General features: G+C 37.0%; 1 pseudogene; it reads right to left on the bottom strand.

Moving 5' to 3' along the window:
* Positions 1-50,355: 50,355 nt before the first annotated feature.
* LOC149218860 (uncharacterized) lies at positions 50,356-62,931 on the bottom strand (annotated as a pseudogene).
* Between the last annotated feature and the right edge of the window lie 9,158 nt (positions 62,932-72,089).

The raw sequence follows: 72,089 nt of genomic DNA, 5'->3' as shown, positions 1-72,089 counted from the left end.
TGTTGGTTTTGTATGGAATTTTAAAGTCTGTGCCTTACGAACCTTCTATTATTTCTCGAATCTGTACAATATTATATTTAGAATACTGATGAGAAAGAAATATGAAAACTACTAAGAATGGGAAGAGGGTTTCTAAATTTCTATTTATTTGCGCTTGATTTTTAAAATTCAATGATGAGGAATTTTGCAATGAACTTGCATCTTTATATTTTCTTATAATTTGAAGCTATTATTGGTTGACAAAAAGATCACAATTGCAAGATACTTGATCACGATATTGGAAGAGGCCATCCGTGGGGGGTATCCTATCTTGATCATATCTGAGGACGTTGAATAATATGCCATGGCTACTCTTGTTGTGAATAAGCTTCGTGGTGCATTGAAGGTTGGCACTTTGAAAGCTCGTGGATTTGGAGAGCGGAAAAGCCAATATTTGGATGACATTGCAATATTGACTGGAGGTACTTTTCAAGTTTAGATACATTAATGACTTGCATGCTCTAAGAGATTAAGTACAAATCTCAATGTGTATATAAGAAGTCTTATATCATTTGTCATGGAAACAATCATTATTTGGTAATGGGTTTTCTCTACAAGTTCAACTTTTCATGTTAATAGGATAAATTCTCACAAAGTGAGAGGTATTGAGAATAAAATCTCTCCACTATGTCTATATTCACGAGTTTCTAATATATTATGTAGATATTGTTTTTCTTATTCTCTCTCTGTGCAGGCACTGTTATAAGGGATGAAGTTGGATTTTCCCTTGGATAAAGTTGGAGGTAAGGTTATGGGTACTTCTGCCAAGGTGGTACTTACCAAGGATTCAACAATGATAGTTGATGATGGGAGCACTCAGGAAGCTGTTAATGAAAGAGCGTCTCAAATTCTAAGTTTGATTGAGGTGTGTTATTTATCTATAACTTAAAAATAGGTTGATTTATCCAAATGGAGGCTTGAATTTACTGTCTTGTTTTCTCTGTATTGCCACCATTTATTTTAAAGTAGGCATCACCTTGTGGTGATGGATCTCCTCATTAATATCATTCATGATGATGGTATTGATCTCAAATTTGACTTGTGAGTTGGGAAGACAAGAGTGTAGAAAGCAACACTAGTGATGCACGGTTTATACTTTGAATATATGTGCCTCTCAAGGAACATGCAACAATAATTACAAACATTAAATTTAAATGAATTAATGTTGTTGTAAAATCAAAATATGTTTGAATGGATAGTTAAATTACGTATCAACATATTTTATCAAAGGTTTTGACCAATGATATCATTCTCACTTTCTTTGCAAGTTACAAAACAAGACTACAAAAAAGAAAAATTGAATGAAAGAATTACCAAGATTTCTAGTGGATTTACTATTATCCAGGTCATGGTTGAATTAATGGTAGCTATTTATAACAATTCCCTATTATTGGCATTATAGAAATATGAATATTTTTTATAAATGTTTGCGATTTCATCTCAATGTATATTTGTTTAAAGTAAGAATGGAGGGTATATGATAGTTTTCATAATTGTTGATAGGTGCAAGAACAAACAGAGACATGGTTGAAGGAAAAGAATTTAAGAGTGGAATATGCCATTAATGCAACAAAGGTATGCATGCAAAACATTATGCATAATCAATTACAGAATCTGATTCATATTTGCAAAAACATGTTGTGATGTGAAATAAACGTGAATAATGAATGTTAATTGAATCGTGTCATGCATGGAGCTATTATTATATGGGTATAGGAAATAATTTCTTGCAACTTGGACTTATTTGGACTGAGGATTTAAACTGTTGTTGCATGAGATTGGTGTTTGCAACAGTTTCAAGTTAATCATCATGTCTAGCAACATAAGGGTATAATTTTCTAGTAATTTACAATGGTGAGGTGGATGTATTATTTTTCACATTAGTTTTATTAGTTAAGCAACATAAGGGTATAATTTTCTAGTAATTTACAATGGTCGGGTGGATGTATTATTTTTCACATTAGTTTGATTAGTTAAGAAGAGTGTTGGTCTTTGGAATAAATCTTAAATTCCTATTTATGGTCAAAGTATGGTGGAGAGAAGGTTGATTTCCCAAGAATGTAGAGCGCATGGCTTGATTGATTTGGCTACTTGGAACTTGGAAGTGTATCTTGGCTATGAGTGTTGGAAATAATACTGAGAGGGTGGGTGAATCAGTATTAGCAAGTCAATTATTTATTATTTCACAATCAGATTTGTATACGCTACTTTAGTTAGTGAAAACTACGTATATACGCAACTGTAGTTAAGGAAAATAGCATATAACCTGCAGACTTATAATTTAATTTATTCTTCAAAAGTTGATCATTAATCTGTGCATAAAAACCATATAAACAATAACTAGGTACAGTAAAACAGAGTAGACAGTCACACACAAGAACACACGATATAAGGTGGAAACCCAATGTGGGTGAAGACCACCTACTGCAATTCGTCTCTATCTTCTTTTAATAAGAAACTTCTCTTTGCAATTTTTCCGTACTGGTGCAGTCTTATACCAGTACGCAGGCTTCTACCTATGAAAGGGTACAACCATCTCTCGTTCTCGAGCTTCTCCTGGAAGGGAGCTACAACCCCCTTAGCTCTTGTACTAGCTGATGTACTAGTACATAGGTGCTAACCTACAGAAGGCTACAACGTTCTCTTTTCTTGCAGGGACCATGTTTCATAAATTTTTAGATTGGATCCATCAATAAAATCAATCAAACATTAAGTATATCTACATCAACCAATCTCCTTTGTACTAAGAAAAAACAGAATCAGACAATCACTTCTCTGAATGCTATAACCAGAATACAGTAACAGTAACTAGAAACCAATCCTGAAACCAGAACACTGCAACAGTGAACAAAAGTAGCTAAAACATATTTTAAGAGACGTACGCTACTTCAATATGTAGAACCTACGTGCATACGCTGTTATATTAAGGAAAACCTGCGTATACGCGATTTTTAATTACCGAACCAGCGTGTATACGTGCCTTTGATATGTTGAACCTGCGTACAGATCTATAAAAGATAATTTACCATTTTCAACTATTTGGACATCAGTTATACCAAGATTATCAGATTTATAGATCAAGTCATGTGCCAAATATAGCAGATCAAAATTACACAAATGATACTTCGCTTCAAGCCTGAAGATCTTGACCAATCAATAGAACATATCCTTCTCCTAGCACTCAGGTTCCTCCTTGATTCAGATCTAGCTATGCACCATAACCCAATGACCAGTATTCTAGATCTTGTTCTTCATAAGATATCGAATACTTGAGTTCCTTTGCCTAATGATCTCCTTCCCCTTTTATAGTCTTAGGCCTTGCTCAATACCATGGTCCAAAACCACTTAGAACCAATACCTGGGTTCAACACTTCAGACAAGATACCATGGTCCAAAACCATAGGTCAGCATACCAAGGACCAAAAACCAAGTTTTCCAAACTGTACACACTTTTCTGTGCATGAAAGTTCATGTATACGCATATGGGCTTTTTGGTCTGTGAATCCGCGTGTATACGCGGCTTGGTCAACGGGAACCTACGTATAGCTCCTTTTCCTTTATTCTGAGAGCCTATGAGCCTGAACTGTCATTTGAGTGATTTGCAGAGTTTGTTGCCATCAAGGACGATACTTGTACCATAGTGTGAAGCCTGTGTCATAATGCCAACAATCTCCCCATTTGGACTTGATGGAAACCCCAAGTCACTCAAAGTCATTCTCCTCCTTTTTCATCAAGGGCAAAGGGTTATGCTCCGCCTGAGTACATGTTGAAATATCTGCTCTACTGTGCTGTCCATGCTCCCCCTGACTGTAGGCAAGGTTTGCAAAAAGATGTTCTACAAGAAAGAACATGACTCTATACATCATAAATGACCTTCCTATCACCAGAGACTCATACATACATCCATCTCCCAACCAAGTGGGGATATACCAAAACTGACTCATCCACCCAACCACGTGGGGATATACCAAAAATTTATACATGAAAAAACAAGAATATTGCATCATCCATCCCAGGCATAGTGGGGAACCAAAATAGGTCGTTACATGACCTTGATAATAAAAGAAATACATGAAATAGAGACCAATTATCTAAGCCAAGAATATGATAGTCATCAGCAGCTATCATCAACAACATCTATCAATCACCATCCAGACCAGCAACCATGATCTCCCTCTATACCTGTTCCACCTGAATAAAAAACAATTGTGATATTGTACCCAAATCTTCGAAGATAATGCCAACAATGCACTATTAGAAATATATGCTCCCCCTGAACCTGTGGCAGATGATCAGACTCACATCAAACTCTTTTCATCCTGAGTTTGATCCACTAATATTCTTTAAACCCACATATACGCGACTGCATCTACAGAAACCAGTGTATGTACATGGATACGCTTCATGAAACTCACGTACACCCACTTTTCTCTGAAACAAATAAGTGTCAACAGTAAGATGATGCATCAACTACTCCAAGCTTCTGTCTGAGGTATTCAAATGTCTCCCTGGGCAGTGGTTTGGTGAAGATATCAGCAACATGTTCCTTGGAGGGAACATACTCCAATTTGACCTTTTGTTCAAGCACTTGTTCCTGTAGAAAATGATATTTGATAGGTATGTGCTTGGTCTTTGAATGCATGACTAGATTCTTTGAAATACTGATTGCACTTGGATTATCACATAAAATGGAGATAGGTGGAGTACAAGTAATTTGAATGTCTTGCAATGTTTTCATTATCCAAAGGAGTTGTGTGTAGAGAGATGTAGCAACCACATATTCTACTTTAGCTGTAGATAATGCAATTGAATTTTGTTTCTTGCTGAACCAAGACACTAATTTGGAACCCATAAAGAATGCACCACCACTATTTCTTTTTCTGTCATCCACGCTTCCTCCCCATTCTTCATCCATATATTCATGAAGTGTGAGATTTGTATCTCTAGGATACCATAAGCCATAGTTTTGAGTTCCTTGAAGATATTTTAAAATTCTTTTAACAACTTGAAGGTGTGCTTCCTTTGGATTTGCCTGAAATCTTCCAACTATTCCCACTACATGCATGATGTCTGGTCGAGTACCTGTTAGATAGAGCAGACTACCAATCATGGATCTATAGGTTGGTTGATGTACTGCTGCTGATTCATCATTTGCGCTGAGGTTGCATCCTATTACCATAGGGGTACATACTGGTTTCGAATCTTCCATGCCATATTTCTTCAAGATCTGCTTAAGGTACTTGGTTTGCGATAGAAAGATACCGTCTTTGTTTTATTCGACTTGTAAACCAAGAAAGTATGTGAGCTCAACAAGCAAGGACATTTCAAATTCTTTCTGCATCACCAAAGCAAAGTTTTGACTCATGGCTTCTTCATTCCTACCAAAAATGATATCATCAACATACACAACAAGTATTAGCATTTTATCATTGTCAATTTTTATATATAGATTGCTATCTGCTAATCCTTTTGAAAAACCTTGTTGATGGAGGTATTTGTCCAGACTATAATACCAAGCCCTTGGAGCCTGTTTAAGACCATAGAGAGCCTTTTTGAGTCTGCATACAAGTTTTGGATCGTTTCCAAGGATAAAACCCTCTGGTTGCTCAATATCCACTTCTTCTTCTAAGTCTCCATTTAGAAAGGCAGATTTCACATCCATTTAATATACTTTGAACTTCTGAAAGCTAGAAAGAGCAAGGGACATTCTTATGGCTTCAAGTCTAGCAACCGGTGCAAAAGTTTCTTAAAATTCTATACCTTCTTGTTGAGCATACCCTTTACAAACAAGTCTAGCCTTGTTTCTAATAACATCTCCATTTTCATTTAGCTTATTTTTTAATATCCATTTTGTCCCTATGACATTTTTATCATTTGGTTTAGGAATCAACTCCCAAGTGTTATTCTTCTCAATCTGCTCAAGTTCTTCATTCATGGCCTTGACCCAGCATTCATCTTTGCATGCTTCACCTACATTTCGTGGTTCAACGAAGGAGAGTAATGCTAGATAGCTTGAAGCTTCTATAATAGTCCTTCTTGTTTGTACACCTGCCTCTTTCTGCCCCAAAATTTGAGTCTCTGAATGGCTTTTCTGGACGTACCTAGATGGAGTCTTTTCTTCTACCCTTATCTATTCTTCTCGTGCCTCATAGGTTTCTTCTTCATCATTAGTCTGATTTGATGTTGAAGGATGGTCCTCATCTTCTTGAAAATCTTCGGATTTTACCTTCCTTGAATTGTTTCCTGCTTCATCAACCACGACATCAATACTTTCAACAAATTTTCCAAGTATTTTATTGTAACACATATATCCTTTACTTCGAGAAGAGTAACCAAGGAGAATGCCTTCATCTGCTCTAGGTTCAAACTTTCCATGCTTTTCATCAGTCCTTTTGATGTAACATTTGCTTCCAAAGACTTTGAAGTATTTTACAGTAGGAGTCTTACCATACCAAAGTTCATGAGGAGTTTGAGTTCTATTTACCTGGATGTTTGTTTTGTTGAGAATAGTAACGACAACAAATGCAGCTTCACCCCAGAAGGTTGCAGGAGTTCCAGATTCATCAAGCATAGCACGGGCCATTTGTTGAATCGTTCTGTTCATCCTTTCTACCACTCCATTTTGCTGAGGAGTCCTTGCAGTAGAGAATTCCCTTCTTATTCCATATTCTTCACAAAAATCGAAAAATTCATTCGAGGTAGATTCCCCTCCTCGATTAGACCTGAGGCATTTGATTTTGCGATCTGATTCATTTCAACCAAGGCTTTGAAAGATTTGAACTTTTTGAGAGATTCGTCTTTATGCTTCAGAAGTCCTAGCCAACACATCCTGGAAAAGTCTTCAACAAACAATATAAAGTATTCTTCTCCACGAGGTGACTTTTTCCTTAATGGACCTGTTGTGGTCACCAACAACCCCCCTTCTTCACTTGACATTAGCAATAACATCAAGCAAAGAGGGGACCCTGAACGAAAATCCCAAAAAAATATTTTTTTTAAAGTTTTTGTATTTCTCTCCCTAAGGCTCAAATCGCATCGCATGCCTCACACGCGCCCCTTAAAAGAAAAGCCTCCGAGCAATGCGATCGCCGATATGCGATATCGCAAATCGGAAGCATCACGCTATACAACGTAACCATTAAACGAGAACTTGCGATATTTGCGATTTGCGATCTGCGATGGCAGTGATTTGCGATCTGCGATGGCAGCGATTTGTGATCTGCGACCTGCGACCTGAAAAGACTTATCACACGATAGACCCATGCATTAAGCACGCGCCTTGAAAGAATTTAATAACCGCATGCTTAAGTGCCTAGGAATGATTGCGTTACATTTATCGAAGAGTCAAGTTATGATGAATGTCAGAATTATGCATTCATTAGAGATTAATGCTTTCACGTTAAGTCTTTTCATTTCACTTCCCTTTGCGTAAACTGCAAGACACGCAACTGATATAAGTTTATATGCAGGAAACATCTGAGGGAAAGAGGAAAGCACCAATCAGATAGCAGAGAGAGAATGCCTCCGCAAACGGATGCCGCATGCAGCAGAACCGCGGATTCCAGGCTATCAGCCAACTGGCACTGATGAAATTAGACTATCCAGGACTCAGAGTCAAAGGCGCACAAAAGCAGCATGTTCAGAAAAGATCCTAAAGCTCAGACCGGGTAAAGCAAAAAGAGAAACACAAGTGAAGAAGGACGCTTCAGGAAAACCTGGAACAAAGAACGGAAGAAATTCTCGACACAGGGACTTGCCCATACAGCACGACTCCTAACCCACTCAGTCATTCGCATGACCGGAAACCGAAAACGGCAACAGCAAAATCAGTTCGAGAAGAAACTGGGACATGCTAAGTATACACGCGGCGAATACACCTAGCTAGAGAAAGGTTTTCAAAAGTATCTTCTGGTCTGCCGGAAGGAAGTGCCAGCTCCTGTTATTTCCACTTTTATCTCCCGAGCGAAACAAGAAGGCGGCTAGCCGACTCTTCCCAGGAAAGCATTACACTGTTGACAACACTAAAGAGAATATACAGAAACGGTCAGAAATTAGATTTTAAGTTTAGAAATAAAGTTTCTTTTAGTAAAAGGGCGGTCATTTGAGGCCGATTCCCTAATTTCATGTAATTAAGATTGATTAGTTAGTAGTATTTAACCCTTCTCATGGTTTTTGGAGAAGGGTCCGGAAATCTGTCAAAAAACTTATCCTCAGAACATGCACTTCTGCATCCTCAGAGGAGGTTTTTGATGAATGGATGGATCGAGATTTATTTATGTTTGCATTTTAATATCTGTTACTGATGTTGCACTTCTGTACTCTTAGCAGATGTTAGAACAAGTAGAAATAAATCATTGTTACTTGAAGTTTATTAGTGAACTTAGTCATAAATGGTACTTTTATCTCTTGGCTAGACTCTGCTAGTATTCCTAAAGTGATATATGGCTGAGTTCTTTGTATGTTATTACATGAATGTCTGTATTACCATTTGGCACTTCTGTACGGTGGGGTCATTTATTTATGTTTAACATATAGAAAACTGATTATGCGATATGCTGTTCACAACTACTCTGCCTAACTTCTTATGCAGAATGGTTTATCTTTATCGATTTATATTCTGATATCAGTTGAATGATCTTTATTACCAACTGTTGTTAGAAATCTTTCTAGATCGCATAACAAAAGAAAACACCCCGGGTTAGCATAGATTAGATGTATTTTTCTTCATTAGATTACATTAGCATAGAGTTAATTTAGCAGTTAGAATTAAGACTAGTTTAGAAGAACTCCCCCCCCGCTAGATTAATACCATCAGACTCTACGCACACACACACACCCATCACATTGGGAAACTGGTCCCATTACCCCCAGTCGGACCCGCTACTCCAAACGGGAAAGGAGCCGCCAACCAGGTTCCGGACCGGGTGGGTATCCCCCTTGTTGTTGACCCGACCTCGGGGCCCTCAACATTTCTGGCGCTAGAAGGAGGGCCTGGCTATGAATGGCACATAATTCAAAACCCAAATACCATTCTAAGAGAAAATCACCCTCACCAACTTCCCCGACTTCCCCAATACGACTAAGCTCGGAACTGGAAGTCGCTCGGACATCCACCGCTGCTATACATCCCGATACATCAGAACAACTTATTGTCGATCCCCCTGAAGTTCAAACCTTGATCCGTAAACTCCATGGATTCTCTATTTTTAACCAGAAATCTGATAAATCTAAAAGCAGTTTGACTTCGCAATACAACCCTGCTCATCCCCTGACCCGATTGAAGAGTGAAAAGTTTGGCATTCAGCCAACTAAAATCCCTCTCCCCACTAGGAAAAGAGCAAGGAAAACATTTCAAGAGTCTGACAGAGAGACTCTTTCATCCACCTCATCCATTTCAACTCCCTCTCCGTGAAGTCGACCACCCACATCTCCACCTCAAATCACTCATCCATCTTCCGCAACTCTTCCTCCACAATCGTCAAAGATCATAACATCTCTATCTTCTCAACCTCAAAGATCATCTTCTACACTTTTACTAACCAGTAACTCAGCGATGGCACAATCTCCATGGAACAACCCTGGGGCGGTTTTAATGCCTCCACCCCTGAGTCCAATACCTGCCCATCCCGAGAAGTGGTTACCAAAGTTCAATCCAGAAACTGTAATGCTAGCTGAAGAACATATCAATAATTTCATGCTTTCTGTTAATCTCAATGGAGTTACCAACGAAGACGCCGTGGTCCGACTCTTCCCCTATACGATGCAAGGGACGGCCGGGTCATGGTACTTCTCGTTACCCTCCGGATCTATCACCAGCTGGGATATTTTTGAAAATCAATTTCTCACTAAGTTCGGCGATGATAGATCGACAGCGACACTGATCAATGATCTGTCCAATCTTAAAGCTGAGGCTCGGGAACCCATTAAAGATTTTAACTTACGGTTCAACAAGATCCTCAATAAAATCCCCGCTGCTTCCCAACCTAGCGAGGAAGTAAGATGCGAATGGTACATCACCGCCTTACCTTCAAACTTGGCCATCTTCGTAGATAGGGCAAGAAAGACAACCTTAGTCGAAAATTTGGCTGAGGCATTAGCAGTTGAAAGACGTGTAGTAGCCCTAGAGAAGAGATCTACAATCGAAGAGCGTAAATCTAAGAAAACCTCTTTCAAAGAAGAAACCAAGACGAAGCAAACGAAGGATCCTTTCGACATGGAATGATTACAAAAGGTATTAAAGGCCATGTCAAATGAGATGATTGATATCAGGAAACAAGTAGCAGAATCATCCCCAAGAAAGCCTTTTAGGAGTTTTAAGAGAAATCCTCCTATGGAGATGAAGCCACCCAGCGTGGTCTCTAACGTGGAATCTGAAGAAGAAGAAGAAGAGAACACGATTGAAACGCATACCGACGATGAAGAAGTGGTGGAACTGCAAGGGATGTGGGATTTCATCCTCCCACAAGAGGAAGATCAAGAAGCACTTCCGGTTAGCACAAGAAGCAGAAATCAACTTGATCCTCCCCAGACTACCCCAAAACAGAAGGGCGCAAGCCCTCCAGCAAAAGAAAAGGTTGCAACAAAGAAGACAACCCCTAAAGCGACCTCATTTAGCCCAGTCCAATCAGAGCAATCGCCTCCATCAAAGACACTAATAGTGTCGGATGAAATGGAGTATAACATCATCGACGACATGAAGAAAACTAGGTCTAATATCACCCTGTACGAGCTGAGAAAATTGAAACACCAACAGAAGATCATGATGAAAGAGTTACACGCCGTACCTACTGTGCCTCTACCTACAGCTATAGCTTCCCATAATATAGGAAGACCCCCAATCAACGCGATCAATAAAATCGATCCAAATGACATCGCTTTGATTGGAGGGAGGTCTAGATCTCACACTCCCCCTTTCCTCCTCACTTACGAGATCTTTAACAGAAATGTGCATAACTGCTTGGTTGATTCTGGTGCTTCAACCAATATTCTACCCAACTCAATATGTGCCAAACTTAATGTTCAATCGCAAAAATCCGCAGTACGCATAGTTCAACTTGATCGATCACAAGTCGAAGTGATAGGCGAACTAAATCAAGTGAACATAAGACTATCGTCCAACCCCAAGGTGTGCCAGGTCATCGATATTCTAGTTGCTGACATCCCTGAATTTTATGGTCTAATTCTTAGCAGGGATTGGTCCGAGAAGCTCCACGGATATTTTTCGACTGACTGGTCGCACATGTGGTTACCCTTCAACGGGAAGCCAAATCAAATAAAGGTTGAACAAGAACTGCACCAAAAGTACATAATGACGGACCTGGAGGGAGAGAACGAAGCCATAGCATACAACAGCAGCATCATAGGCAACTATTTGGTAGACTCTTTCCTTGGAAATTTCAATGCTCACATATCACCATATTTAGAAAATTCAGTCGTGTCCCAAGTAGAAAACTTTTCCCAGACTGATGATTCAAAATGTGTTAGTTTCTTAGATAACCCTGTAAATACTTCTTTATTTTGGAAATTATATTTTGATGGCTCTAAGTCCAACGAGGGAGCGGGAGCAGGATGCGTCTTGATTAGCCTAGACGGAAATAAGACCATGCTCACATGCAGACTGGAGTTCGATTGCACGAACAACACAGCTGAATACGAAGCCTTGGTGCAAGGCCTATACAAAGCAATCGGCTCCAACGTCAAATATCTTCAAGTCTTTGGAGATTCCGAGATCGTCGTCAAACAGGTACGTAACACCATACACTGCCTGTCTAGTCATTTAAAGCACTACCAATCTTTAGTGCAAGATCTCACTGCGCATTTTACAGCATTTAATATTTCATCAATCCCAAGACTTCACAATGCAAGCGCAGACCTGCTAGCAAACGTAGCCTCCAGACTCATTCCCTCCGAAGACTTTAGTCCAGATAGGTTTTCGATAGAATTAATTTTTAAACCGTCTATTCCTGACAACATCACCAACTGGAGAGTATTCAACGACGACCCAGACATCGTAAGTTTCCTTACGTCCGAAGGATCCTACTCAAACCAGATAATCGACGAGGACTGTCATGACCACCAATACAACAAAGTGGCACTGATAACACTATACCAAAATCAGTGGTCAAACTAGAAGATTTGTATGACTTAAAAAGTCGGTTCAAAAGGTCAGCTAACGCCAAACTTTACAGTTCAACTCTGAACTACGAATCAGTGAACTTAGGAACCGATGAGAAACCCCAAAACGTCAATCTAGGCCAAGGCCTAGCTCCTGAAGAAAAATCAGCATACATCCGTCTTCTACGACAGTACAAGAACGTCTTTGCCTGGAACTACGATGAGCTGAAAACTTATAACCCTTCTATCATTCAGCACACTATCCCTATGATCGATAACGAGAAACCCGTCCAACAGAAGCTCAGAAAAATTCACCCCAACCTGGAAAATCAGATAAAAACTGAGCTGAATAAGTTGTTGAGAGCCAGAATAATTTTTCCGGTCAGACACTCCAAATGGGTATCCAATATGGTACCTGTTAGGAAGAAAAACGGAGATATTAGAATCTGCATCGACTTCCGGAATCTCAACAAAGCCTGTCAGAAGGACAATTTTCCCCTCCCACCTATGGAGCAAATATTGCAGGCTGTGGCAGGCTTAGAATTGATGTCTTTCCTGGATGGATTTTCAGGATATAATCAAGTACTGGTACACCCAGACGATCAGCTAAAAACCACCTTCCGAACTAAATGGGGTACCTACGGGTATCGAAAGATGCCGTTCGGTCTGATCAACGCCAGCGCTACTTTTCAAAGAGCTATGGATATTGCGTTCAAAGGGTTAATCAATAAATCAGTAGTGATTTACCTGGATGATATAACTGTGTACTCCAAAAAACGAAGCGACCATCTCAGAGATTTGAAGCAAATCTTTCAAAGATGTTTAAGGTATGGAATCTCGCTTAACCCGAAGAAATCCTTTTTCGCGTTGAGTGAAGGAAAATTGCTAGGATTCATAGTGTCCAAATCGGGCATTCACATCGAATCTGCCAGAATCAAAGAAATTTCCGAGATATCCATGCCCCATAACAAAAAGACCATGCAATCTTTCCTAGGACAGATCAATTTTGTGAAAAGATTTGTCCCAGATTTTTCACGTATTATTTCTCCTTTACAAAAAATGATAAAAAAGAATTCAAACTTTAAATGGGGTCTAGACGAGCACGAAGTGTTTAACTTAATCAAGCAAGCCATCATCGACGCTCCATCCCTAGCAACCCCAAATTTTTCAGAACCATTTGTCTTATACACGTTTGCCTCAGAGCATTCTTATGCTGCGATCTTGACCCAGGCAAACAAAGAAAAGGCAGAAGCCCCAATCGCATTCTTTAGCTCAAACTTACAAGTTGCTGAGCTGAAATATTCAGACGTAGAAAAACAGGCATATGCCGTCTTTAAAGCAGTCAAATATTTCAGACCCTTCTTGCTAAAGGCCCATACCAAGGTCATAGTACCATTCCTGGCGGTAAGAAACCTCCTGATTCAGAAAGACGTGGGCGAAAAGAGAGCGAATTGGATCACCGCCTTGCAAGAATACGACCTGGAAATCAAGCCGGCACACATCGTAAGAGGCCAAGGCTTCTGCAAGATGTTAGCTGGAGCATCGCAAATCCCCAAAGAGTCACCTGAAGAGGTACAAGCATATGAGGTAAGCCTAAACGACGCATAATCATTTTATGCCGACATCATTTATTTCCTAAAGAACGGATATGCTCCATTTCACCTGGATCACATAAAAAAGAGAGCCCTGAGGTTAAAAGCCAAACAATACCAGCTCGTAAATGATGTCTTATTTAAAAGAAACTATGATTCTGTGCTTCTTAGATGTCTTGAGAAAACTGAAGCCGAAAAGGTTTTGCAGGAACTCCACGATGGACCAGCAGGTGGACACTATGCTGGAGAAGCCACCGCACACAAGATCTTACGTGCAGGATACTACTGGCCCACGCTGTTCAAAGACTCGTACAATCACGTGAGAAAATGCCAAGTCTGCCAAACTGCAACAGGAAAACAAAAGAAGTCATCCATGCCACTGCAGCCGGTTAACATCGAACAGCCATTGAGCCAATGGGGCCTGGACATGATAGGTGAGATCGTTCCTCACTCCTCTAAACAGCATAGGTATATCCTCACTGCAACCGACTACTTTACTAAATGGGTAGAGGCGGTTCTGCTCAAGACAGCTAATTCTGAAAACATTGTTGAATTCATAGATCAGTTTATCATTACTAGGTTTGGATTGCCAATGGCCTTAATATTTGTTAACGCTTCATATTTTTCTAGAAATACCATGACTGAGTTCGCACTCAAAAGAGGGTTCAAACTGAAGTATTCTGCCAACTACTATCCGCAAGGTAATGGGTTGGCTGAATCAACGAACAAGAACCTGATCAGGATTATCAAAAAGACAGTTGACCAAAACCAAAAGAATTGGCACAAAGCGCTGGTAAACGCCTTATGGGCAGACAAAATTACCAAGAAAGCCTCTATCGGGACTTCTTCCTTTAATTTGGTTTACGGGAGAGAAGCAGTTCTTCCTACTCACTTACTCATTCCCTCTTTGTCCTTAGTACAATACATTGATGAAGTACCTACTTCTCCCTTACAACTAAGGCAAATGGAGGTAATCAAGTTAGAAGAACGACGAGAACAGGCCAAGAAAACCCATGCTCACCACCAAGCGGTGTTAAAATCCTCTTTTGATTCAAACATAAAAACCAGAAAAAACTTCGAGATGGGTGATTTAGTTTTGAAGAGGAATAAGGCTCACGAAGAAAAGGGCAAACATACGAAATTCCAGAAGCTATGGCTTGGTCCTTTTCAAATTGTAGAAGTCATAGGCCCGTCGACTTTTGAGTTGTAGGACTTGACAGGCAGGAGAGATTCTCTGCCTGTAAATGGACAAATCCTCAAAATGTATTTCCCATAGAAGGTCATCCTTCTGTTTTTGTAGGATAGTTTTAAATTTTCATGTTAGTTTTCATTTTTTCATAGATAGGGCTGGTTGTGAACGATCATAAATAGTATTCATGAAGAAACATACCATTTCTGTATCAGATTTTGATTTCACTTGTATAAATAGCAAAACTTTTTGAAAAATCTGACTTTTATTATTGACAAATAGAGTTAACTTTAACCTGAATATGATGTTAGTTTCAAACTTCACAAAGAAACCTGGGATGAGAGTAACTTTTGGAAAAAATTGTTTTATGCCAATGCTATGAAAGGTATCATTGATAGCAAAATAGCTATTCTCTGCAAAACTGCTGTTCTTAAAACTCTATTATTGTCGTCCAGAGCTTTCTTAAGGAAAAACAATGACTTCCTCCCTGCTAAGGAGAATCGCAGCATCTAGAGAGACAATCCAAGAAAACACTATATCTCAAAGAATAAGAGGTCTCATCACGAGCCGGCTTATCATGATCACAGATATTATAACTTGCTGACTTTGCCACTACTGTCTACCAAAACAGGGCAACGACTCAAGATTGTGCAATCGAAAGACAAGGGGTCTCATCACGAGCCAGCTTGTTCAGCAAAAGTGTAAATCAAGTGAATGACTGTGTCATAATTTGGCCACCAAACCAAGACATTGTTCTTTAGAGAATAAAAAAATCAAAAAAGAAAGAAAAAGTGTCAAAAGGATTTTTCTCTGGAATGTTGTAAATAACCTCAAGCAGGAAAAAGGATCATTGCTGGATAACATGGTAACCCTGTCGAGGCTATGGACGCTTGCGGGCAGCAGAGGCTCTACCTACGACAAATGAGCATACTTTACAAAGCCAGTACGCAGAGAAGACCTTATTTTGTCTTTGAGGAGACTGAGTAATGACTAGGTATGAATACAAAAAATAACCCAGGGGAAACAAACAATGTGAATGAAATAAGAAGTTGTGACGAAACATCATTTACAGGATAAAAGGTAATACTCTATCTGTCCATAACAAAATTTAGGCATAAGAAAACTTTTCTGTTTTGGAAGTGAAAATGCAATAGAACAAGTAGAGATAACTGGTTCTTCACAGTGAATCGCCATTGTTGTGGTCACCAACAACCCCCCTTCTTCACTTGACATTAGCAATAACATCAAGCAAAGAGGGGACCCTGAACGAAAATCCCAAAAAAATATATTTTTTTAAGTTTTTGTATTTCTCTCCCTAAGGCTCAAATCACATCGCATGCCTCACACGCGCCCCTTAAAAGAAAAGCCTCCGAGCAATGCGATCGCCGATATGCGATATCGCAAATCGGAAGCATCACGCTATACGACGTAACCATTAAACGAGAACTTGCGATATTTGCGATTTGCGATCTGCGATGGCAGCGATTTGCGATCTGCGATGGCAGCGATTTGCAATCTGCGACCTGCGACCTGAAAAGACTTATCACACGATAGACCCATGCATTAAGCACGCACCTTGAAAGAATTTAATAACCGCATGCTTAAGTATCTAGGAATGATTGCGTTACATTTATCGAAGAGTCAAGTTATGATGAATGTCAGAATTATGCATTCATTAGAGATTAATGCTTTCACGTTAAGTCTTTTCATTTCACTTCCCCTTTGCGTAAACTGCAAGACACGCAACTGATATAAGTTTATATGCAGGAAACATCTGAGGGAAAGAGGAAAGCGCCAATCAGATAGCAAAGAGAGAATGCCTCCGCAAACGGATGCCGCATGCAGCAGAACCGCGGATTCCAGGCTATCAGCCAACTGGCACTGATGAAATTAGACTATCCAGGACTCAGAGTCAAAGGCGCACAAAAGCAGCATGTTCAGAAAAGATCCTAAAGCTCAGACCGGGTAAAGCAAAAAGAGAAACACAAGTGAAGAAGGACGCTTCAGGAAAACCTGGAACAAAGAACGGAAGAAATTCTCGACATAGGGACTTGCCCATACAGCACGACTCCTAACCCACTCAGTCATTCGCACGACCGGAAACCGAAAACGACAACAGCAAAATCAGTTCGAGAAGAAACTGGGACACGCTAAGTATACACGCGGCGAATACACCCAGCTAGAGAAAGGTTTTCGAAAATATCTTCTGGTCTGCCGGAAGGAAGTGCCAGCTCCTGTTATTTCCACTTTTATCTCCCGAGCGAAACAAGAAGGCGGCCAGCCGACTCTTCCCAGGAAAGCATTACACTGTTGACAACACTAAAGAGAATATACAGAAACGGTCAGAAATTAGATTTTAAGTTTAGAAATAAAGTTGCTTTTAGTAAAAGGGCGGTCATTTGAGGCCGATTCCCTAATTTCATGTAATTAAGATTGATTAGTTAGTAGTATTTAACCCTTCTCATGGTTTTTGGAGAAGGGTCTGGAAATCTGTCAAAAAACTTATCCTCAGAACATGCACTTCTGCACCCTCAGAGGAGGTTTTTGATGAATGGATGGATCGAGATTTATTTATGTTTGCATTTTAATATCTGTTACTGATGTTGCACTTCTGTACTCTTAGCATATGTTAGAACAAGTAGAAATAAATCATTGTTACTTGAAGTTTATTAGTGAACTTAGTCATAAATGGTACTTTTATCTCTTGGCTAGATTCTGCTAGTATTCCTAAAGTGATATATGGCTGAGTTCTTTGTATGTTATTACATGAATGTCTGTATTACCATTTGGCACTTCTGTACAGTGGGGTCATTTATTTATGTTTAACATATAGAAAACTGATTATGCGATATGCTATTCACAACTACTCTGCCTAACTTCTTATGCAGAATGGTTTATCTTTATCGATTTATATTCTGATATCAGTTGAATGATCTTTATTACCGGCTGCTGTTAGAAATCTTTCTAGATCGCATAACAAAAGAAAACACCCCGGGTTAGCGTAGATTAGATGTATTTTTCTTCATTAGATTACATTAGCATAGAGTTAATTTAGCAGTTAGAATTAAGACTAGTTTAGAAGAACTCCCCCCCCCCCCCCCCCGTTAGATTAATACCATCAGACTCTACGCACACACACACACCCATCACATTGGGAAACTGGTCCCATTACCCCCAGTCGGACCCGCTACTCCAAACAGGCAAGGAGCCGCCAACCAGGTTCCGGACCGGGTGGGTATCCCCCTTGTTGTTGACCCGACCTCGGGGCCCTCAACAGGACCACATAAATCAGTATGGACAAGTTCAAGTGGCTTACTAGATGATCCTTCCTTCTCAGGGAAATGGGTTCTAGTTTGCTTACCAAACTCACATGATTTGCATATTGTATTGACTGGAATCCTAATGTCAGGAAGATCGCAAACAACCTAATATTTGCATGCTTTCCTTATCTGAGCAAAGCTTAGATGCCCCAATATTCTGTGCCATAGCCAGTGTTCATCATTTTTGTTTAGATACCATTGTTTTTGTCCTCCGTTGAGTATGTATAAATTATTTGGAGTTCTTACCCCTTTGATCACTATTTCTCCTGTATCAAGCTCAAGAACAATACATCCATTTGATCGAAATACTACCTCATTTCCTTGATCACACATTGGACTAACACTTAATAGATTGTGCTTTAAGCCATCAACATACATAACATTTCCAGCTTTGACCTTTTCTTTTAAAAGGACAAAGCCTTTACCTTTTATGAGTGTAGGGGTGTCATTTCCAAATGATAGCTTCCTTTCCTTTTCTAAGGCACTATATGACTAAATTTTTCTTTATCACCTGTCATATGTTTCGAGCATCCACTGTCGCTGTACCACTGATTTTCCTATCCTTCCGCATATAGGGCTATACCACATCTTTCTGTTTGTGGTTCTTTCTTTCTCCATGTTTTGGGACCCAATGAAGCTTGCTCCTTCTGAGATGTTTTCTTAAACTTACTCCTGCATTCAGAATCTTCATGACCAAAGTTGTTACAAATAGAGCATTCTATTTCATTTTCAAGAGCAGAAAAGTTATTGTAGGTCCTCTTCATGATCCCAGTCACACACCTTTGATTTCGTGCTTCTCTAGTCATGATGGTCTTGTAGGCAACACATTGAGCAACTTTGTGTCCAAAGTTATGACATGAGAAACATTGGCCATTAGGGAAATCCCTGCGATTATCAAATCTACTGACCAAGTGATTGTAGTTTCCATTGACATTCATTCTTGAGGCAAATTGAGAATGATTTACCTTCAGTTGGTTGTAGCTTATGTTCATCCTTGAAGTAAATTGACCCCGATTTACCTGGTGATCCATTTTATGCCTCTGCTAACGATTGTCAACTTGTTCACTTCTCCTTGCTGCATCAAGATAACTTTTGGAGGTGGATGGCTTCTGTGCTTGAGATGCTTCTTCAGTATATCCAAGACCTGTCTTTATTAGAGGAGAACGCTACACTTTGATAATCTCATCTAAAGTTTCAGATCCTTTAGCAAATCTAAGATTAAGAGCCTTTGTTTTCTCAATATCTTTTATAAGTCCCACAATTTCACATTCTAACTTTTCATTGTGTTTTTCCCTTTCAGCAAGTTGGAATGTTAGAGCATCTATAATCATACTCTTTTTAAGTTTAGAAATTTCTTCATAGAGATCCTCTTCATCTATAGCATCCACTAAATCATCATTTTCAAAATCCATCAAAAGTCTATAATCATTACCATGTTCATCTTCATCACTATTTGATAGTCCATCGTTATCTTCTTGTGTATAATAGGTATTCTTACTTACGTTCTGTTTTATGTTCCATTTAACTGGTTCCTTACCTTCATCAAGCTTATCATTATGAGGACATTTGGCTGCATAGTGACCGACTCTTCCACAAGCAAAGCATTTGAAAGGTAGCTTACCTCTGAATCTTCCAGAAACTTGTTGAAGGTTCTTGACAAAGTTTGATTCTTCCTCTCCTTCTGATGTATGTCTTGAATCATTGTATTCTCATTTTCCTAAAGCTTTGAATGCAACTTCTCTCATGTCTGATGGACCCCCTATTCTCATTTCGAAAGCAGTTAGGATTCCGTGCAGCTGTGACATGGTAATACTATGAAGATTCTGCTTTTCTTCTATGGCAGAAACTTTTGGTTCAAACTTAGAAGACAATGATCTTAGAGCCTTTTCAACCAAGGTAACTTCTTTTATCTCTTCACCCAAGCTTTTCATGCGATTAATAATCTCATCTATACGTAATATATACTTAGCCACACTTTCATCATTGTGTATTCTAAGAGTTTCATATTGAATTCTGAGAGATTGTAGTTTTGCACGTTTTACCTGATCGTCTACTTCATAGCTCAGAATGGTCTTCTCCCGTATTTGTTTGGCAGTTTTGAGCTGCATAACCTTGATGAATTCTGATTGAGATAGACTCCCCAATAGAGTATTGATAGCCTTTGCATTTGTTTCATATTGCATTTTACCAGCTGTATCTGTAGGAGTTGCTGATGGAAATGTGTATCCTCCTTCCATGATATCCCAAACTTCTATACCAAGACATTGAAGATAGGCTGTAATTCTTACCTTCCAATAGACGAAGTTACTCCCATCAAATATTGGTGGCTTGATAGATGCCTCTTTTTCATAGTTGCTCATGCTGATAGATCTTCCTTCAAGTGATCAAGCTTCTTCTGAAGGACCTGCTCTGATACCAATTGTTGGAAATAATACTGAGAGGGGGGGGTGAATCAGTATTAGCAAGTCAATTATTTTTCATTTCACAATCAGATTTGTATACGCTACTTTAGTTAGTGAAAACTATGTACATATGCAACTGTAGTTAAGGAAACTAGTGTATAACCTGCAGACTTATAATTTAATTTATTCTTCAGATGTTGATCATTAATCTGTGCATCAAAACCATATAAATAGTAATCAGGTATAGTAAAATAGAGCAGACAGTCACAGACAAGAACACAAGATATAAGGTGGAAGCCCAATGTGGGTGAAAACCGCCTGCTGCAATTCATCTCTATCTTCTTTTAATAAGAAACTTCTTTTTACAATGTTTCCGTATTGTTGCAGTTTTATACCAGTACGTAGGCTTCTACCTGCAGAAGACTACAACCTTCTCTCATTCTCCAGCTTCTCCTGGAAGGAAGCTACAACCCCCTTAGCTCTTGTACTAGCTGATGTACTAGTATGTAGGTGCTGACCTACAGAAGGCTACAACCTTATCTTTTCTTCCAGGGACCATGTTTCATAAATTTTCAGACTGGATCCATCAATAACATCAATCAAACATCAAGTATATCTGCATCAACCAATCTCCTTTATACCAAGCAAAAACTAAATCAAACAATCACTTCTCTGAATGCTATAACCAGAATACAGTAACAGTAATCAGAAACCAATCCTGAACCCAAAACACTGTAGCAATGAACAGAAGTAGCTACAACACATTTTAAGAGATGTATGCTACTTCAATATGTACAACCTGCATGCATACGCTGTTATGTTAAGGAAAACCTGTGTATACATGATTTTTAATTACCGAACCAGCGTGTATATGCCCCTTTGATATGCCGAACCTGTGTATAGATCTATAAAAGATAATTTACCTTTTTCAACTATTTAGACATCAGTTATACCTAGATTATCAGATTTATATATCAAGTCATTGGCCAAACATAACAGAACAAAATTACACAAAAGATACTTCTCTTCAAGCCTTAAGATCTTGATCCATCAACAGAACTTATGCTTCTCCTAGCGCTCAGGTTCCTCCTTGATTCAGATCCAACTATCCACCATAACCCAATGACCAATATTCTAGATCTTGTTCTTCATAAGATATCCAATACTTGAGTGCCTTTGCCAAATGATCGCCTTCCCCTTTTATAGTCTTAGGCCTTACTCAATACCATGGTCCAAAACCACTTAGAACCAATACCTGGTGTTATAGACATTTTTGTGCCTCGCATCATGGAGCATGGAATGTCAATAATTACAGGGATCCTCAGTCCCTAAACATGTTGTTCTTACCCCTAAAAGAACAAGGTCATCAAACAACAGCACTTCCAATCAGTTCTCCACCTGAAAACACTTCAAAACAGGCTTATTTTGGATCATGTCAGCTGCTTAACTGAGCTTCTGCGCTGTAATGCAACTGTCCCACTCTGTACCTGCGCTGGAAGTCAAAAGTAATGAAGGCTACCTGCGCTGGGCGAGATTGGCCAAGTGGCACAGTCATCCTGCAAGGTGTCAACTGCCCAGGAAGCTTCCAAACTGACACTTGGTTCATAAGATTCGCCCTATGATGAGTAAGAGGTACTTGATCACCATGTGTAACCAAGGATCTCCAAGTGGACTCAAGAACTGAAGATTAACTGAAGAGGGAGAGGACACAAGGCAGCTTCATGTCAGTCTCAAGCTGACTCATCCTCTCTTCTTCTATCCTATATATAGAGCTCTTCTATGAGGTCTAAGGAGGCGGGAATTTTGTATAAGCAAGGAGGTGCTGTTGGTATACTGCCAGGATTATTGGGTGATTGTTTTACTAGAGGTGAAGAAGAGAGTTCTTGCTGCCGAGGAGGTGCTGCTGGATTGGGGCCAACATCATTGGTTGTAACTTCCTCTGGAACCCTGTTACTTTCTATCAATAAAGTTTGCATGTTCTTCTATATACTTGTTTTACATAGATGCTTTTGTGTTTACATGTATATTTGATGCAACCTAATCCATGCTTCAATTATGATTGCTTGTATCTCGTAGTTTGCTCCCTTTTGTTGTGCAAATTCTGTGTGTAGCTGGATCGGCTTGGAGAGTAAAGAGCTGGGAACGGGATACAAAGCGAGAAGGACAAGGATCGACTAAGCGCAAGACACCAGGTTGGTTGATCCTCTTTCTATTCTCTCTGTGCTTTCATAAAGATGAACATGAAAACTTTGTCATTCAGTTGTTGCTAAAGTCTGTCACCTTTAGAAAGGGTTAGTGTCATCCGCATCGGATACTTTTCCCCACAACAAACTGGCGACTCCGCTGGGGAGCCTAGTATCTTGTTGTTGTTTGTAGTATTTTTCTATTCATTTCTTGAAGAAAAGAGTACCAAATCGAAAAGCTTTTGACTATATCAAAAGCGAAGTAGAGGGCCTGTTACTCTTGCTCCTTTGCTGAGCAAATTCAAGATTTAAAGAGCTAATCTACAGATGAATCTTTACTCTTTGTGATAGATCTTTATCCTCTTGATCATCCCTTAGCCTGTACTTGACCTATAGCTTTTTATTTCAGTCAAAACAGTACATTTTTGAGCTTTTTATGACCCAGAATTCTTAGCAGACGTAACTCTCGTAAGTCAGTGCAGGCTGTCCAAAGGCAGTCTGCATTACAGCGCAGGTAGTCCCTTCGGGAACTGCGCTGAGAGTCAAACTGGTGAACTAGCACCTGCGCTGGTCCAGTCAGCCTTAGTCTAGCTCAGCTCTTCCTCAGTGTCTTGGCCCTGTTTTCACTGTTTTACTTGCTGATTGCTTGCTGGTCATTGTATTTGCTGTAGACCACTTCTCCTTGTCATTATTCCGCCTCAGTTGTGTGATGAAACTGTGAATGTTCTTTCAGTATTTCTTGTTTCAGTTCCAGTTTCCCATTGTGAAAAGCGAACCAGTAGCTATGACCTCTTAGATCCTGAACTGTAAAAGTGTCTTTGTGATCTTATGAGTTAGTTTTATTATTGTTCATGGCTGTTTGAGTTTGTTTGTTGTTCACATTATGGTTTGAATTCACATATTTTAAGTGTTGAAACGTGTACCTGTAAGGTGTCTTTTTATTATAGACGAAACTTGTTTGTTTACGCTTCAAGTTGAATTCGAAAGTTACACAACAAATTTCCTTTTGTTAGCATCAACATTAAAGGAAAAGAAAAGAAATACATGCATCTTGCATTTGCATTATGATAAGTTTGGGTGTCTGATCTAGGAGAAAGTGCATTAGTTTGTGCTTTGTGCTCTGTGTGGAAAGATATTGTTTTCTCTCCCTTCAGTAGCTAGGATTTTCAAAGCTAAAAAGATTGTGAAAGCTTGCTTATCATTTTAGCTGCATTTAGGAATTTGTACCAATACATCTCGTGGTGATCCTGAAAGACAAACTGATAAACAAGATCAACTTAAAATATATTGAATGAATCTAAAAACGCATTGTAACATAACGCTCACAATAGAGGTCTAGGTAGAGACGTGTTCCGGCGTCGTTAAACGTAGTGACTGTCGATCTCTACGAAGGTGGGTGATTCCTCCTGAGGGACGATAGCACTAATACGGATTTGAGCTCCCGCGTACCATCGCGTATATTGGGAGACCCCTATAGGCAATTATCCTTTATCCTTAGGAAGCCGTGTCGACCGCCCTACTGATCGCGATGCAGTGAACACAACATTCACGAAGATCGACCACCCGTACCGTAAAACGTATTCTGTGGTTTCGCGAAAGGTTTGGCACACCCTCTGCCTAGATCTCCAGAGCAGTTTCTTTTGGCTCTTTTCAAACTCTATAATTGAAAAGGTCCAACCGAGCATTTGTCACTTCGGGCTCGTTAATACATCGAAGGCGACTAGAGTCATCTTTAGCTTTTTCTCGACTCTTAAAACATGAAAAAGCAAAGTTTTGTCTAAAAGCGTCTAATAAAATTCATTCAATACGGAAACATAATTCCCCTTTTTGTATTTTAGTTGATCGAGTAATCCGCAACCGTGGAGGAAAGTCAATTAGAACTCCGTCGTTCGAGGAGACTCGCGAGTCAACCATCTTTGTCTCCGGAATCGAGAGTAGTACGGACGAAGCAAACTCGCTTGACCGGGTCAAAATCTCCCATTAAAGTTAGAACAACAGTTCCAACTACATCTGAGATTCTGGTCACTCCTAATATTTCTGGAATCCCTGCCTCTATTGAAGAAGTTCAACAGCGACAGAGGGACAGTTGTACTGATCCTAGTCTGAGAACAAGTACTTGCATAACTGAACCAGTTCCATCTGAAACCGGTCCACAGAGTCTTGTTGCTCAAACAACTGTCGCTGTCGAAGCAACCCCTTCTTCGGCACCAGAAATCTTTTACGGACCTGACGGTCTTCCTCTTCCTCTTGGTCTGATTGCAATAGAGGAAATCGTAGAGGACCAGCAAGCAAATACTCCAACTCATTTTGGAGTAGGCATCACTCTTTTTCCTTCTGCGTCAGAAGTTTGTCCATCGCCAGTGGAAGTTCTTGTAGAATCGTTAGGCAGTTTATTGGATAGACTTAAAATGTCTGAGCAACCGTCGACATCTAGGACTGTGCCAAATGACACAGCGACAGCAGAAGCTCCTGCTGTCACTCCGACGATGTTTGCCGGCATACCAGCTGTCCCAACTAGCTCTCAACAGCTAGAAGGAGTCCACCCAGGGACTATTATGACAACTTGGTCTGTTCCAGTTTGTTCTTCCGGTATAATACCCGGTAATTCTTATGTTGAAACTAGACAAATTGATCCCTTTAGAAATCAGTTTGGACCATCCAGTCCTCAAAGGCAATCTATACCCTTGAGCTCCGGATTGTTACCGTATGGGGGGCAATATGCCCTTTCACTTCCCCCTCCGGGAGGATACCCATACGGCAGTTTTCAACCGCATTCAGGTTTGACTGAAGTTACGACGAGTGGTTGGGTGCCTATGTTGCCCCAACAACCGAGAGTTGTATATTCCATGCAACAATGTGTACCTATGTCTAGCATCCCGACGACGCCAGCAATTGTAACCATGTCGCAAGTTCAATCGATGCCTGTTGTATGTCAACCCCAAGTTGTAATGCAACAGCCTATTGACCCTGCAACACAACCACAATCGCCGACTGCCGGGACGACACAGATACAAACGGGAACCATAACCCCGCATCTTGGTCCGTCGGTTAGTGTCGCACAACAAAACATGGCTTCACAACCATGGATGGTGCAATACCAACAACCTCAGTTTCAACAGGTGTACCAGGGATCTGAACAACAAATCTTTGCGAATAGTGGGCAACCCTATATTCAGAACGGGTTAAATCAACCACTTTACAGTGGCCAAGCCCACCAGCCCTATCAGTCATATCAACATCAGTTGCATTATGCTGGTATGCAAAGGCCTACTGCTCAGGCGATTCCATCGTATCCTGGGTACGCCTCGCCAAACCTGAGTCAGCAGTTGCCATTCGTGGCAACTCTAGAATTACCAGATTTACATCGATTGACGAACGATCTAATCGCCTATGCCCATTGGTGGCCAGCGATTCCTCACAAACTTCCTTCGGACATTCCTAAATTCAATGGAAATCCTGGCGAAGACCCGTCGAATCATGTGATGACATTCCATCTGTGGTGTTTGTCGAATACCTTGAATGATGATTCGATAAGGCTTCGCCTTTTCCAGAGGACATTGACTGGTCCGGCGGCTAAATGGTATATTGAATTACCTAGAGCCTCTTTCGACAATTTTAGCTCCCTAGCCACGACTTTCTTAACACACTTTCAGTTACCTATAAGGTACGAAACTGGAACAGAAATCTTGACCAATTTCAAGCAGACAACGGCCACACATATATCTGATCATATACATGAGTGGCGTCGTCGTCGCAGAATGGTAAAAACCTATGTTCCAGATCAGCTATTAGCTGAGTGGTTTATAAAGTCGCTTCTGCCGGCAATTACAGAAGATGTGGCCAAGGGAGGCGTCGTAACGGAGGAGCAGGTTATTGCTCGTGCTCAGTATTTGGACTTAGTATATACTCAGTCGGGCACGCTCTATGATAAGATACCTGATGCCCCCAGACCGGAATTTTCAATCCCTCCTCCTCCTGGATCGAATAGTGACTCTCATGCCGGCGATGGCGTGATTGGAACTGCAAACGCTAAGTCGACAAGGGATTCTAAGAAAACCCGTAAGACTTCGAATCAAAATGCAAATGAAGAACTTCTTACGTCGGAAGTAAGTGCCGTGTCGGACAACAAGGGCAAACAACTGAAGCAACCAGGGGGCAAGAAGAAAAAGAAAGGGAAACCCCCTTCGGGGTGTCATATATGCGATGAGGATCATTGGACAGCAGATTGTCCATGCAAAGCTGAGCTTAAAAGATTCTTTAAGAGTCCGAAAACCTCAGCTGTGTTGACTGATCCGTTTCCTAATCCTGGTCAAAATCTGGTTGCCAATCAAAATGCTTCCCGATCCCAAGTGCTTATGTTGTCCACCTCAAGGCAGCAGAATAATGCCTTGACAAGGAATAAAGATTACGGGAATCCACGGCTGTCGAATAACAAGGCTAATGAACAACCTAGTAGTTCGACGACAACTTTGACCAAAGTTGTGCCGCCCATCGTTCCTAAGCCAATAATAAACTCGCCAAAGGGAGTAGTACACAAATCGACATTTAATCCTCGTGCAAAAGTAACACAGGGTTATAATATAATAGAGGACCTGGCTCAATCATCGTCCGCTATGTCGACACCTGAGGTAGTGCAAAATTGCACCTCCCAAGAGCAAGCTTTATTATCAGCTATAGGTGAGATTGGCCCAATGGATTCCAATTTTGTGGCCTTTGATCATAAAGGATATGACCCTAAGTTACCAGCTCAACAAGCTTTCCTTGTTAAAGTGAACACCCTCAACAAAACTGTTCATCGAACAATTATTGATGAGGGGGCATCTACATGTCTTATGTCGATGAGTTGCTGGAAAGATTTAGGCTCACCACCCTTGTCAAAATCGTCAACGACGTTAAAAGCATTTGATGGACGATCATACACTCCATACGGGATTTTAAGTAACTTGCAAGTTGAACTAGGGGGCAAAACAGTAAGAATTGATGTTGAAGTAATTGATGGAAACCTCGATTACAACATCCTACTAGGAAGGCCCTGGATATATGTCATGGCCGCAGTTGTGTCGACCTACTTCAGGAGGATTGTATTTCCTTTTCAAGGAAAAATTACAATCATCGACCAACAAACATTTCTCCCCAACAGTTCTCAAGTTACGGGAAGCAGCACAATGATCCATGAGAGTAATCAATCGCTCCAAAATATTGGAGTAGGTCTCCTAAAAGACCCAACCTTAATGGGTACTTTTGCCCTACCGCCGGCAGGTAATCTGGCGGAAGTAGCCACGGTGGAAACCTACAATATAAAATCTTCCATATCCAACGGATTCAGAAGATTCCTAAATATTTTGTCAACATGGATCATCGCCCTAATGGAAATACTGTAAATACAGTGGGCCTCGAGGATAGTTCCTATCTCAGGTCAACCTCGTTAAAAAATGAAAAACCATGAGGATAGTTCTTTTACTATGTCAACCTCATTAAAAAATGAAACAATCCCCTTTCCAGATCTCAATGGTAAACCTTCATTCCAATCAACAAAGTTGAATGCAATGAAGCTTGGGGGGCATGCACCTCGGTTGCATTATTATGCTGGGGGCATAACGAGCAGTTTTAGCACATAGTTCATGCTCGTTAAAAAATAAACGCAAGATCCGAGTAGTTTTAGCGCATAGTTCATGCTCGTTAAAAAATAAACATAAGTTGTGAGCAATCTTCCCTTAGAGTTCAAGCTCACCCAGAAAAAATGAACCGGTAAATAACCTTGGTAAATGTAACCTTTGACAGCCATATTAAAGCCCTTGGTCGTGTTCTTGCAGTCTCACCTCCATCCGTTCATTTGGCCAATCGTTCATCTCCATATGTTTGTTTACCCATTTTGAGGAACAGCTGCGAAGAGTGATGCCACTAAGCCATCCTTGTGACACTGCCGTGATTGGAATATTCCAACCTGTACCTGGAATCTGCTGCTGCCCTGTTAATCACTCGTTCCTCGAAAGACGAGTCGTCTTTAAGCTCTTTTCACTGACTCGTAAAATATGAAAAGATTGCCGAGTTTTGGCCTTCCAGCTCGTTAAAGCGACCGGAAAGCTATCCCTCCTCTAGATTTTAATCTTTTTGGACTTGAGGGATTATTGCACAAAAAGATCGAGCGCTTGTCTTGTTCAGCTCGTTAAAAGTACTGAACACTCATCCCTTCTGTATTGTTTTATACTTTTTCGGACTTAAGGGATTAGATGACGAAAAAGGAATTTTGGAGTTAACTTTCTGTACCTTTTCAGACTCTCTAAAAATGAAAAGGACCGAGTTTTCCTTGTCGTTAGACTCGTTAAAATGATTAAATAGCGACAAACTTGTCTTTAGACGAGAACGAGTTTCCCTATCGCTAAGCTCGTTAAATCATAGCGATGGGCTTGCCCGAAGGGCAGGTTATAGAACAAGCATATGTTATCCTCCTCAAGCTTGACAAAAATAAAGAGGTACTGGTCAGAAATGACTAGGGAAAAATTCGGAGAACATCAAAGTTTAATGGTAGCAAGTCACTCTTGAACATGACACTTTTCCTCCGTACCACATCGGGTTGAGTTGTTTCATTCACCGGTCTCATCGCCATGGTCTTCGCCAAACCATCCACATTTGGGGTAATGCTACCGATCCATCGCATCAGTGTCGTTATATGTTCAAGAGGGGTCATTCTGAAAGTGTCAACCGTGTCCCATCCACTGCCATACATTATCCTTCATCCATTCATGATCGCCACCCTGAATCATATGTCACAGTTTGTTTTCACCTCCACTAAAGTCATTAGCTCCGTTCCGTGTCATTGATGTGGGATTCATTAAGGCCCTCCTTTGACGGATCGCTTCTTGTCGACTTCAGCTCATTATCCAAGAAGTTGATCTAGGAACACCCCCATCAGTACTTTGAAGCTTGCATGCCTCAATGGCAAGTTTCTCACTTCCGGCGACAGGTATACATCAATGACCTTCGACCAGAAGATTTTGCGTGGCGTTCGACGCCAAGTCCTTTATTCACGCCACGTGAATTGTACTGCAGTACCTTGAGGGTCATCGTCAGTATTGGTGATTCCTCTCGCGCTTGTTAACGGTTTTCATTATTGACCGGTAATCAAGCGATGTCTTTCCATGTTCGACTTCAGCGCAATTCTCACATGGATCGACTTGTACTTAGAGTGAAGATCGAACGAGTTTGAAGACCCCGGATCTAGTTTCATCCATCCGGGCTGCGATATATATTCAGGAAATATAAAAGCATTTGCCATGTACATCATTGCAGCAGATGATCATCCTACTCAAAGGATGATAATTTCAGCAGAAAATTATCAGTCTATCTTCAGACGATCGTCTGTCATATGTACCAAAATGTATTTATAAAAAGCTGAGCATGGGAATGCCCGCCTCAGCTAGATCATGAGAATAATGATGAATGAAAAATAATGTATTGTATTGTATTGTATTACAGGGCACTCTCCTCAGCACTGGAACGAACTTCGGATCCTCTAGATAAAGCATTTCACCCGATAAACGGCCTCATACTTTAGGGGGCAACTGTTATAGACATTTTTGTGCCTCGCATCATGGAGCATGGAATGTCAATAATTACAGGGATCCTCAGTCCCTAAACATGTTGTTCTTACCCCTAAAAGAACAAGGTCATCAAACAACAGCACTTCCAATCAGTTCTCCACCTGAAAACACTTCAAAACAGGCTTATTTTGGATCATGTCAGCTGCTTAACTGAGCTTCTGCACTGTAATGCAACTGTCCCACTCTGTACCTGCGCTGGAAGTCAAAAGTAATGAAGGCTACCTACGCTGGGCGAGATTGGCCAAGTGGCACAGTCATCCTGCAAGGTGTCAACTGCCCAGGAAGCTTCCAAACTGACACTTGGTTCATAAGATTCGCCCTATGATGAGTAAGAGGTACTTGATCACCATGTGTAACCAAGGATCTCCAAGTGGACTCAAGAACTGAAGATTAACTGAAGAGGGAGAGGACACAAGGCAGCTTCATGTCAGTCTCAAGCTGACTCATCCTCTCTTCTTCTATCCTATATATAGAGCTCTTCTATGAGGTCTAAGGAGGCGGGAATTTTGTATAAGCAAGGAGGTGCTGTTGGTATACTGCCAGGATTATTGGGTGATTGTTTTACTAGAGGTGAAGAAGAGAGTTCTTGCTGCCGAGGAGGTGCTGCTGGATTGGGGCCAACATCATTGGTTGTAACTTCCTCTGGAGCCCTGTTACTTTCTATCAATAAAGTTTGCATGTTCTTCTATATACTTGTTTTACATAGATGCTTTTGTGTTTACATGTATATTTGATGCAACCTAATCCATGCTTCAATTATGATTGCTTGTATCTCGTAGTTTGCTCCCTTTTGTTGTGCAGATTCTGTGTGTAGCTGGATCGGCTTGGAGAGTAAAGAGCTGGGAACGGGATACAAAGCGAGAAGGACAAGGATCGACTAAGCGCAAGACACCAGGTTGGTTGATCCTCTTTCTATTCTCTCTGTGCTTTCATAAAGATGAACATGAAAACTTTGTCATTCAGTTGTTGCTAAAGTCTGTCACCTTTAGAAAGGGTTAGTGTCATCCGCATCGGATACTTTTCCCCACAACACCTGGGTTCAACACTTTGGACCAAATACCATGGTCCAGAACCATAGGTCCGAATACCAAGGACCAAAAACCAAGTTTTCCAAATTATACGCGCTTTTCTGTGCATGAAAGTGCGTGTATATGCATATGTGCCTTTTCGTCTGTGAATCCACGTGTATACGTGGCTTGGTGAACGGGAACCTGTGTATACCTCCTTTTCCTTTATTCTAAGAGCCTATGAACCTGAATTATCATCTGAGTGATTTGCTAAGTGTGTTGCCATCAAGGAAAATACTTGTACCATAGTGTTAAGCCTGTGTCATAATGCCAAAAATCTCCCCCTTTGGACTTGATGGCAACACCAAGTCACTCAAAGTCATTCTCCCCCTTTGTCATCAAGGGAAAAGGGTTATGCTCCCCCTAAGTACATGCTGAAATATCTGCTCTGTTGTGTTGTCCATGCTCCCCTTGACTGTAGGCAAGGTTTGCAAAAAGATGTTTTACAAGAAAGAACATGACTTTATACATCATAAATGACCTTCCTATCACCAAAGACTCATACATACATCCATCTCCCAACCAAGTGGGGATATACCAAAACTGACTCATCCACCCAACCACGTGGGGATATACCAAAAATTTATACATGATAAAACAAGAATATTACATCATCCATCCCAGGCATAGAGGGGAACCAAAATAGGTCGTTACATGACCTAGATAATAAAAGAAATACATGACATAGAGACCAACTATCTAAGACAAGACTATGATAGTCATCAGCAACTATCATCAACAACATGTGTCAATCACCATCCAGACAAACAACCATGATTTCCCTCTGCACCTGTTCAACCTAAATAAAAAACAACTGTGAAATTGTACCCAGATCTTCTAAGGTAATGCCAACAATGCACTATTAGAAGTATATGCTCCCATGAACCTGTGCAAGATGATCAAACCCACATCAGACTCTTTTCATCCCGAGTCTGACCCACTGATATTCTTCGAGCCCACATATATGCAACTACATCTATAGAAATCAGCGTATGTACATGGATACACTTCATGAAGCTCGCGTACACCCACTTTTCTCTGAAACAGATAAGTGTCAACAGTAAGATGATGCATCAACTACTCCCAGATTCTGTCTGAGGTATTCAAATGTCTCCTTGGGCAGTGGTTTGGTGAAGATATCAACAACCTGTTCCTTGGAGGGAACATACTCCAATTTGACCTTTTGTTCAAGCACTTGCTCCCAAAGAAAATTATATTTGATAAGTATGTGCTTGGTCTTTGAATGTATGACTGGATTTTTTGAAATACTGATTGCACTTGTATTATCACATAAAATGGAGATAGGTGGAGTACAAGTGATTTGAATGTCTTGCAATGTTTGCATCATCCAAAGGAGTTGTGTGCAGCAAGATGCAGCATCAACATATTCTGCTTCAGCTGTAGATAATGCAATTGAAATTTGTTTCTTGCTGAACCAAGACACTAATTTGGAACCAATAAAGAATGCACCACCACTAGTGCTTTTTCTGTCATCCACGCTTCCTGCCCAATCTACATCCATATATGCATGAAGTGTGAGATCTGTATCTCTAGGATACCATAAGCCATAGTTTTGTGTTCCTTGAAGATATTTGAAAATTCTTTTAACAGCCTGAAGGTGTGCTTCCTTTGGATTTGCCTGAAATCTTCCAACTATTCCCACTGCATGCATGATGTTTGGTCAGGTACCTATTAGATAGAGCAGACTACCAATCATGGATCTATAGGTTGGTTGATGTACTACTGTTGGTTCATCATTTGCGCTGAGGCTACATCTTGTTACCATAGGGGTACATACTGGTTTCGAATCTTCGATGCCATATTTCTTCAAGATCTGCTTAAGGTACTTGGTTTGTGATAGAAAGATACCATCTTTGTTTTGTTGGACTTGTAAACAAAGAAAGTATGTGACCTCACTAAGCAGGGACATTTCAAATTCTTTTTGCATTACCAAAGCAAAGTTTTGACTCATGGCTTCTTCGGTGCTACCAAAAATAATATCATCAACATACACAACAAGTATTAGCATTTTATTATTGTCAATTTTTATATATAGATCGCTATCTGCTGATCCTTTTGAAAAACCTTGTTGATGGAGGTATTTGTCCAGACTATAATACCAAGCCCTTGGAGCCTGTTTAAGACCATCGAGAGCCTTTTTGAGTCTGCATACAAGTTTTGGATCATTTCCAAGGATAAATCCATCTGGTTGCTCAATATACACTTCTTCTTCTAAGTCTCCATTTAGAAAGGCAGATTTCACATCCATTTGATATACTTTGAACTTCTGAAAGCTATAAAAAGCACGTAACATTCTTATGGCTCCAAGTCTAGCAACCGATGCAAAAGTTTCTTCAAAGTCTATACCTTCTTGTTGAGCATACCCTTTACAAACAAGTTTGGCCTTGTTTCTAATAACATCTCCATTTTCATTTAGCTTATTTTTGAATATCCATTTTGTCCCAATGACATTTTTATCATTTGGTCTAGGAACCAACTCCTAAGTGTTATTCTTTTCAATCTGCTCAAGTTCTTCATTCATGGCCTTGACCCAGCATTCATCTTTGCATGCTTCACTTACATTTCATGGTACAACGGAGGAGAGTAATGCTAGATAGCTTGAAGCTTCTGTAATAGTTCTTCTTGTTTGTACACCTACCTCTTTCTGCCCCAAAATTTGAGTCTCTGGATGGTTCTTCTGGACATGCCTAGATGGAGTCTTTTCTTCTACCCTTATCTATTCTTCTCGTGCCTCATAGGTTTCTTCTTCATCATTAGTCTGATTTGATGTTGAAGGATAGTCCTCATCATCTTCAAAATCTTCAGATTTTACCTGCTTTGAATTGTTGCCTGCTTCATCAACCACCGCATCAATACTTTCAACAATTTTTCCAAGTCTTTTATTGTAACACTTATATCCTTTACTTCGAGAAGAGTAACCAAGGAGAATGCCTTCATCTGCTCTAGGTTCAAACTTGCCAAGCTTTTCATCAGTCATTTTGATGTAACATTTGCTTCCAAAGACTTTGAAGTATTTTACAATAGGCGTCTCACCATACCAAAGTTCATGAGGAGTTTGAGTGCTGTTTACCCGGACGTTTGTTTTGTTGATAATAGTAATTGCAGTAAATGCAACTTCACCCCAGAAGGTTGCAGGAGTTCCAGATTCATCGAGCATAGCATGGGCCATTTGTTGAACCATTATGTTCATCCTTTCTACCACTCCATTTTGTTGAGGAGTCCTTGCAGTAGAGAATTCCCTTCTTATTCCATGTTCTTCACAAAATTCGAAAAATTCATCCGAGGTAAATTCCCCTCCTCGATCAGACCTGAGGCATTTGATTTTGCGATCTGATTCATTTTCAACCAAGGCTTTGAAAGATTTGAACTTTTCGAGAGCTTCGTCTTTATGCTTCAGAATTCCTATCCAACACATCCTGGAAAAATCGTCAACGAACAATATAAAGTATTCTTCTCCACAAGGTGACTTCTTCCTTGATGGACCACATAAATCAATATGGACAAGCTCAAGTGGCTTACTAGATGATCCTTCCTTCTCAGGGAAATGGGTTCTGGTTTTCTTAAGAAACAGACATGAATTGCATATTGTATTGTCTGGAATCCTAAAGTCAAGGAGATCGTGAGCAACCTAATATTTGCATGCTTCCCTTATCTGAGGGAAGCTTAGATGCCCCAATCTTCTGTGCCATAGACAGTGTTCATCATTTTTGCTTAGATAGCATTGTTGCTGTCCTCCCTTGAGTATGTATAAATTATTTGGAGTTCTTATGCCTTTGATCACTATTTCTCCTGTATCAAGCTAATGAAAAATACATCCATTTGATCGAAATACTACCTCATTTCCTTGATCACACATTTGACTAACACTTAATAGATTGTGCTTTAAGTTGTCAACATACATAACATTTCCAGCTTTGACCTTTTATTTTAAAAGAGCAAAGCCTTTACCTTTTATGAGTGCAGGGGTGTCATTTCCAAATGAGACCTTCCATTCCTTTTCTAAGGCACTATATGACTGAAGTTTTTCTTTATCACCTGTCATATTTTTCGAGCATCCACTGTCGATGTACCACTGATTTTCCTATCCTTCCGCATATAGGGCTATACCACATCTTTCTATTTGCAGTTCTTTCTTTCTGCATGTTTTGGGACCCAATGAAGCTTGCTCCTTCTGATATGTTTGCTTAAACTTACTCTTGCATTCAGAATCTTCATGACCGAAGTTGTTACAAATAGAGCATTCTATTTCATTTTCAAGAGCAGAAAAGTTATTGTAGGTCCTCTTCATGATCCCAGTCACACTCCTTTGATTTTGTGCTTCCCTAGTCATGATGGTCTTGTAGGCAACACATTGAGTAGCTTTGTGTCCAAAGTTATGACATGAGAAACATTGGTCATTAAAGAAATTCCTGCGTTTATCAAATCTACTGACCAAGTGATTGTAGTTTCCATTGACATTCATTCTTGAGGCAAATTGAGAATGATTTACCTTCAGTTGGTTGTAGCTTCTATTCATCCTTGAATTAGATTGACCTGATTTACCTAGTGATCCATTTTATGCCTCAGCTGATGATTGTCAACCTGTTCACTTCTCCTTGCTGCATCAAGGTAACTTTTGGAGGTGGATGGCTTCTGTGCTTGAGATGCTTCTTCAGTATATCCAAGACCTATCTTTATTAGAGGAGAACGTTGCTCTTTGATAATCTCATCTAAAGTTTCAGATCCTTTAGCAAATCTAATATTAAGAGCTTTTGTTTTCTCAATATCTTTTCTAAGTCCCACAATTTCACATTCTAACTTTTCATTGTGTTTTTCCCTTTCAGCAAGCGAGAATGTTAGAGTATCTATAATCATACTCTTTTCTTCTAAACATATTTTAAGTTTAGAAATTTCTTCATAGAGATCATCCTCATCTATAGCATCCAAGAAATCATCATTTTTAAAAGCCATTAAAATTTTATAATCATTACCATGTTCATCTTCATCACTATTTGATAGTCCATTGCTGTCTTCATGTGTAGAATAGCTCTTCTTACTTACGTTCTATTTTCTGTTCCATTTAACTGGTTCCTTACCTTTATCAAGCTTATGTTTATGAGGACATTTGGTTGCATAGTGATCGACTCTCCCACAAGCAAAGAATTTGAAAGGTAGCTTACCTCTGAATCTTTCAGAACCCCGTTGAAGGTTATTGACAAAGTTTAATTCTTCCTCTCCTTTTGACGTATGACCTGACTCATTGTATTCTCCTTTTCCTGAAGCTTTGAATGCGACTTCTCTCATGTCTGATGGACCCCCTTTTCTCATTTGGAAAGCTATTAGGATTTCGTGTAGCTGTGACATGGTAATACTGAGAAGATTTTGCTTTTCTTCTATGGCAGAAACTTTTGATTCAAACTTAGAAGACAATGATCTTAGAGCCCTTTCAACCAAAGTAAATTCTTTTATCTCTTCACCCAAGTTTTTCATGCGATTAGCAATCTCATCTATACGTAATAAATAATTAGCCACACTTTCATCATTATGCATTCTGAGAGTTTCATATTCAATTCTGAGAGATTGTAGTTTTGCACGTTTTATCTCATCATCTCCTTCATAGCTAAAAACGATCTTGTCCCGTATTTCTTTGGCAGTTTTGAGTTGCATAACCTTGATGAATTCTGATTGAGATAGACTCCCCAATAGAGTATTGACAGTCTTTGCATTTGTTTCGTATGGCTTTTTACCAGCCGTATCTCTAGGAGTTGTTGATGGAAATGTGTATCCTCCTTCCATGATATCCCAAACTTCTATACCAAGAGATTGAATATAGGTTGTGATTCTTACCTTCCAATAGATGATGTTGCTCCCAACAAATATTGGTGGCCTGATAGATGCCTCTTTTTCGAAGTTGCTCATGATGATAGATCTTCCTTCAAGCGATCAAGCTTCTTCTGAAGGACCTGCTCTGATACCAATTGTTGGAAATAATACTAAGAGGGGGGGGTGAAATAGTATTAGCAAGTCATTTATTTTTCATTTCACAATCAGATTTGTATACCCTACTTCAGTTAGTGAAAACTACGTATATACGCAACTGTAGTTAAGGAAACTAACGTGTAACCTGTAGACTTATAATTTAATTTATTCTTCAGATATTGATCATTAATGTGCTTATCAAAACCATATAAATAGTGAATAGGTACAGTAAAACAGAGCAGACAGTCACAGACAAGAACACAAGATATAAGGTGGAAACCCAATGTGGGTGAAAACCACCTGCTGCAATTCGTCTCTATATTCTTTTAATAAGAAACTTCTTTTTACAATGTTTCTGTATTGGTGCAATCTTATACCAGTACGCAGGCTTCTACCTGCAGAAGGCTACAACCTTCTCTCATTGTCCAGCTTCTCCTAGAAGGGAGCTACAATGCCCTTAGCTCTTGTACTAGCTGATGTACTAGTACATAGGTGCTGACCTACAGAAGGCTACAACCTTCTCTTTTCTTCCAGGGACCACGTTTCATAAATTTTTAGACTCCATCCATCAATAACATCAATCAAACATCAAGTATATCTGCATCAACCAATCTCCTTTGTACCAAGCAAAACCTGAATCAAACAATCACTTCTTTAAATGTTGTAACTAAAATACAGTAACAGTAACCAAAAACCAATCTTGAACCTAGAACACTACAGTAGTGAACAAAAGTAGCTAAAACATATTTTAAGAGACATATGCTACTCCAATATGTACAACCTATGTGCATGCGTTGTTATATTAAGGCAAACCTACATATACACGATTTTTATTTACTGAACCAGCGTGTATATGCGCCTTTGATATGCTAAACCTACGTATAGATCTATAAAAGATAATTTACCCTTTTCAACTATTCAGACATCAGTTATACCCAGATTATCAGATTTATAGATCAAGTCATGCGCCAAATATAACATATCAAAATTACAAAAAAGATACTTCTCTTCAAGCCTGAAGATCTTGACCCATCAATAGAACTTATCCTTCTCCTGGCACTTAGGTTCCTCCTTGATTCGGATCCATCTATGCACCATAACCCAATGACCAGTATTCTAGATCTTGTTCTTCATAAGATATCCAATACTTGAGTGCCTTTGCCTAATGATCTCCTTCCCCTTTTATAGTATTAGGCCTTACTCAATACCATGGTCCAAAACCACTTACAACCAATACTTGGGTTCAACACTTCGGACAAGATACCATGGTCCAAAACCATAGGTCTAAATACCAAGGACCAAAAAACAAGTTTTCCAAACTGTACGCACTTTTTTATGCATGAAAGTGCGTGCATACTCATACATGCCTTTTCGTCTGTGAATCGGCGTGTATACATCTCTTGGTCAATGGGAACCCACGTATACCTCCTTTTCCTTTTTTCTGAGAGCCTATGAGCCTGAACTATCATCTGAGTGATTTTCCGAGTGTGTTGCCATCAAGGACAATACCTATACCATAGTGCCAAGCTTGTGTCATAATGCCAACAATCTCCCCCTTTGGACTTGATGGAAACACCAAGTAACTCAAAGTCACTCTCCCCCTTTGTCATCAAGGGCAAAGGGTTATGCTCCCCCTGAGTACATGCTGAAATATCTGCTCTGCTGTGCTATCCATGCTCCCCCTAACTTTAGGCAAGGTCTGCAAAATGATGTTCTACAAGAAAGAACATGACTTTATACATCATAAATGACCTTCCTATCACCAAAGACTCATTCATACATCCATCTCCCAACCAAGTGGGGATATACCAAAACTGACTCATCCACCCAACCACGTGGGGATATACCAAAAATTTATACATGATAAAACAAGAATATTACGTCATCCATCCCAGGCATAGTGGGGAACCAATATAGGTCATTACATGACCTTGATAATAAAAGAAATATATGACATAGAGACCAATTATCTAAGACAAGACTATGATAGTTATCAGCAACTATCATCAACAGCATATGTCAATCACCAGCCAGACCAGCAACCATGATCTCCTTCTACACCTGTTCCACCTGAATAAAAAACAACTGTGAAATTGTACCCAGATCTTCTAAGGTAATGCCAACAATGCACTATTAGAAGTATATGCTCCCCCTGAACCTGTGTCAGATGATCAGACCCACATCAGACTCTTTTCATCCTGAGTCTCACCCACTGATATTCTTCAAACCCACATATATGCGATTGCATCTACAGAAACCAACGAATGTACGCGAATACACTTCATGAAACTCGCGTACACCCACTTTTATATGAAACAGATAAGTGTCAATAGTAAGATGATGCATCAACTACTCACAGCTTCTGTTTGAGGTATTCAAATGTTTCCCTAGGCAGTGGTTTAGTGAAGATATCCACAACCTATTCCTTGGAGGGAACATACTCCAATTTGACCTTTTGTTCAAGCACTTGTTCCCAGAGAAAATGATATTTGATAGGTATGTGCTTGGTCTTTGAATGCATGACTAGATTCCTTGAATACTGATGGCACTTGTATTATCACATAAAATGGAGATAGGTGGAGTACAAGTGATTTGAATGTCTTGCAATTTTTGCATCATCCAAAGGAGTTATGTGTAGCAAGATGTAGCAGCCACATATCCTGCTTCAGCTGTAGATAATGCAATTGAAATTTGTTTCTTATTGAACCTCGACACTAATCTGGAACCCATAAAGAATGCACCACCACTAGTGCTTTTTCTGTCATCCACGCTTCCTACCCAATATGCATCCATATATGCATGAAGTGTGAGATATGTATCTCTAGGATATCGTAAGCCATATTTTTGAGTTCCTTGAAGATATTTGAGAATTCTTTTAACAGCCTGAAGGTGTGCTTCCTTTAGATTTGCCTGAAATCTTCCAACTATTCCCATTGCATGCATGATGTCTGGTCGGGTACCTATTAGATAGAGAAGACTACCTATCATGGATCTATAGGTTGGTTGATGTACTGCTGTTATTCATCATTTGCGCTGACACTGCATCCTGTTACTATAGGGATACGTACTGGTTTCGAATCTTCCATGCATATTTCTTCAAGATCTACTTAAGGTACTTGGTTTGTGATAGAAAGATATTGTCTTGGTTTTGTTGGACTTGTAAACACACAAAGTATGTGAGCTCACCAAGCAGGGACATTTCAAATTCTTTCTGCATCACCAAAGAAAAGTTTTGACTCATGGCTTCTTCATTGCTACCAAAAATGATATCATCAACATACACAACAAGTATTAGCAATTTATCATTGTCAATTTTTATATATAGATTGCTATCTGCTCATCCTTTTGAAAAACCCTGTTGATGGAGGTATTTGTCCAGATTATAATACCAAGCCCTTAGAGCCTATTTAAGACCATAGAGAGCCTTTTTGAGTTTGCATACAAGTTTTGGATCATTTCCAAGGATAAATACATCTGGTTGCTCAATATACACTTGTTCTTCTAAGTCTCCATTTAGAAAGGTAGATTTCACATCCATTTGATATACTTTGAACTTCTGAAAGCTAGAATGAGCAAGGAACATTCTTATGGCTTCAAGTCTAGCAACCGGTGCAAAAGTTTATTCAAAGTCTATACCTTCTTATTGAGCATACCCTTTACAAACAAGTCTGGCCTTTTTTCTAATAACATCTCCATTTTCATTCAGCTTATTTTTGAATATCCATTTTGTCCCTATGACATTTTCATCATTTGGTCTAGGAACCAACTCCCAAGTGTTATTCCTTTCAATCTTCTCAAGTTCTTCATTCATGGCCTTGACCCAGCATTCTTCTTTGCATGCTTCACTTGCATTTCGTGGTTCAACGGAGGAGAGTAATGCTAGATTTCTTGAAGCTTCTATAATAGTTCTTCTTGTTTGTACACCTGCCTCTTTATGCCCCATTTGAGTCTCTGGATGGTTCTTCTGGATGTACCTAGATGGAGTCTTTTCTTCTACCCTTATCTATTCTTCTGGTGCCTCATAGGTTTCTTCTTCATCATTAGTCTAATTTGATGTTGAAGGATAGTCCTCATCATCTTCAAAATCTTTGAATTTTACCTGCTTTGAATTGTTGCCTACTTCATCAACCACCACATCAATACTTTCAACAATTTTTCCAAGTCTTTTATTGTAACACTTATATCCTTTACTTCGGGAAGAGTAACCAAGGAGAATGCCTTCATCTGCTCTAGGTTCAAACTTGCCAAGCTTTTCATCAGTTGTTTTGATGTAACATTTGCTTCCAAAGACTTTGAGGTATTTTACAGTAGGCGTCTTACAATACCAAAGTTTATGAGGAGATTGAGTGTTGTTTACCCACACGTTTGTTTTGTTGAGAATAGTAACGACAGCAAATGCAGCTTCATCCTAGAAGGTTGCAGGAGTTCCAGATTCATCAAGCATAGCATGGGCCATTTGTTGAACCGTTCTGTTTATTCTTTCTACCACTCCATTTTGATGAGGAGTCTTTGCAGTAGAGAATTCCCTTCTTATTCCATGTTCTTCACAAAAATCGAAAAATTCATCTGGGGTAAGTTCACCTCCTCGATCAGACTTAAGGCATTTGATTTTGCGATCTGATTCATTTTCAACCAAGGCTTTGAAAGATTTGAACTTTTCGAGAGCTTCATCTTTATGCTTCAAAAGTCCTATCCAACACATCTTGGAAAAATCGTCAACGAACAATATAAAGTATTCTTCTCCACGAGGTGACTTTTTCCTTGATGGACCACATAAATTAGTATGGACAAGCTCAAGTGGCTTACTAGCTGATCCTTCCTTCTTAGGGAAATGGGTTCTGGTTTGCTTACCAAACAAACATGATTTGCATATTGTATTGTCTGGAATCCTGATGTCAAGAAGATCACGAACAACCTGATATTTGCATGCTTTCCTTATCTGAGGGAAGCTTATATGCCCCAATCTTCTCTGCCACAGCCATTGTTCATCATTTTCTCTTAGATAACATTGTTTTTTTCCTCCCTTGAGTATGTATCAATTATTTGGAGTTATTATGCCTTTGATCATTGTTTCTCTTGTATCAAGCTCACGAACAATACATGCATTTGATCAAAATACTACCTCATTTCCTTGATCACACATTTGACTAACACTTAATAGATTATGCTTTAAGCCATCAACATACATAACATTTCCAGGTTTGACCTTTTCTTTTAAAATAACAGAGCCATTACCTTTTATGAGTACAGGGGTGTCATTTCCAAATGAGACCTTCCTTTCCTTTTCTAAGGCACTATATGATTGAAGTTTTTCTTTATGTAATATGTTTTGAGCATCCACTCTCGATGTACCATTGATTTTCCTATCCTTCCGCGTATAGGGCTATACCACATCTTTCTGTTTGCAGTTCTTTCTTTCTCCATGTTTTGGGACCCAATGAAGCTTGCTCCTTCTGAGATGTTTGCTTAAACTTACTCTTGCATTCAGAATCTTCATGACCGTAGTTGTTACAAATAGAGCATTCTATTTCATTTTCAAGAGAAGAAAAGTTATTGTAGGTCCTCTTCATGATCCCAGTCACACTCCTTTGATTTCATGATTCGCTAGTCATGATGGTGTTGTAGGAAACACATTGAGTAGCTTTGTGTCCAAAGTTAAGACATGAGAAACATTGGCCATTAAATAAATTCCTGCTATTATCAAATCCACTGACCAGGTGATTGTAGTTTCCATTGACATTCATTCTTGAGGCAAATTGAGAATGATTTACCTGTGGTTGGTTATGGCTTCTGTTCATCCTTGAAGTAGATTGACCCCGATTTACTTGGTGATTCATTTTATGCCTCTGCTGACAATTGTCAACCTGTTCACTTCTCCTTGCTGCATCAAGATAACTTTTGGAGGTGGATGGCTTCTATGTTTGAGATGCTTCTTCTGTATATCCAAGACCTGTCTTTATTAGAGGAGAATTTTACACATTGATAATCTCATCTAAAATTTCAAATCCTTTAGAAAATCTAAGATTAAGAGTTTTTGTTTTCTCAATATCTTTTCTAAGTCCCACAATTTCACATCTAACTTTTCATTGTGTTTTTCCCTTTTAGCAAGTTGGAATGTTAGAGTATCTATAATCATACTCTTTTCTTCTAAACAGATTTTAACTTTAGAAATTTCTTCATAGAGATCATCTTCATCTATAGCATCCAAGAAATCATCATTTTCAAAAGCCATCAAAAGTCTATAATCATTACCATGTTCATCTTCATCACTACTTGATAGTCATCACTGTCTTCATGTGTATAATAGCTCTTCTTACTTACGTTCTGTTTTCTATTCCATTTAACTGGTTCCTTACCTTTATCAAGCTTCTCTTTATGAGGACATTTGGCTGCATAGTGACTGACTCTTCCACAAGCAAAGCATTTGAAAGGTAGCTTACCTCTGTATCTTCCAGAACCCCGTTGAAGGTTCTTGACAAAGTTTGATTCTTCCTCTCCTTCTAACGTATGTATTGAATTATTGTATTCTTCTTTTCCTGAAGCTTTGAATGTGGCTTCTCTCATGTCTCATGGACCCCCTTTTCTCATTTCGAAAGTAGTTAGGATTCCGTGTAGCTGTGACATGGTAATACTCTGAAGATTCTGCTTTTCTTCTATGGCAGAAAATTTTGATTCAAACTTAGAAGATAATGATCTTAGAACCTTTTCAACCAAAGTAACTTCTTTTATCTCTTCACCTAAGTTTTTCATTCGATTAACAATCTCATCTATACGTAAGAAATAATTAGCCACACTTTCATCATTGTGCATTTTGAGAGTTTCATATTGAATTCTGAGAGATTGTAGATTTGCACATTTTACCTAATCGTCTCCTTCATAGCTCAAAACAATCTTCTCCCATATTTCTTTGGCAGTTTTGAGCTGCATAACCTTGATGAATTTTGATTGAGATAGACTCCCCAATAGAGTATTGACACCCTTTGCATTTGTTTCATATTGCTTTTTATGAGCCGTATCTATAGGAGTTGCTGATGGAAATGTGTATCCTCCTTCCACGATACCCCAAACTTCTGTACCAAGAGATTGAAGATAGGCTATGATTCTTACCTTCCAATAGATGAAGTTGCTCCCATCAAAGATTGGTGGCCTGATAGATGCCTCTTTTTCGTAGTTTCTCATGATGATAGATCTTCCTTCAAGTAATTAAGCTTCTTCTGAAGGACTTTCTCTAATACCAATTGTTGGAAATAATACTGAGAGGGGGGTGAATCAGTATTAGCAAGTCAATTATTTTTCATTTCACAATCAGATTTGTATATGCTACTTCAGTTAGTGAAAATTGCGTATATACGCAACTGTAGTTAAGGAAACTAGCGTATAACCTGCAGAATTATAATTTAATTTATTCTTCAGATGTTGATCATTAATCTGTGCATCAAAACCATATAAATAATAACCAGGTATAGTAAAACAGAGCAAACAGTCACACACAAGAACACAAGATATAAGGTGGAAACCCAATGTGGGTGAAAACCACTTGCTGCAATTCATCTCTATCTTCTTTTAATAAGAAACTTATTTTTATAATGTTTCCATATTGGTGCAGTCTTATACCAGTATGTAGGCTTCTACCTGCAAAAGGCTAAAACCTTCTCTCATTCTCCAGCTTCTCGTGGAAGGGAGTTACAACCCCCTTAGCTCTTGTACTAGCTGATGTACTAGTACATAGGTGTTCACCTACAGAAGGCTACAACCTTCTCTTTTCTTCCAGGGACCACATTTCATAAATTTTCAGACTAGATCCATCAATAACATCAATCAAACATCAAGTATATCTGCATCAACCAATCTCCTTTGTACGAAGCAAAAATTGAATCAAACAATCACTTCTCTGAATGTTGTAACCAGAATATAGTAACAGTAACCGGAAACCAATCCTGAACCCAGTACACGCTTTTCTGTGCATGAGAGTGCATGTATACTCATACGTGCCTTTTGGTCTGTGAATCCGCGTGTATACGTGGCTTGGTCAATGGGAACATGCGTATACCTCCTTTTCCTTTATTCTGAGAGCCTATGAGCCTGAACTGTCATCTGAATGATTTGTCGAGTGTGCTGCCATCAAGGACAATACCTGTACCATAGTGCGAGACCTATGTCATAATGCCAACAATGAGATCGTTTGGAGGGGAATTCCCTTGTTGTGGCTATTACAACATCAACTTTCTCTAGTGTAGGATTTTAGAAACGTGTTAGTAGTCTTTTCTCATCCCACTTGTTACATGTCTCTTATTTTTTATCTTCAAAAGTGTTTCGACAATATCCAACTTGTTTAGATGGAACATGGATGTGAGTAGTTAAGGTTGTGATTTGGTGAGATTCCTTATTTGGAGTTCGAGAATAGGGTAGTTGTATCTCTTTTGGGCTCATCATATAAGTAGAGAGGGGATTTAGTGGTTTGATTATCTCTCGAGTATAAATTGAGAGAAGGATAATAAAAAGAGCTTGAAGATGTTCAGTATAGATGAAACATTATGTAATGTACCCTAGTTTTGGTAGAAAGATCATTGTTTTGGTTTGCAACCTCATGTGATAGCAACCTTCATTATCTACCCATTCTCTATATTTGACTCTCTGTTATCTTTTCTCTATGCTCCTCCTTTATCTAATCTCTATATATTTCTAGAACTTGGAGGCCACTTTCTAGCTATCGTTGGGTGGTTTGTTGGGAGGTTAGGGCCAATGAAATATTTCATTTTCTTTTTCTGAATTTTATTATCAAATCCAATTACAGTTCGATTAATGGGTGGCTTGAATTGCTTGATTGGCAATTTGAGTCTATGTATTTTTCGTTTTGAGGATGTGATTGGCCTCCCAACTATTAGATGACTTGAACAATAGCTTTCTCTCTACTTACATTTATTTCAATTGGGATAGTGGAAGCTTGAGAGAAACTAGTGAGATGGGAGATTATAATTTGAGGAGTCCCCAACGTTGCAATGTTTTTGGAAGCAATAATGCTTAATAATGGCACTCCTTTTCAAAGAGCTGATGATTTTTCCATATTATTGCTTGTTTCACTAATATTCCATGAATATTTTAACAATGTTTGTTCCTTTGTAATATATATGACTCTTTTCAAGCTTGAGAGGCCCTACTTACCTTTCGAGGCCAATGAATGATAATGCATACATCATTTAACTATAGATCCACTTGCTAATATCACTACTTTACGGGTTATTTTGGGAGTATTGATTCTCTTGAGCTATTCTTGATTTATGATGCCTTGATTTTGTTTAATCTTCCAAGTTGATATCCACCTTTTGTCACTTTGAGTTAGATCTCCTTTACAAATTTTATTCGTGCAATTTGTAATGATAGTTTATGTTGTCAAATTAATAGTATAATTTAATATGTTTTCAATGAGACTTCAAATGTTACACTCTTTTAACAAAGTTGAACCATAGGGGTAGTTAGGAAGGTTTTCCATTGTCTTCTTGGAAACTCTTCCACTTTCGGCCAATGCTTTTCTTACTTTGAATTATTATGTGAAATGGGCATTTTATATCAATGTCGAGATGGACTATGTTTGATCTATTTTGTATAGACACTTCATTTTAAATGGGTTGACGTGCACCATATAGTATGTTAGCAATATGGAAACAAGGTTGTTAGTGGGTTTTGTGGATGATTAATATTATTGCTCCTTTCGTGCTCAGATTCATTCTTGCGCTCATGATATGGCATTGTAGCAATACATTGAATGGACTCCACAAGTTGTGTGGGTTATGTTGCATGGTGTTACATTCACATAACTCCCTTGAGTTATTTTAGTTATTTTAGTAAGCATGATTATAGTTTTTATAAAGATTATAGATCATGTGTGGAACATTTTTTATTTTTTTTAAATCAATGGCTATAAATATAATTTTAAGGATTTCCATAACTCTTCACATAATTCTTTAAATTGTGCTAGGTCAATGGAAGAGTGCATTCCTTACAAGAAGGAGGTTGGTGGTTCGATTCCGTTGTGCTCTAACATGAATTAATCAACGATTTTGTAGTTTATTTTTAATTAAATGTTTTTTATATCATTTTACTTAAATGGTGAGATATTTATGGATTCATTGATTTATATTGTCTCTAGAGAGACAAAAGTGATCTTTAAATAATTTTTTTATTGTTTCTAGAGAGACAATAGCTAGTTTTAAAGACATATTGTCTCTAATCCGAGTGTTGTGTCTAGAGAGACAAAAAGGAATTGTTTGGAGAGAGACAAAAATGAAATTGTATCCTAAGAGACAATAATGCTTGTGTTATTTATTGTCTTTATAGAGACAATTTTTTAAGAAAATAATCTTTAAGAAACTATTTTTTAAGACAATAATCTTTAAGACAATAATTTTTTGAGACACCCGCTTAAAGACTACATTTAAGACAATTCACAAGCCTTTTTTTGTCTCATGTTAAGACAATTTACTCAAAAATTGTCTCAAATATTGTCTTAAAACCCCCCTTTATGTAGTAGTGTATAATTCACAAAAGGGAAAGCTCCAAGTTGAAAGTTATAATTTACAAGCTCGCAAGCTCAAAAGTTTTCAAAATAATGGGAAAAAGTCAGATCTTATAACAAAAGGAAGGCATTATCAATTTAGCAAATATTTTCAAATAACTAATATTTAGTTGTGGGTGAAGTTATGAGATATTAAGATATTGGGAATTGATAGTTTGGATACTTTTCACTTATGTTTTATATCTTTTTGTCTAATATTAAATTAGTTTTAAAGAGAGTTTTAAAGAGACTATTTATTTTTATTATTATATACGATAAAAAATAATGTAAGATAAATCATTTATTAGGTATATATTCTCTTCATCCAATTTATAATAATTAAAAGTATCTATAACATAGAGTAGATGACCTCTATTACAAAATAAATATAATGTAAAGTAAAATTGAAAACCTAAATAATGTAGTACTTACTTATTAAACATTTTAATATAAAATTAATTTATCAAAATATATTCAATTAAAATTAATTTAATTTAGGCTTTAAGATCAATATTTTAAATAAATTAAAATACATTTCTTGAAATCTATATTTATTACAATAAATTTATATATATATATATATATATATATATATATATATATATATTATTACAAAATAATTTTACTTTAGGCTTCAACACTAATATTTATAAATAAATTAAAATGCATTTCTTGATATCTATACTTATTACAATAAATTAATATATATATATATATTTTTATGACAATTTTATTTTACAAATTTTCTTATTTTAGAATATATTAGTTTAACATAAAAATGACTCATTCATTTCATAGATTGTATAATTTAAATCCATTTCATAGATTGTATAGTTTAAATCTTGTATGATTTAGACTAAGTAAATTAATTTATTTTTTATCATTACAAAAAATCTAAAAATAAAATTTAATCCTAAAATAAAACACACTAATTTGATAAAGTAATAATTATTTGCCTTCTTAAAATGATAATAAAGAAGTAAATTAGTACACAAATCTATAATTTAATACATTTCTTTAATTAAAAACAAGCACATATATGATAACATGTATATTATAAGATGTCACTAATAATGATTTGGTTAATACAAAAATTAATGCACAAATTTATATTTGAATACCATACTAGAGAATTCATACAAAATCTCCATGCATTGGAGGTCCATTAGATGATATAGAATTATAAAAGTTGCCATTGCTAGCAATATAAGAATCATCCTTTGAATAGTTTCCACATCTTATATTGTTGGTGAGAAGAAGATCTCATTTCTCATTAATAAGAAAAGTGTTCCTATGGCATGAGGGCTTGTTTGATATGTATAGATACACTATGGGACTCCATCAAGATGGGGCTATGTATTGTTTTTTATTTATTTCAAAAATGCATATGTTGAATGGTATGCACTATGAAAGAACCTATGACAACTTGTAAGCAAACAATATCATCCAAAACCTACTATGATGCAACCAATATACACCATTAGTAGGATACTTCTAATTTCTCATTGGGTTGATACATTGCATTGATTTACAACAATTACAAATAATTTCCTAAATGAGATTACCATCAATAATAGGGAATACAAATGAGAATAAGAATACAACATATATTTTGTATACCACCATATAAGATATAGGCAATTTTTTTTATTAAATGGCCTTCATTAAAAGAAATAGAATGTCTAAAAGGCAAAAGTAATTTGTACCTATTGTTTACTCTTAGTAGAAATTGCCCATTCTAGAACATTAATATTTCTTCTCAATGGTTTTAATCTTTCATTGAGAAAATAAGTGGCTCAAACAACTTTCATCTTCTTGATATTTCAATTATTGTTTTAACAGTGTATTACCAACTTAAAAAGACAACACACTAAACAACCTAGATCTAATACAACAATTATTATTTCAAATCAAAGTACAAATTTTGCAATTCAACAATTCCAATTTAACAACACTATCTGACACTCTTTACACCTTTTGAGGCAATTGCTAGATTTTATATTCAATGGTTTTTTATATTTTATGATTCTTCTCAAATTTATGCGTTAACCTGTTTCATTTCCAACATCTAGTGCAATTGCTAAATTTAATGCTTTGTATCTTGCATTTTAACTAAACATACAAAATTTAGGATTTATAAATTAAATTTGATTTATTTACAAAACAATATATATCATGGCATACCTTCCTTTTTTACGCTTTCGTTTATATCTTCCAACACTATGGATTGTGCCCACTTTTGATTTTGAGCATAACGTAATTTATTTTAAAAAAGAACTGCAATGTAATTTAGAAATCAAATATTTGGGCCATCATCTTACCCTGCGACACTCCATGGATCTCGTAATCCGTTGTAAAATATTATGTTGCTCGCAAAATTCTTAAGAACCTTCTTAATGTGCTGCACGAAGAAACAATTAAATCTATAGGTTGTCAGAGTATGTCTATCATTGCTGTGTACGAAACCCGTCTCATATATATATATATAATTGTTTTGTATGGAAGAAAGGTTGCAAGAATTTACAAGTCCACCGTATAGAGTAGTGATCTAGTGGGGTCTAGGTCGAACTCCATATGCAAATTCACAAGAAGCGGAATCATACTGGGTGGGGTCTAGGTTGTTGTCGTCTATCGAACTAACTAGGAATCATACTTTTCTTTGGATCATCAGCCCGAGGCATCATCATTTCTGTACAAGCCTCATCGCCATGGAATATTGGAAATTTAACGAACCATTAATTTAAACCCTAATAGATAAATCCTCTACAGACCTGAAATAAGAGACTGAAAATTCGATATAATTGAAGTTGGATATTATGGATGCTTTTAGTGTTGAAAATACTCACAACGAAAAACATAAAATTTCACACATAAGCAATATAAGATCACACAAATTTGATTAGATTATAATGAAAATTTCATAGTTATTTATACTTTTTAATTAATCACTCAAAATACAAATACACATTAAATTTAACCTTACAGACATTAAATTTAACCTTTCCAAATATAAGACTTAACATATACTCACTCGACTCAAATTAACTAACCATCTAAATTGCTCTGCACGCTATTATACTTGGCTCTTTTAGGGATTTAATATTTAATATTTCTCGACATAAAGTTTATAATTGAATTACAAATTGGATTGTAAATTCGAGAACGTTTCACTTCTTTCAATCAGATTTCTAAAATATACACTTAAGTAAAAAATACCATAGAATAAATGATCTACTACTATTGTGAACAAATGTCGTGTCGATCTCAAGATCAAATTTTAGAAAAACCAACCACTAAACAATATTTAACCTGAAATTCTGAGCCATCCTGCCCATTAGGATCACTCGGTAGGAGATCAAAGCAAGAACTTCTGCTAGTGTAATTATAATAGACATTTGCTGCACCGTATAATCGCCTGAGGGGGTCTGCACTGCCTGAGGGATTATCTATTGCCTTGCACATCTGAGGCCATCCACCAATCACTCTCTTTTGGTGCAATGCTGATATAAGAGTTGGTTTTCCATTTAAGTTTAATAGGGTTTGGCTCGAAGACACAGGCTTCGACTCCCTTTTCTGAGTACACTGGCCCGAAGAAAAGGATAAAGAGGATGGCCTTACACCCACGGAAAGGTTTCTAAACAGGCTTCGAAACCTGAAAGTTGTGGTTAAAAGATGGGAGCGGAAGAAGAAGGCGAGCTTGAAACAGGAGCTGACAAAAATAGAAGAGGCCCTAAAGCCTCTACATAACTTAATGGCCACACACTCCTCCTGTGCTGAAGTAAGGGAACAGATCCATGCCCTCGAGTTGAAAAAGAATAAGATTCTCCAAATTAAGGAGATCACATGGCGTTTGAAGAGAAGAGCTACTTGGATCCGCGAAGGGGACAAAAACAATAAGTTTTTCCACCGATACGCCAATCATAAAAGGAAACTGAACACCATTTGGGAGATAGCTGATGGCGAAGGGAACTGTTTTAATAAACAATCGGAAATCTCTGCCCTGGCGGCCACACATTTTCAACAAGCATACAGAAGAATGGATTTGGAGGACGTGGATTCACAGGTCTGGGCGGTAAGTGAATATCCTACAATGTTTGATGAGGAGGATAACCTGGAGTTGTTTAAGCCTGTTACGGTGGAGAAAATGAGGAGGGCCATAAAATCGATGAAGGGAGACAAAATCCCGGCCCAGAGGGTTGGACAATTGAATTATTTGTGCACTTCCTTGACATATTTTAGGAGGATCTTCTAAATATGGTAGAAGAATCTAGAACTATGGGAACCATACATCTTCATTTAAATTCCATCCATATTACTCTTATACAGAAGAAGAGGAAGGCAGCCACCTTTGCTGATTATTAGCCAATTTCTCTTTGCAATCTTAATTATAAGATTATATCCAAGATAATTGCCACAAGGATCAATCCTTCATTATCAAAATTCATTTCTCTAGAGCAATATGGTTTTCTAAACAATAGAATAATAAATTATGCAGTGGCAGTAGCTCAAGTATGCATGCACACAATCAAGACAAATAAGATGAATGTAGTAGTTATGAAGTTGGACCTCAAAAAGGCTTAGGACTGTTTAGACTGGGGTTATCTAAGAACCGTTTTTCATAAAATAGGCATAAGAACAAATGTGGTAGAATGGATAATGGGATGTGTCACAAGAGTCTGGTATGTTGTGGTAATAAATGGGTACCCATCAAGGTTCTTTGGAGCAGTCAAGGGACTTAGACAAGGTTGCTCTCTGTCCCCCCTCCTATTCATTTTGGCGGGTATGTTGTGGTAATAAATGGGTACCCATCAAGGTTCTTTGGAGCAGTCAGGGGACTTAGACAAGGTTGCTCTCTGTCCCCCCTCCTGTATCGATGGCATAATCCTGCCTATCAAAAAAGCAGTGACTACACGACAGTTTGAAGCTTTAAAAATTAGCTGTAATATTTCTATTTCACACAGTTTCTTTGTTGATGATATCTTGTTGATAAGTATGGTCAACAGACTTAAATGGCTTTCTCTTTCCCAAATCTTCAAGAAGTTTGAAAGAGCCACTGGCCTAATTTTAAATGAGCACAAATCTACCATTCTATATGGGTCTTGCAACATGGATGATATCATCTATATTGAGAGGAATTTTGGGGTGAAAGCAAACAAATTGGACACAAGAATGAAATATTTGGGATATCACCTAAAGCCTAGGAACTACAAAAATGTAGATTGGATGTGGCTCGTGGATAGATTCCATATGAGAATTAAGGGATGGGAACACCGATGCTTATCAATAGGAGGCCGTATCACCATGGCACACTCACACTGGGTGCTCACACAATGGGAGTCTATTGGGCTCACCTGTTCAACATCTCACAACTGTTTGTAAACTCCCTGAACCACAACTGTTTGTAAACTCCCTCAACCACATAATGGCAAACTTCATTTGGTCAGGGGCAAGAAAAAGTTTTAAATATCATCTGGTCAAAATGGATAAGATCACAAGACCAAAGAAGCTAGGCGGATGGGGTATTATAAATGTCAAAATATTTGGCTGGGCATTGCTTCTAAAATCATTGTGGTGGGGAATTTCCAGTAATGGCATATGGGGTAAGTTGATCCGTTTCAAATACCTTAAGAATAAGGACTTCACCTGCTGGATGAGATAGGGATCAATTGGGAAAAATAGGATCCAAGATATGGAGCAACTTCAATAAGGTGAAAGACATTTTGCTACAAAACATCTCATGGATGTTTGGCACAGGAAACAAGATTATATTGGGAAAAGACCATATATTAGGTACTTGTGCGGATCCTCTTGTACAACATAGTTAATAAGATGCTGAATAGAAAAGGCATCTTTGTTTTGAACTAGGTGATCCATGAGTGGATAGGCAATATTCCAATATGGATGGATACCATCCCACTAAACCTCATAGGGCAATGTGAACTGGAATGGCTGCAAATCATAAAATGGTTAAAGGGCACAGGGGTATGTTACTACAACAAAGGAGATCGTATTACCTGGATGGGAAAAAATAAGAAAACCAGAGAGATTGAAGTTGCTGACTGCTATTTCAATATTTCAATATGTGCATGAAGGAACTAGAGATTTCGGATCTGGAAAACACATATCCCTCTAAAGATTATCATTTTCCTACTGCTGACATGGTATAATAAGAACTTGGGAAATTTACAGAAGAGGAATCAAGATGGACCTAGGATTTGCTACCTATGTAGGAAGGAAGGAGAGGATAACAACCATTTATTCTTACATTGTCTAGGTTTTCTTAGCACCTGGGTGCACTTCACTACTGACATGATGATACAAATGGTGGAGTTTACAACGCATCAGCTGGAGGATGCTCTCACTTGCTATCTTCTGGGAAATTTGGAAAGGCCGCAATCACCTGATCTTTGGAACTAAAAGGTGGAGAGAAGACATGATTTGTGATTACATAGAACGATGGACCAAATCGGTTCAGGGGTCTGGTACCATGCAAAAGGAAAATGAAGATAAAGGGATGGAACAGGGTATCATTTATGTAGCTGGATTTTTTGATGGGGTGTTTCAAGGAGGGAGACGCTGATGCAGAATTTGGATAAAGGTTTCTGAAGATCAAGAATTTTGGATACACTAGAATGTGAGAGAGGGATCAAGTATGAAAGCCAAAGCTATTGCCTTGTGGGGGCTATTATGGATTACCAAATTTTTGGACATCCTACAAATACAAATCTATGGAGATTCCAGATGTATTATAGACCACATTTTGGAAAGAATAATATTCAAAAAAACACCCTCCAAGACTAGTTAAACAGAATACAAAGCCTATGGATCACACTCCAGCACTCTACCATCCAACACATCAGCAGAATCTATAACACAAATGTAGATAGAATGTCAAAAAAGGGAGTAATGGATACACAAGAGGGTATGCACATTCAGATACAAATGGGGACAAGAATGATAGAAGCAGGAGCTATACAACAACTTAGATAAGTACTTTTAAACAACTTTTTGGATTACTTTTGTGTATATGTTTCTTGTAAGATCAAAGACATTTGATAGACAACTTTTTGGATTACTTTTGTGTATATGTTTCCTGTAAGATCAAAGACATTTGATAGACTACTGTGTATGGAGAAATTTCCAAAAAATACTTGTATTTTTTCTTCGCTAGTTCATGGTGAGAATTAGAAGAATATTTATACAATGGCTGAAGTTGTTAATTGTAGCATATAGTTAGTTCCCTGATCAGTCAGAGAAGGGATATAAAATCAGGATTATGGTGCTGTTATGTTATCATACAATCAGGATTATGGTGCTGTTGTGTTATCATATATATGTATTGTTTTATATAATACAAAACTTGCTGTTCTTTCCTACCGAAAAAGATTATATTAAGGTAGAAAAATATTTCTTCATTATTTTAATGAAAATTGACAACACGGTGAGTATGTACGAGGGGTGCAGTGCATTTACTTGCTTCACAGGATATGCTGGCTGAGGCTGAACAAAATTGGCCACAACTAGATAATCTGACATGGTAGCGTACGAATAAGAAGAATATAACCACTCGTCCAAATGCTCAACAATATCATTATCGCTATTTGATGTGAAACAACAACGATCTCTTAGGTTAAAACATACAACACAGTGCATGAAAAATGTATTGTGATCGATATAACAATGGAATACATTTCACAGAGATTCAGTGTTGTTACTTGCAAATTCTGAGCGCGTTTCTTAGAGATTTCAGGCCTTCAGCACTTGATGTCATGTTATCTATCACATTCCAGGAACCTTTCATGAATTTGAAGGAATTCTCACTTTCACTCTGCCATGCCAATTTAGAATGAATGTACTATAATAACCATAAATTTTAAAACCCCATTCAAATTACTGGATTCGGCTGGAATTTATACCGTGAAGTCTTGAGATGCATTGTTCTCGAAACTTGTAGGAGACGTGATGTTATCGAAATACAAAATAGGGGCTGAGGAGGCGACTACACTGATTGCAATGAGCAGTTACTTCAACAGAAACCAAGCAACTAACATTACAAATTACATATATGTGCCACCCTCCATTAAATTTCTGGTTGTAATTGTGATTAGATTATTAGCACGTGCAGGTATAAACATTAGGATGAAAATTGTACAAAATATTTCAACTTACTTCCTCCATATGATCCTCCAAATACTACTCGTGATTCCTCAACTCGCAATTTTTTCTTGAGATTTGTTAGAAAAATTTACAAGGGAAAGGAGAGGAGTCTAGCTCAGAAATCTGTGGCAAAAAAGTCAACTTCATTTGCGGCAAGGATATCCCAACTATATAGAGGTTTAATTGAAATTGAAATTTAATGCACAACAAAAGAGAGTTAAACCAGAAAGGTTGTGGTAAATCTACTAAATAAAGTTTAAGACCACATGACAACATAACATACTTTTGATTATCTTTCAAAACATAGGAAAATACATTTGCATGATAAATTGGAGGGTTGTGCTCAAGTAAACTACGAAAGATAAGTAATACACTAAAGATCTTACTAGGGTTGCAGAATAACACACATTAAAACACAGCGACCACCACTATTTACTCCACAATTTTCTCTTCACCTCTCAGACTTTCACCCTCTCTCTCTAACTTGAAAATGAATTTTACATTCATATTTATTTCAACATACAAATTTGACATTAATACATGCCAGAGAAAATCATTAAGACACGAGATGGACCATTACACAAAATGAGGGATTTCCTAAACTTGCACAAGTTGGTAAGAGTTGCGCACTTAATGTTTCACCCGTACATATTTACCAACCCTCATTAAGTGCTTTAACTTTGTGATGTGTTGCAGAATGGGCAAAGATGTACTTTTGCTCAGACTTTAGTCCTTATGTCTGCAAACAAAATCGGAACCTTCAAACATATTTGTCACAAGTATCCCTGTTGTTAGAGTGGTTAATGCGGTGTTTGGGATTAATTTTCCAACACTCCCCTTTAATTACAACTACCGCCATTGACAATTCCCAAACAATATCAGAGATAAACAAGACTTTCACGTGCCAATGGATTGAAAATATCAGCAAATTGTTCTTGTGACATGCAATGCTGCAACACAATTTCATCATTGTTAATCAACTGTCTAATAAAATGATATTTATCATCAATATGGTGGGTCCTATTGTGAAAGATAGAATTCTTTGACAATTAAATTGTGGATGTGTTGTTGCAGAAAACTGTTGTCGTTCCCTCTCGGTCGTGGCAAAGATCACTCAACATCCTTCTCATCCAAACTGTGTGACAGACTACTACTATTGCAGTGACATATTGAGCCTCTATTGTTGACAATGAAAATATCGACTACCTCTTGGAGGCCCATGAAATAGCTCTAGAACCCAAATGAAAAACATATCCTGACGTGCTCTTTTTGTCTTCGACGCTTCCTCCCCAATCATTGTGAGTGTAACCAACCAACCTGAAGTCATCTCTTTGCGGCATACAAAATACCTTACTATTTTGTCCCATTAACATACCTTAGAATTCTTTTTGGTGCTTGCCAATGTGTCTCCTTCGGTGTCTCCATGAACCTTGACACCAAACTCACTGCATACTTTATATTCAACCTAGTGACAGTCAAATACATGAACCTACCTATCATGCATTTGTATAATGTCGAATTGACATTGCTGCTGCAATCTTCTTTTCTAAACATCAACCCCATGACAGTTGAACTTGATGCGAGCTTGTTGTGTTGCATATTAAACCTCCACAAAATTCCTGCTACATACTTTTCTTTTCAAATAAAAATTCCATTTTCTATTTGCTTCACTTGTATGCCCACAAAATACCTTAACAACCCCAAGTAATTCATTTCAAATTAACTCTTGATGACTTCTTTGAAATGAGCGATGAGGAAATCATCACTACGTGTAAAAATAAAATCATCTACATATAAGACAATGATAAGAATCTTACCCTCACTCTCTTTGATGTAGAGAGTAGGCTCGCCATCACATTTGTCAAATCCATTGTCCAATAAGTAAGCATTTATTCTGCTATACTATGCAAATGGTGCTTGCTTCAGCCCATAAAGAGCTTTCTTCAACCGATACACTTTGTATTCTTGGACTTCTACCTCATAACTAGGTGGTTGCGGAACATACACCTCCCCTTTCAGCACTCTAATCAAGAACGTTCATTTTACATCCATTTGATACACTTTCCATTTATGTTACACGTGAATCACCACAAATGTACACACTTTCTCCATCCTCATGACTCACGCCAACATCTCTGCATAATCTCTTCCATGCTGCTCCTTGTATCCTTTGACAACTAGCCTCACTTTATCCCTTCCAATCTCACCATCAACATTGCTCTTTGTCTTATAGACCCACTTCACTCCAATGACTTATTTTCCTTGAGGAAGGTTCACTAACTTCATTGTGTCATTCTTTTCTATTGCTTCTATTTATTCTTCCATTGTCGCAACCCATTTTTCTTCTTTGACGACATCCTCAAAATGGATTAGATCATCTACATGACAAAATAATGAAAATAAGGAATTCAGACGAGCATTACTATCAACTTCATATTGGTTATAAATCTCATTTAAATTTATGCATTTTGGTCTTCTTATGCTTGCTGAAGATAGGCTTGACATGTTACTTGGCGTTGCACTTTGCGGCATGCTTGGAGAAGCACTTGCTTGACTGCATGACGTTGTCCTATTATTTGTTGATGGTGTTGCTTGTTGCCTACTTTGTTGTTCTTGAATATGAATAGAGGGAGTCATTGTTGAGTAATTTCTTGTTGTTGACAATTCCTTTTTGTCCTCATGTTGTATACATGCTTTCACATTGACTATCTTCTCTAAATTTCTATCCCATGCTTTTTCTTCTATGAACTGCACATCTATGCTGATTATGACCTTCTTGGTTGATGGATTGTAAAGCTTGTACGCTTAGATTCATCATTATATCCAACAAATATGCATTTCTCCCCCTTCGTGTCCAACTTCTTCCTCAACTCATCCAGGACATGTGCAAATGCCACACATCTAAAAACTCTCATGTGAGTGACACTATGATTTCTTCCACTCCATGCCTCTTCAGGAACTACATTCTGGATTCTTTTGGTTGGACATTTGTTCATGATATACGTTGCACAAGCGATAGCTTCAACCCAATAATCATTTGGAAAATGCTTCACCTTCAACATACTCCTTGCCATTTCCAGAATGGTCCTATTCTTCCTTTCCGCTACACCATTTTGCTGAGATGTATACCTTTTTGTAAATTGCTTTTGAATTCCATGTTCCCTACAAAAATCTAGGAAATCATTTGAGATGTATTCGCCACCTCTCCTAGTCCTCAAGAATTTGATACAGTGTCCACTTTGCTTCTCAACAAGAGCCTTGTATTGGCGAAGATGCTCAAACACTTCACTTTTCTATTTTAGGAGATAGACCCATGTCTTCCTTGTGTAGTCATCTATGAAGGTAAATAAATAATGGATGTCACCAATTGATGGTGTCTACATTGGTCCACATAAATCTGAATGGACAATCTCCAAAGTTGCCTTTTCCCTTACTAACTTTCCTATTGGAAATTTCTCTCTATGTTGCTTGCCCAAGATACATTCTTCACATAGGCTGTTGGGGTTTTCTATGAGTGACAATCACTTCACCTTGACTTTCCTATGTAGAAAATTCAAACTTCCAAAGTTGAGATGACCAAATCTCAAATGCCATAACCAATTTTCATCTTTGAGCTATGCTTGATAGTTCACTTGTTTGACATCGACATATTTTCTTCCATCCTCTTGTGAGTTCATTGATAGTTGTGCTTGTGCACCTTCTTCTCTCAAATATGATCTTATCTTTAGGGGAAGCATTCTATTGTTTTTCATATGAACCTTTTCAATCAGCTGTATGCTTGGAGGCCTATCCAAAATTGTGCACTCATCATTTTTGAACAAGGCATTGTAGCCATTTTTCATCCGTTGTCCAATGCTTATTAGGTTATGCTTCAAACCAGGGACAAGTATACATCTGATATTTACTTCTTCTACCCCTTCTTTGTTAGGATGTTAACTCTCCCTTTTCCTATGACAGAGGCTTTGCTATCAGTCCCTATTGTCACTTCATATTTCACAATTTCATCAAGATTGGAAAACATTTCTATGTTCCCTCACATGTGATTGCTACACCCTGAATCTAGATACCATACATCACTATGTTTTTCTCATGCTATGTTACAAGCTAAAAACATGCTATCATGGTTTTGATTTTATTTTATGAAATTTACACTTGGTTTGTTACTAACATTATATTGCTTATTTCTACATACATTTTCATAATGATCATATTTCTTACAGTAATGACATTAAACTTGAGATTTATCAGGCCTCTAACCTTGCACTTGATTTTGGCTTGGGCCTTGACTTGGATTTTGATTTCTTCCCCTTCAACTTGAGCTTGAAGGGTTGCTTCTTCCACCTCTCTTTGGGCTTCTTCATCTTCCTCTAGCATATGATCTTCCTCTGTCTCCACCTTGACCAAATGAAACTTGTGTCTTGAAGGCATGCTCCACTGAGGAGCTTGTTGCTCTATTGAGTCTCTATTCACGAGAAATCAACAAAGCATGAAGCTCATCCACTAATAACTGTGAGAGATCCTTTGTCTCTTCTATGGCCACAACAATGGCATCAAACCTTGCTGGGAGATTTCTGACAAGTTTCTCAACTATTCTCCTTTCCTCAAGTGTCTCATTATGAGACGTGACTAGTGTAACCAACCCGATTACATGTGTCAAAAATGAGTCTGCATTCCTAGAATCTTTCATACAAAATGTTTCAAAATATCTTCTCAACATTTGCAGTTTTTCTGTCTTGACTTTTTCCATGCCCTGGTAGGTTGTCTCAAGGGTGTCCCATGCTTGCTTGGACTTTGTTGCTACTGCATCCATTGGGAAAATACATTCATGAACTTCTTGGAAAATATAGAAGAGGTCTTTTGCATCCTTCTTCGTGTTGTCCCTCAACAGATCCCTTTTTGATTGAGATAAGGGATTGTATGTTGTTGCATTTGCTGGTTCTTGAAAACCATTGTCCACCATATCCCAAATGTCTTGAGAACAAAACAATGCCTTCATTGTAATAGCCCAATAATCATAATGTTTTCCATTAAACCGAGGTATCCGAGGATTAGTCAATATTTTTCTTGATGTTTCCATTCCTAGGTGAGAAAAAAAACTTTCTATCTGCTCGTAAATGCACTCCAAAGGAAAAACAGTTTTCCCTCCAAACAATTTTTTTTTTAACCCCTAGTAAAATCAGTTGTTTTTACACTAAGAGAGTTTAGCCTGCTCTGATACCATGTTAGAAAAATTTACAGGGGAAAAGGGGAGGAGTCTCATTTAGAAATCGGTTGCGGAAAAGTCAACTTCAGTCATGGAAAGGATATCGCAACTACACAGAGGCTTAATTGAAATTGAAATTTAACGCACAACAAAATAGAGTAAATCCAAAAAGGTTCTGGCAAATCTACTCATGAAAGTTTAAGACCACATCGCAACATAACATACTTTTGATTATATTTCAAAACATAGGAAAATGCATTCACATGATCAATTGGAGGCTGTTGATCCAAGTAAAATAGGAAATACTTAACTGCAATTTACATTTCGCAAGGGTTGCGGAGTAACACACAGTAAAACACAATAACTGTTGTTTTCATGCACCCAAAATTATTTCCTCCATGATTTTCTCTTCATCTCTCAGACTTTCATCTTCTCTCTCTCTATATAACTTGAAAATGACTTCTACATTCATATTTATCTCAACATACAAATTTGAAATTAATACATGATAGATAAAATCATTAAGACGTAGGATGGGTGATTATACAAAATGAGGGATTTCCTGAACTTGTAGAGGTTTCAGACTACAAATAAGATTTGTGGAGTTAATGTTTCACCCATACATATTTACCAACCCTCATTAAGTGCTTTAACTCTATGATGTGTTGCAGAATGGGAAACAATGTACTTCTGCTCAGACTTTAGTCCTTCTACCTACAAACAAAATGACAAACTACAAAAATACTTCTAACAAGTATGGTTGTTGTCATAGTGTTTAACGTAGTGGTTGGGATTAATTTTCCAACAAGATCTGTAATAAATGTGGTGAAATCGACCAAAGGCTCTTTGGAACTAATAAATTTTTCTTGAGATTTGTAATCAATGTGGCGAAATCAGCCAAACCCTGTTTGGAACTGAGAAACCCATGGGTACTTGAATTGTTGTAGGTAGGTTTCTAGCTTCGAAATGGAACTGAATAACGATATAAGTGATGATACAAAGAAAAAATAGAAAACCATATGAGCACAGTTACAACAAATCACAATTTCCAAACTGCTATGCTTCTCTTTTCAAATCAAAAGTTTAGGTCTCAATTGAATAAACCATACACCTAGATGAAAACAAGTTGGGCCTTAAAATGTGGAGAAATATCGAACATGAAGCCTGCGTTTTCTTCATACCATTCAATAGATCCTTCATTTCCTGTATATACAAATATTTGAGATTTGGTAGAAGCTCCACCCCAGTGTTTGGAATAGATGAGATACCTTTGCTGTAAAGTCTGATACGTCTTAGGGACGAAGGTGTAATGGTATAAAATTTGTGTGAAGTTCGTCACATGGTATTTAATAGTATGGAAATTCATAGCTGGGGGAAAGGCGGGTACCGTGAAACATTGTTCTCCCATTTTGGTGTTGGAGAAAAATGGAAAAGATAACTTTTAGATGTTGCAGAATCATAGTTCCCAAAAAGTGAAACCAATAAGAAAACAAGAATGTAGAGTAATTTGTGCATATTTGAATAGACTTCCATGAATTTTCACAAAGCTCGATAGGGAGTATAGCTGGAGAATATCGAGAGAAAAGAACACGATCAGAAATTTGTATGCACTTAAATGGATATGTTGGCTAGATGTCGATAACAAGTACGGTCCATGGATAGAGGGTGCATAAAACCATGGATATAATTCAAGGGATTCAGTAATACCAACCTAGATCCATCTTAAATCCTCATCTATCAAGCGCCGAGATGGATGAATTCTCTCGAGGTGAAAACATTGTTTTTGAGTGAAAAACTTGAGTGAAGGTTTGCACTTCAAGATATTTGATCCCTCTCTTCATAGATTTGGAGTTAATATGGATCTACGATGGTTTCGATCATGTGAGGCCAAAGAAAATCTAATGAACATATGATTAATTTGATCAATAATATGTAAATTTATCTAATATTAAGATAGTCATTTTAAATATGCTAAATATGTCTCACATTAATCTAGTCATTTTTATTTAAATTTGCTTATTTACCTCACTTTGTGGATATGATAAATATTGTTAATAACTTTAATGATGAAAAATGAAAAAATACAAATTTTGAATGTAAAGTGACAATGTAATAGTGTTGAATGATAGAAAGTGTGAATAATAAGAATATAGTCAATTATAGTCTTCATTGTGATGATTCTTAAACTATTTTCTTGTACTATTCTTATTGCCACTCTTGTTACTTTTATCATTATTTCATATCGATTGTAATATTTTCATATCGATTATATGAAAAGGACAAGTTAAATCGTAAACCGTTTAAATCTTTAGCTTGAGCTATTGTAGGAAACATCATACCTTTTCTCTCGTTCTCTCCAATATTAATAGGTTGAATTACTATAACACAAAAATCAATGTACATTGGCAATAATTGTTTGTGCTTACATTGAAATCAATGCACAATGTGAATCCAATGACTTTAAAATTAATGTACCATAATATATCAAATAAAATCAAACAATATATCAACATCTACACTCAAATCAATGCATATAATGAAAGAAATAAAATAATATTAGAAAACAACATTTACACTAAAATTAATCCATCTAATGCAAGAAATCAAATACGATTAGAAATCAGCATTTACACTCAAATCAATGCTTCGGGTGCAAGTAAGAAAATATGATTATAGACCAACATCTACGCTGAAATCAATGCATTTAGTCCAAGCAATCAAATAGGATTATAAATCATCTACATTGAAATAAATGTATCTAGTGAAAGAAATCAAATATTATTAGAAATCAATATTTACATTGAAATCAATGCATCTAGTGCAAGAAATCAAATAGTATTAGAAATCACCATCTACAGTGAAATCAATGCATTTAGTTCAAGAAATCAAATAGGATTAGAAATCATCTATGTTGAAATCAATGCATCTATTGAAAGCAATCAAATATCATTAGAAATCAACATCTACATTTTAATCAATGCATCTAGTGTAAGCAATCAAATAGGATTAGAAGTCATTGTCTACAATGAAATCAATGCATCTAGTGCAAGAAATATTTTTCCTTATCTCCCCCCTCCATCTATATCTATATCTCCCACCATCTCTCTTTCTTTGTCTCACTATCTCAACCCCACAAATAAACACACTCTCTCACTCCATATCTATCAACTGTCCCTCCCGCCTCTCTCCATATCTATATTCTTCCCTCTCTTCACGTTCCATATATATCTCTATCTCCATTTGTCTCTCTATATCACCCCAAAAAAATACACTCTTTCTCCTACCTCTCTCTCTCTCTCTCTCTCTCTCTCTCTCTCTCTCTCTTCCCCTTTTCTCCCTCTCCCCCGCTTCTATCTCTATTTCCTCTTGTTTTCCTCTCTCCCGCTCTCTCTCTCCACCTTTATCTCTCTGTTTCTTTCTTCTTACCTCCCTCTCTCTCCCCCTCCAATTCCATCTCTCTTTCCTTCCTTCTCTCCACTCTCTCACATCCTCTCTCTCTTCCTTCCTCTCTCTTCCTTCCTCTCTCTTTCTTTCTCTCCCACCTCTATCTCTCTCTCTCTCTCTCTCTCTCTCTCTCTCCAACTCTATTATTATATCCATCCCTCTCTCCTCTATCCTTCTCTACCCCATTCTCTCCATATCTCCTTATTTTTCTCTTTATCTCACCCCCAAAGATATACACTCTCTCTCCATCTCGCCGTTGTCACTCCCTCTCTCTCTCCACTTCTCACTCTCTATGTATTTCTTCTTCTCTCCATTTCTCTCATACCTACCTCTCGCTTCACCAATCTCTCTCTCTCTCTCTCTCTCTCTCTCTCTCTCTATATATATATATATATATAGAGAGAGAGAGAGAGAGAGAGAGAGAGAGAGGGATGTTACTATATCCATACCTCTCTCCTCTCTCCATCTCTCCCTTTCCACTCCCTCTCTCTCTACACTTCTCACTCTCAATGTATTTCTTCTTCCCTCCCTCTCTCCCCTTCCAACCCCATCTCACTATCCCTCCCCCTCTCCTCGTCTCTCGCAAGTCCTCTCTCTCATCCTTCCTCTCTCTCCCTTTCTCTCCTACCTTCATCCCTCTCCCCCCCCCTCTCTCTTCCCTCTTATCCTCTCACTATCTCCCTCCCTCTATCCTTCTCTCTCCTCCCCCCTCCATCTTTACGTCTCCCTCTCCCTCTCTTACCCTTCTCTCCCTCTCTCACTCCTCTCCCTCTCTCTCTCTTCATTCCTCCTCTCCCCTCTCCTTTAGTTTATCTACATCTCTCCCTTGTCACTCCCCTCTCTCTCCACCTCTATCACTCTATGTATTTGTTATTCCCTTCCATATATATCTAGAGTTAGTATATATCATGATATATTACTATATATTATAATATAACAAATTTAATATTGTGTTAATCCAAAGTTATTAAATTTAATAATACTCATATTATAATATATTAGTATGAATATAAGATTTAATAATAATAATAATAATAATAATAATAATAATAATTTAATATTAATATTAGGATTAATAATTATTTGTCCCATGGTATTTTGCCCATAGACTTCACCTGAATAAAAGTCTTTTTTGAGTATTTTTATTTATTTACCATACCTCTAGAGTAAATATGAAAAAATGTTTTATTTATTTACCATACCTCTGATTTATTTATATTTTTATTTATTTATGAAAACAATTTTTTGAGTGTTCTTAAACCTCTTTATCTTTTAAATTTATATTGTGTTTATAGATAATAACAATTATATTTTTTTTTAAATAAGGATATAAAAAATGTTAAATGTTAAAATCTTATGTGTTTAAGTTGCTACTTGAGATCTAATCCCATAATGGGTTCTAGAGTGCTTTAGGCCCAATCAAATTAATAATTTCAAACACTACAATTTTGATGTGGAAATATTTTTGTCTTTAAAGACTTTAATATATCCAATACTATTTTTCCCTTTAAAGATTCATTTTACAAATATTTAATTAAAAACAATATTAAATGATTTCGGAGTAGTATTTTCTATTATTTATGTTGACTTAACTTTTTCCCATTGATTTAAGAGATGGTATTGGCATTAGTAAATAGGAGTAAAGATGTTTAATATTTTACCTAGTTTATAATTTTAATATGGTAATTTTTTTTGTGAAAAGATAAATTTATGATCCATTCAAAATGCATGAAATAATTTATTACCCATTGAAATTATATATAATAATACATAGTTATATTTTAATAATTAATCTTAGTTAATTAATAAGATTAAAATTTTATATATAATCTAAAGATTCAAGTTATATATAATTTAAGATTCAAGCTAATGTTTTGGTCGACACTAGTAAAATTATTTTTATTATTTTTTTGAGAGGTGACATACTTACACATAGAAGTCATACTAGGTTGTAGAATGACTCTCTATTTAAAATAGATGCCATAATATAATTTAATATTTTAAACAAAATTTGAGATACAAACTTTTTTACACAATTTATATTATTATTATTATTATTATTATTATTATTATTATTATTATTATTATTGACTTAGACTTTATGATTGAATATGAGAGAGTGGTTGTACTCAAACTTACAACGTATTTTTTAGTTGTACTTTTCTTATTTAAAATAAATGTCATAAAATAATTTAATGTTTTAGAAAAAATTTAAATACAAATTTTTTTTATACAATTTAAATTTATCACTATTATTAATATAATATAATATAATTATTATAATAAATTATTTTATGATTGGATATGAGAGTTGTTATATTCACACTTAATTTTAAAAAATAATTAAATAATATTTACATTAATAAATTTAAAAAATAGTAATAACAATAAAAAACAATTATATCATAAATAAAATATTTTAATTTCCATTTTAAATTTATATTAATTTTTCAAAAAAAATAAAATAAATTAATTTCCCTTTTAATAATATTATTATTTAAGTGTGTTTCATTTCAATTGATATTTAATATTTAAACAAAAAATATATTAAAAAAATAGTGCCATTTATAAATTATTTTTTTAGGGGTCCATATTAAATAACATAAGTTTATATAAAGAAAAATAAACTAGTTTATATTAAAAGTTTATTATATTTTTATTTTGCATTCTAAGGGAGATGTATAATTTTTCAATTTTTAATATGAAGTCGGTATAGAAGTTTAATGTGGGTCATAAATCAAATATTAACATTGTGAATCATAAATAAAATATTTGGATGTCAAAACCAATAAATATCCATCTTAACTCTAAATGATCTAGAACCTAATCTCTCAAGGTGGAAACATTTTCTCAAAATTTGCACTAAAAAAACTTTACATCCTTAGAGATTTGATCCCTCTCAACCCTTGGTAGATGCTTAGTGAAGATGAATGGATAAGGGTAAATTTTTTATTATTATTAATTAAAATAGAAAAACATGAATTTACCATTCAAAACAATCCATACTATAACTTCATCATGTTATAAACATTTTGATTATGGTGCGAGGAGGCAATGTTAAAGGTAAAAGTAAATGTAAATCTAGATGTAATGTTTAACATTTAACATTTTTAATCTAAATCAATCTAATTATTATTATGTATAAGCAAAATATAAATTTGAAAGATAAAGAGGTTTCCCAACACTAAAAAAAGAGGTATGGTAAATAAGTAAATAAAGGATCTATTTTAACCATCGGTCTATGAAGAGATTTAATCCCTTCTAGTGCTTGGCAAATATGTGATTAAGGTAGATCTACAGTGGTAATTTTTCATTGTTTATATTGTATTTTTGAATATTTTATCATTATCAATATTTTATATTAAAAATTGAATGAGTTACACATTTTCCTCTTATTAACAAATAACTACATTATTTTATTTTTAATTACTTTTTCTTTTGGAGCTTTAAAATATTCTACTAACGTAAACATTAATACACACATAATAGAGAGAGAGATTTCATACTAAAATATATTAGTTAATATGGATATTCAAACAATTTATTTAAGTTCTATATTGAGATATTTATAAGAGAAATATAATTTTTTTAATTAGTTTATCTCTAAAAAGTTATATAAAATTATATTATTTAAGATAGATATTGACATATTTTATTTATTACTTGAAGATTTAAAGTGAAATATCAACAAACCAAGTAGAATAAAAGTGAAATACTAGATTGTAAAATGAGCCTCTTGTCCACTTTTAATTGTTAATTTGTATGGTTATTTAATTTTTTTTATTTTTATTTTGGTTGCCTATTTTTTTAGGACATGACATACTTACACATGTCCCTTATACTGGATTGTAGAATGGACCTCTCCATCATTTTTATTATTTTTTGAAGAACGAGAAGTATGGTAAATAAATAAAAAGTTTTTTATATCTACTCAAGAGGTATGGTAAATAAATAAAAATATAAATAAACTAGCGGTATGTTAAATAAATAAAACCTCTTTTTATATGTACTCCATAAACATTTTTATATTTAGTAAAACTCAAAAAAAAGGTTTTATTTATGTGAAGCTTATGGCCAAATACCATGGAACAAATAATTATTAATACCATGGGAAAATACCATATTTATAAAACAGGTATAAACATGTATGGTAAATAAATAAAAATATATCGAACAGGATTAGAAATCAACATCTAATTATATACCAAGCTTATGGGTAAAATACCATGGTAAATAAAAGAGATATGATAAATAAATTAAAATATAAATAAACTAGAGGTATGGTAAATAAATAAAACCTCTTTTTATATGTAAGAAGTTTTATTTAGGAGAAGACAATGGGCCAAATACCATGGAACAAATTATTATTAATACCAGGGAAAAAAACATTATTAACCCTCATATTAATATTAAAATAAATTATTATTGTTATTATTATTATTATTATTATTATTATTATTATTATTATTATTATTATTATTATTATTATTATTATTACTAAATCTAATATTCATATTAATATATTATAATATTAATATTATTAAATTGAATATTTGTGTTAATACAATATTTAACTTGTTATGTTATAATATATATTAATATATCATGATATATATTAACTTTAGATCTGTATGGGAGAAAAGAACGAAGACATAGAGTGTTAGATGGGAGTGAAAAGGGAGAGATGGAGATCAAATGAAGGAGAGGAGAAATGAAGATAGAGAGAGGGATAGGAGTGATAGAGGTACAAAAGGGTAGGAGAGGGAGAAGACATAGAGTGATAGAGGGGAGTGACAAGGGAGAGATGGAGATAAAATGAAGGAGAGGGGAGAGGAGGAATGAAGAGGGAGAGAGGGAGAGGAGTGATAGAGGTAGAGAAGGGTAAGAAAGGGATAGTGAGACACAAAGATGGAGAGGGCAGAGAGAGAAGGAGAGAGGGAGGTAGATAGTGAGAGGAAACGAGGGTAGAGAGAGAGAGTTGGGGAAGAGAGATAAAGGTAGGAGAGAAAGGGAGAGAGAAGAAGGATGAGAAAGATGAGGTGGGAGGGAGAGATAGAGAAATGGAGTTGGAGGAGGAGTGAGGGAAGGAAAAATAAAGGCATAGAGAGTGAGAAGTGGAGAGAGAGAGGGAGTCAAAAGGGAGAGATAAAGTGAGGGAGAGAAGAAGAAATACATAGACAGTGAGAAGTGGAAAGAGAGAGAGAGTGTGTGTTGGGCCGTTAATATGTCATTAGTATTATCACTTTTTAACACTTATTTCATCCATTTCTAATCTTATTTATCATGTCATTTATCATGGTTTATCATATAATTTCATCTTATAATTATTTATACTCTTATGGATAAAAATTATTTTTTCTCCTTTATTTTTAATAAATTGATTATTATGCATGTTTTTATCAATGATGGTTTATTAATAAATTTGTTGACCATTCTAGCCTCCAAGATATTTTCCATATTGTAGATTTGATCTCCAGCTCATCATAAAATGTGCCAACTCAGAAATTCGCTGGAATAAGAAGTGAAAATTTTGCATTGGATGTTTTGCGCAAATGTAGAAGAATCTGGAAAATCCGAAACATGGGTTTTGTCCAGAACGGGCCAAATTAGTTTTGCATTGAACTGTTTTCCCAAATTCGGTCCATACTAGAAGAAACAGAAGGTTCTTTGAAGACGTTTTTCTGAGATTTATTGTTGTGGCCGTTTTCCAAAATATCTCAGCTGCAATACCAAATTCGACCTGTTCCTATTGAATGCTAATCTAAAGATATTTCAGATATGATCTTGTTGATCAATTTGTTGTGAACAATCCAATTTTGTAATGGAAATCACATTGTAATCATCTCTGTTGTAACAACTCTCTATTCTCAGTGTATTTAAATGAAATAAGAGATCAAAGCAGGAATGGGGAATTATGGATTTTCATGATGGATGATTAGAGAGAGAATTAAATGGGTTAGTAGATTAGAGATAGGATAGGATAGGATAGGAGGAAAGGGGATGGATCTCTATTATTTCAAATTGTAATTCTGATTTACAGACTTGTGGTGCCAAGAGAACGCGATCATATTGTAATGTCACTCAAGTTCAATGATTAATATATAATTTGGAGATTGTTGTTCATTCACCTTATCTGAAGTAGCCTAGTAGTACTTTCTGGTGGCTAAGAGCCCAACCTCTCGTGGATTAAGCTGCTGCTCTGTATTATATCTTTCTGATTTCTGCAAGTGTGGTTTGTTTAATGATTACCTTTTGCAGTTGAATCGCATTGCTATTTTCTTCCACCATAACAAAGATTGCTATTCATCACAACTTAAATTGTTATGCTGTTCATTTTGGTTATAAAGCTTCGTTGTTCACTTCAGATTCTGCCATGCATTACAGGTTGTTGCTTATTTAGTATTGCTCCTCATTTCTATTAATTTCATAGTGTTGTTCATTTCCATTTAGTATTGCTATTCATTTAGCTTTGCGGTTCATTTCCATTTAGCGTTGTTGTTCATCTTCAGTAATTTAGTATTATTGTTCCTTTCCATTAATATTTCATTTCTGTAAGCTGAGCTTTGTTGTTCAATTCATTTCCACTAAAGTTAAGCTTTGCTGTTCAGTTTTTCAATAGACTTAGTTGTTGTTGTTTTCTGCAAGGATTTGATTTCAGCTTTTAATTGATATTTTAGCAAGTGTGTTTTAGTGAGAATTTCCAATTGAATTGCCATTTCCAGTTATTTTCTTTAGTGTGGATTGAAAGATCAACAACTGCTAAGAACATTGACTATAGCTGTCTAAGTTTTCAGATTGGAGATCTTGCCTATGATTGATTTTCATTTGCATCAGTTTACAGGGGAGAGAGTTATCATTACTGAGTCCTCTACTGATGATTGTTTGAGTAAATGATTTAGTTACAAAACATTTCAATTTCTTGCTGTTCCAATTAGATTTTGTTTCCAACATTCATTTACTTTTGCATTTTAAGCACTATACTACAAAACATTACTCTTGAGCAAGTGACCACCTCAGATTGAGTACACTCTTAACATAAAAAATCATCCCTGGGTTGACAGTTAATGTGAAGATAATTAGGAGTTAAAAAGGCACCTTTATCACTCAACATTTTGGCGTCGTTGCCGAGGAGAGTGTAGCCATTTCTAAGGAGTAGTGTGCATCTGATTAGTGCTTGTTATGAGAGAATTGGGTATTAAAAACGGAAGGTAAGAACCTGTGTATGGAGCATGTAAAAGCCCTACTCT

Source organism: Pinus tabuliformis, chromosome Q (genome assembly GCF_031772625.1).
Source record: "Pinus tabuliformis cultivar Carrire ecotype Pingquan chromosome Q, CPIR1, whole genome shotgun sequence".
Classification (NCBI taxonomy): Eukaryota; Viridiplantae; Streptophyta; class Pinopsida; order Pinales; family Pinaceae; genus Pinus; species Pinus tabuliformis.
The sequence above is the reverse complement of the archived record's forward strand: the minus strand, read 5'-3'. Positions and strand labels throughout refer to the sequence as shown.